This window comes from Colias croceus, chromosome 12, assembly GCF_905220415.1.
Source record: "Colias croceus chromosome 12, ilColCroc2.1".
Lineage (NCBI taxonomy): Eukaryota > Metazoa > Arthropoda > Insecta > Lepidoptera > Pieridae > Colias > Colias croceus.
In genome coordinates, this window is record NC_059548.1 from 8,893,678 (window position 1) to 8,965,766 (window position 72,089).

At 33.4% G+C, this 72,089-nt stretch overlaps 1 protein-coding gene and 1 long non-coding RNA gene across 2 annotated transcripts; one reads left to right on the forward strand and one right to left on the reverse strand.

The window, feature by feature from the left end:
• Positions 1-3,088: 3,088 nt before the first annotated feature.
• LOC123696482 lies at positions 3,089-6,790 on the reverse strand. The gene is made up of 3 exons (XR_006752086.1): positions 6,702-6,790; positions 3,277-3,402; positions 3,089-3,180 (listed from the first exon to the last, which is right to left on the reverse strand). It is a non-coding gene; the product is annotated as an uncharacterized LOC123696482 (long non-coding RNA).
• Positions 6,791-24,836: 18,046 nt separating this feature from the next.
• LOC123696244 lies at positions 24,837-26,368 on the forward strand. Its single transcript, XM_045642316.1, has 2 exons — positions 24,837-25,367; positions 25,447-26,368. Exons 1-2 carry the CDS (start codon positions 25,030-25,032, stop codon positions 26,366-26,368), a joined length of 1,260 nt encoding a protein of 419 aa, XP_045498272.1. The 5' UTR covers positions 24,837-25,029.
• Positions 26,369-72,089: the final 45,721 nt, after the last annotated feature.

Genomic DNA, 72,089 nt, shown 5'->3' on the forward strand with positions numbered 1-72,089 from the left:
AAAACTGGGTTAGGATGCAGCTAGAGATATGACCTTTTGATATGTTGTGTATTTTGACGAGCTGAATCCAATGGTGCAATAAAAACCAAAGGGAATAACTCGTCTTACTCCCTTATTCACTGGAGGCACAGATTTTACGAGTTATTATGACAAGCAATTAAAAATGAAGTTACAGGTTATATGATGTGAGAGTCATTCGCTGCATACAATATTATCAACGAGGCTTCATCAATTTCAACCTTTTGTGTATTCAATGTTAATGAATAAAATCAAACACTAAAAAAACTGATCTATTCCAAATGAATACGATATCCGGAATAAGATAATCCTAGCAAAACATGTTTAATGTTGCTATTTTCATGCATAATGCTGTCAAAACAGGAACATAAGACTTGTACCTACTATCCAAAAGTTTACAGATCTTATGTAGAGCCAACAACAACTCTAGAATCCCTAACAAATTCTACATTTCTGTCGAAAATGTGGCTTGGCCGTTTTGATACTTTCTCATGGGCGTGATTTGGAAATTTATTCACAGTTCATTACTTTTCTACACTAATATTATAAAGAGGAAAACTGTTTGATTGTAATGAATAGGCTCATAAACTACTGGACCGATTTTAAAAATTCTTTCACCATTCGAAAGCTACATTATCCACGAGTAATATATATAATATTATTACGCTAAGACCAACAGGAGCGGAGCCACGCGGGTGAAACCGCGCGGCACAGCTAGTCTGTAATATAGAGACAGATTAAATAAATTCCACCAACTCCTTGTTCTCATACAAAATAACAGACTCTATCGAAATGTCAATTCAGGCGAAACTTCTAAAATAAAATAAGTTAAAAGCTAAAACCTGACTAACCTAAATGTGCCTTTCGTAAGCACTTCGCTTAATTGAATACTTTACGCGATGTTAAACTTAGATGAGTTTCGTCGGAATTTTAGTCACTTTTAAACATATTTAAAAACGCCTTTTTAAAATATATGATGGATTTCCGTAATTTGAATTTTAATATGAGATATTAAGCGTGCTTTGAACATGTGAGTTTTTCATTTATTACGTAGGTGATGTAAATAACTACACCCAAATTACAAATCTAGGTTTGTATGTATGTGAAATATTATTTTTTAGATGCTTCTCGTAGTTTCTTTTAAAACAGTTAGAATTTAGCACGAATAATATAAACTAGCTTTAATTTGTTAACCGACTTCAAAAAAAAGGAGGAGGTTACAATTCGGCCGGTATGTTTTTTTTTATTTTTTTTAATTTTTATGTATGTACACCGATTACTCCGAGGTTTCTGAACCGATTTACGTGATTCTTTTTTTGTTCGATGCGGGATGGTGTCGAATTGGTCCCATAAAAATTTTATTCGGATAGGCTCAGTAGTTTTTATTTTATGAGCATTTTTGTCTGTATTTGTAAAAGTTGCAAGTCGGTTGTTTTTAACGCAGTTATTGACTTGTTTTAAATCTTATCCTCCTTTTTATCTATCATTAACAATAAAACTCATCACCAAAAGCTCACCTTATCATGCAGTGGTTCATCATCAGACGAATGGTAGGACGCAGCCAACTCGTGGTACTTGCTTACCACGTCTATCGACTGCCAATTGCTGAAAAAATTAAATTGTTATTATTGTAAATTCGACTTTAATACATGCCAAAAAGGTTGAATTTATTTAATAACTAGCTTTCGCCCGCGTTTTCAAAGAAAAACCCGCATAGTTCCCGTTCCCGTGGGTTTTCCGGGATGAAACATATCCTACGTGTTAATCCAAGTTACCCTCTATATGTGTGCTAAATTTCATTGTAATCGGTTCAGTAGTATTTGCGTGAAAGAGTACACACACACACACACACATCCTCACAAACTTTCGCATTTATAATATACTAGCTTTCCACCCGCGGCTTCGCCCGCGCAGGCAAAGAAAAACCCGCATAGTTCCCGTTCCCGTGGGATTTCCGGGATAAAACCTATCCTATGTCCCGGGATAAAAAGTAGCCTATGCCCTTTCTCGGGTATCAAAATATCTCTATACCAAATTTCATGCAAATTGGTTCAGTAGTTAAGGCGTGATTGAGTAACAGACAGACAGACAGAGTTACTTTGGCATTTATAATATTAGTATGGAAGTAGGACTTGATGTAATGTGAATAAGTTTGATTTTGCTTTGACCAGCGCATCGGCCAAGTTCGAGCATGCAGCAGAGACATGTCATCGAACTTAATATTTATTTATTTTAAACACTTTATCGTGCTGCCTGCAGCCTGTGGTGCTGCCAATATAACAATAGTAGGTACAATAAAAACTTTTTGTTTCTTTGACATGTCGTATTCCTCACAATTTTTCCTTTACCGATTCCATTTCTTGCACGTTCGTCTGGTCCCGGAAATCGTACCTATCGAATGGAGCTACAGCCCCCCTAGTCAAGTGGCTTTCTGTTAGCGTAGCGTTCAATAGAATAGACTACGAATGTATGAGATTGACGTAAGCTGTAGACAAACGTATCTACAGCTTTCGCTACGCTAACAGAAAACCGCTTGGCTAGGGGGGCAGCTGTGCCTTTATTTAACGCGCTAATCTCGGGAACTACTGGTCCGATTTGAAAAAATTTTTCGGTGTTAGAATGCGGTCTTTCCGTATTTCTACTTCAGCTGTTCCCACATGGTTGGTCTACCTGGTGTCGAGGGTCTACCTGATGATGGAGAGCAGCAGGTCGGTGACGAGCCGCGCCTGCCGCACGATCGGCGTGTGTGGCTCGTTGAACTGCTCCGCGTTGCTGGCTAGCTACCTGGTATCGAGGGTCTACCTGATGATGGAGAGCAGCAGGTCGGTGACGAGCCGCGCCTGCCGCACGATCGGCGTGTGCGGCTCGTTGAACTGCTCCGCGTTGCTGGCTAGCTACCTGGTGTCGAGGGTCTACCTGATGATGGAGAGCAGCAGGTCGGTGACGAGCCGCGCCTGCCGCACGATCGGCGTGTGTGGCTCGTTGAACTGCTCCGCGTTGCTGGCTAGCTACCTGGTGTCGAGGGTACCTGATGATGGAGAGCAGCAGGTTGGTGACGAGCCGCGCCTGCCGCACGATCGGCGTGTGCGGCTCGTTGAACTGCTCCGCGTTGCTTGCTAAGTATCGCGCGTCGAATTGCGCTGCTGCTGGACGACGGTAGAACTGGAAAAGTATTAGAGAGAATAGATAAATGATAGATTTATCTATATTTTTTTAAAAACTCGTTTAATATCCTATCTTTCCACTCGCAAAACTCACCAGATTCTCGAACCGCGCCCGTATGGTCGCCAGGTCGACCGGGTACGGTACGACCATAGCGTACGACGGGTACAGCTGCAAGTCCACCGGCGCTACGAACGGCTCCGCTACTGACAGCGACATCACCTGGAAAATGGGAATTTTAAATAGCTATTCATAATATTGTTAAATAAGAAATATTTTTTTATACTTATCAAAATAAATAGAAAACAAAATTAAGATTTTCAGTCAGTTCACCGTACTGTCAGAGTAGCTGTGTTTAAAAACAATTCTGTCAGTTCAACTGTGTCTATACACCATTTTGTCGGATCAGCGGTGTCCATATTCCAGTCTGTCGGTTCAGTTGTGCCCATACGCCAGTCTGTTGGTTCAGTTGTGTCCATACGCGAGTCTGTCAGCTCATTTGTGTCCATACGCAAGTCTGTCGGTACAGCTGTGTCTATAAGCCAGTCTATCGGTTCAGCTGTGTCCATACTCCCGTATGTCGGTTCAGCTGTATCCATACTGCAGTATGTCTGTTCAGCTGTGTCCATACGCAAGTCTGTCGGTACAGCTGTATCTATAAGCCAGTCTGTCGGTTCAGCTGTGCCTTTACTATGTCGGTTCAGCTGTGTACATACTCCCGTATGTCGGTACAGCCGTGCCCATACTATGTTGGTTCAGCTGTGTCCATACTCCCGTATATTGGTACAGCTGTGTCCATACTGCAGTATGTCGGTTCAACTGTGTCCATACGCCAGTCTGTCAGTATATACGCGAGTCTGTCAGATCAGCTGTGTCCATACGCAAGTCTGTCGGTTCAGCTGTGCCCATACTCCCGTATGTCGGTACAGCTGTGTCCATACTGCAATATGTTGGTTCAGCTGTGTCCATACTCCCGTATGTCGGTACAGCCGTGCCCATACTATGTCGGTTCAGCTGTGTCCATACTCCCGTATGTTGGACGTTGGTACAGCTGTGTCCATACTCCCGTATGTTGGTACAGCTGTGTCCATACTGCAGTATGTCGGTTCAGCTGTGTCCATACGCCAGTCTGTCGGTACAGCTGTATCTATAAGCCAGTCTGTCGGTTCAGTTGTACCCATACTATGTCGGTTCAGCTGTGTCCATACTCCCGTATGTCGGTACAGCGGTGTCCATACTGCAGTATGTCGGTTCAGCTGTGTCCATACGCAAGTCCATCGGTTCAGTTGTGTCCGTACGCAAGTCTGTCGGTTCAGCTGTGCCCATACTTTGTCGGTTCAGCTGTGTCCATACGCAATCAGTCGGTTCAGCTGTGTCTATACGCCAGTCTTTCTGTTTATACGCGAGTCTGTCGGTTTAGCTGTGTCTATACGCGAGCCTGTAGGTTCAGCTGTTGCTATACGTTGGTCTGTCGGACGCAAGTCGGTCGGTTCAGTTGTGTCCATATGCAAGTCTGTCGGTTCAGCTGTGTCTATTCCAGTATGTCGGTTCAGTTGTGTCCATACGCAAGTCTGTCGGTTCAGCTGTGTCCATACGCCAGTCTGTCGGTACAGTTGTGCCATACGCCAGTATGTCGGTACAGCTGTGTCCATACGCCAGTCTGTCGGTACAGCTGTATCTATAAGCCAGTCTGTCGGTTCAGTTGTACCCATACTATGTCAGTTCAGCTGTGTCCATACTCCCGTATGTCGGTACAGCCGTGCCCATACTATGTCGGTTCAGCTGTGTCCATACTCCCGTATGTTGGACGTTGGTACAGCTGTGTCCATACTCCCGTATGTTGGTACAGCTGTGTCCATACTGCAGTATGTCGGTTCAGCTGTGTCAGTCTGTCGGTACAGCTGTATCTATAAGCCAGTCTGTCGGTTCAGTTGTACCCATACTATGTCGGTTCAGCTGTGTCCATACTCCCGTTTGTCGGTACAGCCGTGCCCATACTATATCAGTACAGCTGTGTCCATACGCAAATCTGTCAGTTCTGCTGTGTCCATACGCAAGTCTGTCGGTTCAGCTGTGCCCATACTCCCGTATGTCGGTACAGCGGTGTCCATACTGCAGTATGTCGGTTCAGCTGTTGCTATACGTCGGTCTGTCGGACGCAAGTCTGTCGGTTCAGTTGTGTCCATATGCAAGTCTGTCGGTTCAGCTGTGTCTATTCCAGTATGTCGGTTCAGTTGTGTCCATACGCAAGTCTGTCGGTTCAGCTGTGTCCATACGCCAGTCTGTCGGTACAGTTGTGCCATACGCCAGTATGTCGGTACAGCTGTGTCCATACGCCAGTCTGTCGGTACAGCTGTATCTATACGCCAGTCTGTCGGTTCAGTTGTACCCATACTATGTCAGTTCAGCTGTGTCCATACTCCCGTATGTCGGTACAGCCGTGCCCATAATATGTCAGTTAAGCTGTGTCCATACGCAAATCTGTCAGTTCTGCTGTGTCCATACGCAAGTCTGTCGGTTTAGCTGTGCCCATACTCCCGTATGTCGTTACAGCTGTGTCCATACTGCAGTATGTCGGTTCAGCTGTGTCCATACGCAAGTCCATCGGTTCAGTTGTGTCCGTACGCAAGTCTGTCGGTACAGCTGTATCTTTAAGCCAGTCTGCCGGTTCAGCTGTGCCCATACGTTGTCGGTTCAGCTGAGTCCATACGCAAGTCTGTTGGTTCAGCTGTGTCCATACGCAAGTATGTCGGTTTAGCTGTGTCTATACGCCAGTCTTTCTGTCTATACGCGAGTCTGTCGGTTTAGCTGTGTCTATACGCGAGCCTGTAGGTTCAGCTGTTGCTATACGTCAGTCTGTCGGACGCAAGTCTGTCGGTTCAGTTGTGTCCATATGCAAGTCTGTCAGTTCAGCTGTGTCCATACGCCAGTCTGTCAGTTCAGCTGTGTCTATACGCGAGTCTGTCGGTTCAGCTGTGCCCATACTCCAGTATGTCGGTTCAGTTGTGTCCATATGCAAGTCTGTCGGTTCAGCTGTGTCCATACGCCAGTCTGTCAGTTCAGCTGTGTCTATACGCGAGTCTGTATGTTCAGCTGTGTCTATAAGCCAGTCTTTCTGTCTATACGCGAGTCTGTCGGTTTAGCTGTGTCTATACGCGAGCCTGTAGGTTCAGCTGTTGCTATACGTCAGTCTGTCGGACGCAAGTCTGTCGGTTCAGTTGTGTCCATATGCAAGCCTGTCGGTTCAGCTGTGTCTATACGCGAGTCTGTATGTTCAACTGTGTCTATAAGTCAGTCTGTCGGTTCAGCTGTGTCCATACGCCAGTCTGTCAGTTCAGCTGTGTTCAACTAAAGGCAGTAACTAAGACACAGTCGGTTTGACAGTTGGTCAAACCGACTTAAGTCAATCTCATTTATTTTAGCTTTTTGGCACAATTAACCTTGTTTAAGCTGTGTCTACACATCAGTCAGTAAATTTAGTTGTGTCTATATACACCATCTGTCAGTCAGTCAGTCAGTACCTGCGAGATGTGCGCGGCGATCGCGCGGCACGCGTGCGGCGGCCACTCGTGGGCGCCCGCGCGGCACAGCACTGCTTCTAGCTCGTGCGGCAGCACGGCAACCGACAGCTGGCAACCTCTACACGAAATAATCAAATTTAATACAATAAAAATAACTGCGTTAAAAACAACCGACTTCAAAAACGGAAAAGTAATAAATTAAAAAGATTTGATATTAATAATTACTACATATTATTTAGATGTGCTATTTATTAAATAGGTTTGAAGTCAGTGCCAAAAACTAACCACTTAGTATTAACACAGTTGACAGATATATACTACGTACATACAGTTGGGAAACTAAGCCCCTGCGATGAAATTATGACATATAGCTATAGGGCTGTTACCTTTTTGATATTTAACCGACTTCAAAAATAAAGGAGGAGGTTATCAATTTGGCCTGTATATTTCTGTTTGCTTTTTTTCACAGTTGATTTGGTGGTAATTTTGAGATTAAAACCCGTTAAAATACAAAAATGGTGTAGCCTAAATATGAATTTACAAGAAGAAACAATCCGAATTAACAGCTTGTAAAAGTAAATACGTTTTTATCAGTGCTATATTTCGAAATCTTGTTTTGTTATGGACGCCGAAGGCTATTTAATGTACCTAAATTATTTATAATGCTTGATATTTGTATTATACATATATTCAATAATTATTTTAAACCAGAATTTACAATACTTGTATGTAGATACTAGTTACTTAAATTATTTTTAAAACGATAAATTAAATTATATAAATTAAAAAACACAAAACATGCAAAAATAAATTAAAATTATTATTATACATAGCATAGAACCTCTACCTTTTTGTTTTAGGAAGAAAAAGAAAATAGTTTGACAGGCTTAGTGCTTGACAAAGTGGAGACGCCACGTATCGATAAAAATACAATAATTATAATAATCTATCTTTTATGTATTTATGTTTCAACATTTTGTTGAAATATATTATTTCAGTTTAATTTGAACACGTGCTTGTAGATAAGTTGATTTCGGCGATCATTTTAAAAATGCCACGTACTAATTGCGCAGTATTCGGCTGCTTGAATTCAAGTTCATCAAATCCAGAGTTGTCATTTTTTAAACTTCCAGTTAACAATGAAAGGTAAGAATGGAAAAGTATTATGCATAAAATATAATATAATTATGTAAGTATATCTTATCTTAATATACTTACATATATTATTAAATCTCGTGTCACAATGTTTGTCCTCAATGGACTCCTAAACCACTAAACCGAATATAATAAAATTCGCACACCATGTGCAGTTCAATCCAACTTGCGAGATAGGATAGGTTTTATCCCGGAAATCTCACGGGAACGAGAACTATGCGGGTTTTTCTTTGACTACGCAGACGTACCCGCTAGCGGAAACATAGCAACAATATAGTAGGTATAAATAAAATAAATAAATATATTAACATTTTCAGGAAGTCAGTTTTATTTCCATTTCCTTGAGATTCCGTTTCTTTTAAAATCGGTTCACATGTCTAATTAAAAAAAAGATACAGTCGAACATAGATTAACCACCACCTTTTTGTTTTTAGAAGTCGGTTAAAAATATAAAATCGCTTGTCAGGCAAGTGCTTGACAAAGTAATGACGTCACGAGTCTCAATAAAAAAGTATAATTTAACCTTACTTATATCAAATCATAATAAGTGGATGCCACTAACATCATCATAAAAATAATATTTAATCAAGAAATTCCCTAATATTTACGTAATTATGCACATAAATAATTTAAACAAGATTTTTTAAGGTTTCCATTTTAGATTGCGTAAAAAATAGATGCGATCTTTAAACAGACTGGACTCCTAATAGTGACTATTTGTAGCTATCATTTTGGTAGAAAATATTATGTCAACTTAATTTAAAACTCATGCTGCCATATCTATAGAAATTAAAAAATAGTCTCTTTTTAACTTGTAGTCAGATACGGTATTTACAAATATATTTATTGAAAGGGCTACAAACTGAAACAATCGATATTTATTTAATGTGAATTGACATCACTTTAAACTTTTTTCCATACTTACTATATTCAAAATCTGTGGATGTGTCACCCGCTACTATCGATCCCCCTCAATACCCTCGAAAACACGCTTGATGGGGGGGGGAGCCATTTCGAAAATTTTGTATGAAGTTTCCTTACTGGTGGTATTAAGCCCGTGCACCGACATCTAACCTATTTAATAAATAGCACATCTAAATAATATGTAGTAATTAATAATATCAAATCTTTTTAATTTATTACTTTTCCGTTTTTGAAGTCGGTTGTTTTTAACGCAGTTATTTTGTTCTCGCAATCGAGTACGAATTGAAAGAAGTCATAGGATAAAGTAAATTAGTTTTTAAAACAACTTCGCTGTGATATTACATTATATAAATACATACAGAAGTATTTCAATGTCATTACAGTAAAATGTTGTTTGATTGTCTTATTCAAATTCAAATCAATTAAATCAAATTTGAATTTAGAAAATGTTATTGTTTCTCTTCCTAACCTTGCTTATTTCTATTTCGTTTCCCATATTTACAAAAATGTTACCAAAATGCATTATTCAAGCAATTTACATTTATATAAGCCATTGTTTTGAAACTCGGTGAAGGAAGTAAATTATGAAGCCTTACTGTTGCATAGCAATGTTAAACTGGTTGTCGTCACGCCACGGCAAGGCACCTGAGAAAATTGCCTTCTCGTAAATATTTGTCCATAAATTATTATGTGCGCGGAAGTGTTTTGAAAAAGCGGTTTATGTTAGTGTTGAATTCTAAATTATAGTAAACTAGGTTTCCGCCCGCGGCATCGCCCGCGCAGTCAAAGAAAAAACCGCATAGTTCCCGATCCCGTGGGATTTCCGAGATTGCGTCATTTTCCGGGGATACAAAGTAGCCTATGTCCTTTATCGGGTATCAAAATATCTCTATACCAAATTTCATGCAAATTGGTTCAGTTGTTAAGGCGTGATTGAGTAACAGACAGACAGACAGAGTTACTTTCGCATTTATAATATTAGTATGGATGTATGATGGAAATGGCTTTCTGTATCGAGTTTTTATTTCATATGCAGTTAGTTTCATAGGCATTATGCAGTTTTTAAAAGCTTTGACTTAATTATGTAAAGCATAGACAAAGAAATTAGTAAGAATTGATAATATCCATTATTATGAAACGCATAATGTTATGTGAATACTTTCACGTTCTAAACAATGTGATCCATGATGCCATTTTGTGGTCAATAATTGCAAAATCGGTTGCAAAGTCAGCTGATACGCATACAAAATAATACTGACCTAGCATTAGCAATCAACATCATTGTATTGTTCAATTTAGCTCATGTTTGCATCAGGTATGTCACTGAAAATATCCACCATTGTCATTTGACAAAGCACAATTAGGGTACCACCAATAATGTGCGAGTATTTGCAGCGAGGAATGTGTTTGTAAATCTTAATATATATAAATCTCGTGTCACAATGTTTGTCCTCAATGGACTCCTAAACCACTTAACCGATTATAATAAAATTCGCACACCATGTGCAGTCGAAATTCGCACACCATGTCGATCCAACTTGAGAGATAGGATAGTTTAAATCTCAAATCGTTTTAGAGAAAGCGGGCGAAGCCGCGGGCGGTAAGCTAGTAATAATAGTAGGTATCGCTTCAACCGCTAAACGCATCAAACTTTGAACTAAATGAAGCGATACTATTGGTTCTTTACACATCCTCGAACATCTTTGGTGGAAATGCAGCATTAGTTCATACTCATACTACAAAATATTATTTATTTATTTATAAAACTTTACTATGTTATTAATTAAACAAATTACTTAAAACTAAAACTTATAGCTAAACTAGCATAGAGGGCGGCCTTATCACTAAAGAGTGATCTCTTCCAGTTACGCAATCAATATCATTGTATTGTTCAATTCAGCACATGTTTTGCCAATGTCATTTGACATTTGACAAAGTAACCACAAGCAAATAGGCAAACAGACAAATTCATATGAAAGCTGTTTCAGTTACACACGTGGTATTTCAATTTGCTCAGCTTAGTTCGGATTCATTTGGGCATGAGCGTTTGATTAAATACACGATTGCGTTGGTAGATTGTACAAATGGTGGGATATGTTTAGCATGTATGTAAATTGTAAATAGAGAAGTAATAGATATCATAGAAATAATGCTTTTCGTCAATCCATACTAATATTATAAATGCGAAAGTAACTCTGTCTGTCTGTTATTCAATCACGCCTTAACTATTGAACCAATTTGCATGAAATTTGGTATAGAGATATTTTGATACCTGAGAAAGGACATAGGCTACTTTTTACCTCGGGACATAGGGTAGGTTTTGTACCGGAAATCTCACGGGAACGGGAACTATGCGGATTTTTCTTTGACTGCGCGAGCGAAGCTGCGGGTAGAAAGCTAGTATTACATATATATTAATTACTAAAAATTAACGACGTTCCAACAGTTAAGATTAATTACGTATTTTAGGTTTGACGTGTTTTAGTTTTAGGTTAACTTGTAGTTTTTTTTGTATAATATTATGTGTTTGAAAAAATACGTAGTCGGTAAATAACTAAGTGTTTAATTATGACGTGAAAATACCTATAAATATAATAATGTTATTTTTGTAGAGTAACTAAGCAAAAAGCCTCTTAAAAATGTGTAAATTTCCTTTTTATATAAGTTACAAGAGTAATTATTTTTCCTGAAGATAATTTTCAATCAAAACTCTCATTGAAGATCCCAATTTAAAATAAATTGCTTGTCTAATAAGTAAAGTCTAATAACGGCGTGACTCGAACGAAAATTTTATGATTGAGTCTGCTCAAGATGGCTTTATTAAAAAAAATGTGACATTTTTTCAATACTTATCCTTGAACATGTATAAAAATATTAAATCAGGTTATTTGGAAAAATATATTAATCTTCGTAATTCCTATGTAAAGTTAGTTGGTAAAAATAATAACGTCGTTTAAAAATATTATTTAAGAATTCGACAAATAGAATAAAATATGCTATAAAGTATGTGAAACAGGAACAGGTCGAACTTTTAAAATTTTGTATATTTCTTTAAAAGCGTCTCACTATTTTTTGTTGATTTCGTACTATAAAAAAGTACATTTTTAGTTTTTCTGTCCTAATGTAGAAGATTGTGATGAAATTCTAGTTTTTTACAAACCTTTGAATATATCACATTTTTTAATTTTTATTTGCTAAAGATAAATTCAATAACGTTGAACTATGAGTTGAGTTTGTTTAAAGAAGAGGTCTTTAAATCTTTATTGAATTGAAAATATAATTAAAAAAATATCCTTAATAGCTACTTAAATTAAAAGAATCTTCAGTTTATTTCTCTTATCGGTATTCTGTACACAGCAAGAATACTTCAAGCTCTTTATTTAAGAGCTTCTAGGAAGTATATTTCGATATGATGAACTTACAGTTTTCATATAGATAATTTAATATATTAAATTTATAACAATTTATTGTATAATGTACTTTCAAAATCAATTTCTAAAATGTTTGGTCATTGAAAAAAATATATTTAAAAATTTTGTCTTTTATTTCGTCAATTATACGGAATACTTTTGATGTTTATTTATGTTTTGTTTTAAAAATGTAAACAGTTATGTATATAGGAACGCGAAGACGTATAAAATACGTCTACGCTTATTATTATGTTACCAGCGGTTTCGTTTGTATGGTTAAAGGAAGATTCAATACCATGTAGCCTCCTAGCTATTTATTGAAAAAAATATACCATAAAATTGCTACGTTGTTACGAGGGAGAGAGGAACAAACACACTTTTTCACATATAATATTAGTCAGGCTTAAACGTGCCTGCGGAGGAATTGTAAATATCAATCCCCGGAGGCGTAAGGCCTTAAACGACCTTAATTATCAGCTTCTTTATCGAATAGGTATATTAAAAATATAAAAAAGTCATCTGTATTTTGAATTGGGATAATTCACCTAAAACCTTCCCCCGTACGAAGATATCTTCAAGTAAGCATTAATCTTTTTAGTATTTATTTCAAGGGAAAATCACAGCGCTATACTTTTCTGCGTCTAGCGCCAGTACTTTTCCACACACTACTTCTATACATAATGGTGAGTTCAGACACTTGCGTTCAAAGTGACATTCAACACACACGGCACAAGTACGGGCACAAGCATATGAGCATGTTGTTTGTGCATGCGCCCGTGTTTATTTGTTTGTACCGTAAGGCCGGTTGCAGAGCTTCATCGACCGTCAGGGAGTACCATCGGTCCTGACGGTATGACTATGAAACATACGTATGACAATACGCGTGCGTATGGTCGGTCTAGCTATGAACGGTTTTATGAATTTCCATACATATGACAAGCGCGACTAACATACGCACTGATGGTCGGTGAAGCTCTGCAACCGGCCTAAGTGCACGGGCTGCTCGCCGGGCTACTTGCCGGGTTGCTTCCCAGGCTGCTTGCCAGGCGTCTGAACGTACCATAGGACATTGTGCTAACCCTCCTGATTACGTGTAAAAATGAGAGCGATATAGTTTTCTGCGCCAGTACTTTTCCACTCTCACTACTCGATCAAGCTAAATCCCGTGGTCCATGAGAATGATGGAATGGATAATGTACTCGTGTTTATTTCCTACATTTCCTACGACGTTATAGTTTAAGTCATAGTTGTAATCGATTGATTACTGTGATTGTGATTGATTGTAGCTAAAGTTTCAGTTCAAATTTCCCTTTAGCATATAGCATTAATATAACTTCAATAATATAAAGACAAATTAATTCCACGTTTCAAATGAATAGCGATATATTTCAAGATATAATTATGCTCTTTACCTTCAAGTTTTCATGATTTATTACAGCCATATCTTATAGAAATTTATTATCTTTATAGAAAACGATTATCCTATCCTGACTCTATAATAATGTTATATCTACAAGATTAAAAAATATTTATCATTTTTTGAGAAATACATATATACATAATTACATAATGTAATTATCAACTCTAAAAAGAATTAATGAATTTAACTAAACACTAAGTAGTTAATAGCTTGCACAATTGTAAAAATCAGTACAAATGTAGAGCTCTAGTTACCTATAATTTACATTTGCAAGTGCACAGACCACGGGCACGGTCGGAACACTGAATCCTAATTTGCTTGCCGTGCTACGTTTGTAGGAAGTTGGTTACTTGAACATAATAAGAACGACTATTAAATAATAGTTTCATTAAAATATAGTAAAGCTATACGTATGTTTATCTATTAGATATATATTGCATAGCAAGTATCATGTCTTGTAAAGTTTGATAATATTGATATTTATTTATTGAAAACGAAAAGTTTTGGAAGTAACATACCTTTTAACTTTTAACATTTCTCCGTTTGTAAGAACTATTATAGCACAGATAATCTATACTAATATTATAAAGCTGAAGAGTTTGTTTGTTTGTTTGAACGCGCTAATCTCAGGAACTAATAGTTCGATTTTAAAAATTCTTTCGTTGTTAGATAGCCCATTTATCGAGGAAGGCGGCTATAATATAGCCTATAGCCTGTAAATGTATAATGTATAATGTTATCTATAGGAATATAACTATATAATAAATAGAAGCTTTCACTTTTTTGTACATTCAATTTAAAAAGTTATTTATTTAGTATTTAACTGACTAGTAAATCAAATATTATGAATGTACACAAATTATTCTGGCATAAGATTTGCTATGAACGTAATAAATATAGGTAAATTCGATAACAGTCATTTTCAAAAACAAAATAAGCATTAATTCTTATTTAACTACGATATTATACTTTATTATTATTATAATACAATTCAATTTCAATTGAACTGAATTAAAAGTTTTGCGACGTTTTTTAACAGTCCACGCGTGATTTCGTAACAATGATTGATATCGCAATTACTCAATACGAGAACAAATTATATGGAAACTGTTACTCGGTCTCAGTTACAATATGTTCGTTGATAATTAATTAATTCTTGACGTGTGCTGAGCGGAATATTGATGGATATTATGTATTAATGTTGGATAATGTATGGCAATGCTTAAGCGCGTCACACACGGTGAAGATACCTACTATAATATTTTGTGTATTACCCGAAATTTTGTGGGTCATTTGTAACAGGATGGCGATTCTACAGGGGTCTTAGTACGCAATGACAAAAAGAAAAATGGTGGTCAGAACGCTGATACCGGATACCTTAAGATACTATAACGTTTTATATTAGAGTATCTTAACATAAAATATTATAGTATCTTCACCGTGTGTAACGCGCTTTATTCAGATTTGATTTGCGAGCAAATGTGTGTGAAATATTACATGCTTATAAGTACCTTTAAGAAGGATGCTCTACTTATTTGTAGAGAAAACTAAAACTTTACAATGATATACTAAAATACACCAAACAACCCTTTTTAATATTATAAAAGTCAAAACTACTGTACCTATTATGATACAACTTAGCAGTAATGTAGCTTATCTACACACACGAGTTATAGAAATATTTTGTCCGTGATTTGATTGTGTGTAAAACCGAATTTTACAAATAGTGAGAATATTTTAGTATAAGAAATTAAGATTGAAAACCAAATAACTATTTAGATTTATTTTGTATAGTTCCTTTAGCAAAGATTAATGACGAGTCTTATATTTACAGTAAAACACATTTAACTTTAGTGAAGAAAAATGATGGTTGACGTAAGGGACCAAAAATATTATTATCTCTGTTTTTTATTTATTAAAAGGATTTCTTTAATGAAGATTGAACTGTGAACACAGATTTTTAATAAATTTTGTAATTTATGTTCACTTAGAAGATTGTACGTTATTTATTAGATTAATAAGAAAAAAATCAGGATAGTTTTCCTTACAAAATATTTTTTTTACACCTACCCTACAAATATTTCTAATTTCCATCCAAATACTTCAGACATGGGTTGATCGATTTTATGATATTTTTGAGTGGAGTTAAACTATTTTTTTTACCTCTAAGCCAATAATATTAAATACGTATTGCTCCGGTTGCCTAAAGATGTTAAAGGATAATTTATCATTTCGTCAAATGCATTGTTAAGCGAAAAAACATTTTGTCATCTTTGTATAAACTCTAATGGGTTAACCACTGAACAAAAAAATGGGTATTATTCTTTATCTGATTAAGAACTAGCTCCATCACTAAACTAGCATTTATAAAATATGGATAGTGTTCAAAGACAGTTCTTTTATTTCCTGGGTCTTGAACTTGGGACTTTTCAGTTCGCAGTTAGGCAAGTAGATTCGTTTCTGAACTAAGTTAGGAATAAGTTAGGGCTTAGTCAAGGCACTTGTTAAGTATGCACGTGATAGTATTTATGGCAAGTTCTTATGGAAGGAAGTTATTTAGTTTAGGACGAAGGATAGTAAAGAATTTGTGTAAACTAGTTGTTGCTTGCGGTTTTACTCACAAGTGCTTAAATTGGATTTTTATATTTTTAGCAATGATTATTATATTTTATAGCGTAGCGTGTAGCGTATTGATAATTATATTTTATCATATTTTTTTTTTATAAAATTTCAGTGGTCTATTTAAATGTTTAATTATAAAACAGATAAAGATTTAATGTGGCTTCTCTATATGAATCATTTACGACAAAATATAACCTCTATTTTAGTTTCATATAATAAGGTAATAACATGTAATAATATTAATATGTTATACATAGAATGTGGACTTGAAATATGTACTCATAAAAATATTAGAGCCTGAATTTATCCAAGGAATTTCCATTTATTACAAGTACAATATTGACCGAGCGGCTTATGAGGAAAATTTGATAAAACATACGCTGTAAGTTTATGAGGGTACCTACAGTCGAGCTATTTATGATAATAACCCTAATTTATAGACCTTATAATATGTGTATAAGTAAGTTTTTTTAATTTTTAATTATAATACTCTTACTATGTAGTCGTTTTAAAACTTTGGCAGATGTGGAATCATTGAATAAATTAACTTATGTTATGTTATATTATAATAAAGGTATTTCATATAATATTATGACGTTAAATATAGATTTTTGTTCATTGAATACTTAAATATCGACTGAATAAAAATAATTAAACATAACGATTGAATTCAAACTCGAACTCAAACTCAAACATTTATTTATTCAATTAGACTTCTTTTAGAAGCACTTTCGAATCGTCATTACAAATTTTTAACATTGACCATTCATTTAGAAATATAGGCAGGCGGATATTATGGAACGCACTTTATATTATTATTTATTTCGGCTTACAAGTCTACATAAATTAAATTAAAATTAGGTAAAAATAGCCAAGCCAAGACCTATATTAATTAAAAGAATAATTGGGTTTTAATCGATTAAAGGGAATTACTTTCCCAGTTATACATAATTGCTTTACATACAGTAGTTAAATTACCTATAAGTATATATAGAAAATAACATAAATGTAGTAGGATTTTCTACAACTATGTACGACTATTTCAATAGTAATGTTTATTTTAATCTCGCTCTCTCTAGTCTGCATATCCACAGATTTCATACTTCATTGTTGTAACAACTTTAAACAATGTAAATTCAAGTTTCAAGTGAGTCGAAAGTAGTAATATATGTCAAAGAACTTGAAACAACAGATGTAGCCTAAAAGGTCTCATTGTTCTGAACAAACGCTTAATATAATTTTGTGTGTGTATCTTCGCAATACGTTACGTAAATAATTCATGAGACTACGGAGTATACGCCGTGATTTATACCGCTAATTCCTACCAATTCCTTGAGGATTTCCAGAAGTGGTAAGTATGATAAATTAAATTGCTTTTTTCATACAGTATGATTTTATAAATACATAATTGTGAGGAGCTTTGTGAATTTCATATTACCACTGCTCGAAGCGGTGGAGGAAAACATCGTAGGAATTTGGCTATAGAATCTTAAAAGTTCGACGATATAATATGACATCTGCCAACCCGCACTTGGCCAGCGTGGTGGATTATGGCCTGTACCGTCAAGAGCCCGTGTTCTTCTAGTGGGAGCATGGATGGGCGTGTATTGTTTAAGAACTGATGAATTGTATATATTAAACTGGGACTATAAAAGCTTATTTATATTATATACTTTGGTAACACGAAGAAGACATTCTACATATTTAGTGGGCTTTCTTAACATATTCTGTCGAAATATATACCATTTTCATACGACAATACAAATTTGTCGAATGTATATTTTATTGTGATACGTGAAGAGGAACGTAGATGAGTGTCGCTGGAATGAAAAGGTCAAATTCTTACCGTAAGTTCTTTTATTTTTGAATAGGATAAAGTCTAAATAGGTATTAGTATTTTGTAAAGAGAGGTCAAAATTAAGTTTAAATTAGATGCATAAACTGTAGGTAATAATAATTTTCTTTATTGAATAGAAAACGATCGATCTTTAGTTTGATCCTATCGATCCTGGAGACTCATAAAATTACCTATGTGATTAGACTGAAAACTGACAGCCATACCTTGCGAACGATGTAGCAGACTTTAATGCACCTACTTATATCACATCAGTGAAAAATCCTCCTCAATGACAGCGATTACATTAAATAATGTACTCCTGCTATCTCTTCTGAACATACGGTACCCCGATTCGTTACATAACATGATAACATTCTCAACACCGTCACATAAAATAAACATTACGCGTTGAAAGAGAAGCGTGAACATGAAGTTTAGTCGGGAAACTTAAACTATAAGATTTTTATGTACCTTCCTTCCAATATCCAGAAGGTATACTTTGTCCGAAACAACCAAGGACAGCGAGTCCTCGAATTTTATTATAATACTAAAGTTTTATGATATTACACGAAGTTTTGCTACAAATAAATGACCTTTAGTTATTTTAGTACCTATGAATATACTGAAACGACGATATCTTCATAATGTTATTGTTTTAATAGTATATCAAATGAAAAGCTCTTTTTCTTGTGTTTATAGCGATTATTCTATAATTCTTAGTGAAAAACAGTTTATAACTACCTAATATTTTTCAATCTTTTCATTTTCCTATATCCCAAGGTTGCCTGGAAGAAATCGCTTTAAAGCGATAAGGCCGCCAATTTGTACGGTGAAGATTCATTTTGTATATTGTTTTATTTTTATTCTGTGCATTGTACAATAAAGTGTTTTTATTATTTATTATTTAATATTAGGAGCCTGGGTCAATAAATTTATGTAACATAATATTATAATGGTGCAAAATATATGTTCTATTTATTTAATTATTTATTCTGTCAGTAGACACGTATTAAACCCGATTATACATTAATCAAACTTAATTAGCAGAAAGGGTATGGCCTCAAATAGCGTATATGTACATTATACATATAGGTAGGTACATTCCTTTTTACCCGGTTAACGTGTTAAGCAAGTAATTTAAATAAGTTTTTAGTTCTTTTTGTATAATAGACGTATACCTGAACCAATCTTAACACCTAGAGCATGATTATTTGTGTGTTTTTAAAAGCGTTTTTGTATATTATCTCCTGACACAATTACCATAATATTTCATAAGAATGGAAAGACACTCTTTTATGTAAATAGACATCTCAATGTTTTACATTAAATTGTCTAGTCAAATGTAATTTCCATCAAGAGTATGGGGTAATCAAATTTGCGGCACGTCAGAGGAATGAAAGGACCTTAATCCATTTACCGCGAAAGCCTTTATTATTAAGGCACACAGCGGACGCCACGTCGGTTATCATCAAGAGCGATTTGCTGTACATTGCTATTTTAATTGGAATTCTAGTGTAGGTGGGAATTGTTTTGCATAGTTACGGTGCAATGGATTGTTAGTATTTTTTTATATAAGGCTGTTTTATTGAGTGTCTTTTTAAGGTAAAGGTCAAACTAGACTGTTATAAAGTTAATGTTTCGAATTCATAGATACATACAGATGAATTAATGCAAGTCAAGTATCCATCCTACTAATATTATAAATGCCAAAATTTGTGAGGATGGTTGTATGTTTGTTACTCTTACACGCAAATACTACTGAACTGATTACAATGAAATATAGCACACATATAGAGGGTAACTTGGATTTTATCCTGGAAATCCCACGGGAACGGGAACTATGCGGGTTTTTCTTTGAAAATGCGGGTGAAGCCGCGGGCGGAAAGCTAGTCATTTAATAATTTTACTTTTTAATAAAAGGATATTCTATACATTTGGGTTTTTAGCTTCTTAGAGAGATATAAATCATTTAGGAGCTGATAAAAAGCACAATATTTTGTGCTAATTTATGATTCAGTAGATCTGAAAAGGGTTCATACTGGATGTGTTTTGATTTATATCATGCTATAATATTAAATGTATCTTTTTCTTTATTTTTGTAAGCTTGATTTATGATAAAAAAACATATCATTCACTTTAGTATAAAGAACATAAATGCATGAATTAAATACTTAATTTGAAGTAGAAGCTTCTCAATATTCGTATGACTTTTCTAAAGAATAAATCGCAAGTGAAAATAGTATGAACTTAAGTATGAATAAGTCATTTTACCATTAAATATTTTATATTTCCTAGACTACAAGAACTCATAATTTGATGCTTACTTACATCCTTACATTGAGCTAAGGACCGCAAGCATTTTAATGATCCTAATTTATTCCTTCAGAAAGCATTTTTATTGTAAATGAAAGTGAAACAAGAAATATTTATATGGCTCTTTTAGTGATTCATAGTGTACCATTTGTAACATACATGGAATGTCTACATGCCTAAATTCCTTTTCGTGTAGTTTTTCGACTTCTTGGACAAAAACTTGTATTTTCATCGTGTTTTCATTGTTTTTAGTAACTTTTACAAAACATACAAAAGGATAATGTATTGGTTAATATTAAACATATAATTTAAAGCTTTTTTATATTATGTGTACACAAAGCGGTACAAACAAGCGGTTTTTTCGCTAAGAAGCGATATCTTCCAGGCTACATATGAATATACTTAGAAAAAGTTTGTTGCATTGTAGAGAGAGCATAGGTACTAATAGATTATAATATTTGAAAATAAAAGTGTATTACACACTTAAAATTCATCAGTATATTAAAATCTCTACAAATAAGAATAGTCTGTAATCACTAAAAAAGGCTTTATGCAAATAATTTTTCGATAAGTTAGGGAAAAGTTGTGAACATTCCTGTCAACAATTTCTTTCTCGCAAGGGTTAGAAAATCGTATCAACATATTTTTGGTAAATACTTTTTGATAAAGGGATGTCGTTTTACATTAAAAGCAATTGATTGTGAATGATTTGACTACGAAATTCTTTTTATGTATTTGTGATGGTTTTATGGAGATTCAAGGGTCCAAAAAGATTTGTCAACCAACCAAATTTACAAGCAAACAGATAAAAAAGCGCGTGTGTGCCGAGCGCATGTGTCAAAAGTGAAACTTCTTTGGCAAGATTAAGATACCAAAATCGTCGCCTTACTCCATGACGTGACGGTTTTGCCATGACGCGACCTTGAAATTTTACTCTCAACGCGCCTAAAGATACAATACTACATTTCCTTTTTATAATATCAGTGTAGATTTCCACGTAAATGCGTTTTCTTTACATTACTTACTTAATAAATCTTTTCGCTGATCGACTCATGAAAATATTAATTTCAGCTCCCGTTTATTTGGGACTTTAAATTATTCGCAAGGCCCAGTTTTGATTGACTTCGCTATTTTGGGCAGATTATATTAATAACTTTATATATTGCGTTTAAATTAGTCTTGCAATTAACTGGGGCAAAGCGTCGTCTTCTTTATGTTACTTTTTTACTGTATATTTAGATAAAATTATTTTTGGAACATAATCATGGAAATATATTTTTTGGATTCGTAACAGGATGTGTGGAGTTGTTTGATGGCTTTTCAATAAATCATTCAAAAATGTAAAAGGAATTATCTTTAAATATATATGTATAATATTAGTTTCTAGGTAAGTTTGTTTATTAAGTCTGCAAGTAACAAGAATACAAAGTACTACAAAAACTATTCCTACTTAAGATAGTAAACTACTAGATTTTTACTAATCCAGAAATGGATTTTTGTCAATGTCCATTTCGTAGAAATATGAAAGAAGCGCTTACTTTCTCAGCTATTCCAATAAAATAAAGGAAAAATCTCGAAATGTCCGGAGGAAAATAGCTATTTTCCGTTGTGATAAAGTTGTTTTTATAACGTTGGTAATAAATCTAAATATAATGAAAACGTTTATGATTTCGTGTTTTAATTCAAAAAGCGAAGAAAATATTTGCTAACAAAATCTCTTAAAAAGACTATATTAGAAATATGGTTAATTATGGTAAAGTGATTTTAATGTATTTTCAAACTCAAACTCAAAACTCAAACATTTCAAACTCAAACATTTATTTATTCAATTAGACTTCTTCTAGAAGGACTTTTGAAACGTCATTACATATTTTTAACATTTACCACCAATCCAAAAGCAGTATCTACGGAGAAGAACCGGCAAGAAACTCCATAGTTGCTCTTTTTAATCATGTCAGTTTTACAATTTAATTTTACAAAATACATAATATGTAATGTATGTATTTTTAATATTATAAATACTTTAATATCTTCTGATTATATATAGCGTAGGTTATTTGTATGATAAAATCAGCTATTTCCCGTCCATATTTTCTTTCTTGTGATATTCCTATAAAAAATGACCTTTGATCTTTTCAATCAATCGACATTTTTACTTTTAGGAACGTCTTTGACATTTTTTGTGTGAAAGTTGTATCATCAAACGTAGTTATTATGTGAAGATTTAAGTCTATGGGTGTCACGGATGTCCTATCGTAGGCCTAATGGAGCATATAGTGTTTAACCTTCTGATGCTGTAAAAAATATTTAAAAAATCCGGTCGTGCAGGAAAAATTATCTTACCACTTTTCAATAAACTTTGTGTTCGTAACCCTAACTACGCGGATCATACTCGCGAGCGTTATACATAAGCGGTCATTGACCTCGAACGCAATGCTTAATTTCGAACCTCGAAAATAAATACCTACCTACTGTTTGGATAATATTTTTTAGAGTAAGATATGAGACAAATACACAAGTACACTATCGTTATTCGTTACCAAAAAAAACGAAACGAAAATTTACCTACTTAGTACCATCGCCTTCTGACCGCACCCTTTTTATACTTAATCATATTTTAATCTTTACTTAGTTTTTTTATTTAGATACATGCGTATCAATTATTTAATTTATTTTTGTACAATATCTATTGAAATAAGGTACATACCAACTTGTAGAAATTTCAGCATACAACATGCAGTAGGTACCTATCACACACACTAAACACACCTTCACAACATACCTACTAAAGCACCCGTACTCAAAATCAAACATTTTAATACTCCACGTTCGTATAATACCTAGGACATTACCGACTCAGAAACTCACAGATGAAACACAGAAAACGGCAAAAAGCAAACGATAGCAACTTGACACCGAAAGATAAAACAAGCGACTGACAAAAATTCATTTAAAATTATAAAAACTTCAATAATAATACGAATATAGGTACGTACAATGCGAGTTTAGGGATTCGTAGGGAAATGTTTGTAAAAATACCTTTAATAAGAATGATTTAGAATACATAATAATATCTGTTCCTTTCAACTTTTGCTAGATGAAACTCAATAATTAAAATATGGCGCCTAATCTAGATTAGAGTATAAATAGCAACTTAAGGTACCTAAATACCTATTAAATAATAATATTATTTCCCAGCATAAAACTTAATATCATTTCTTGATAATTTCACATTAAATATGATTGTGTTTTTTCATTTTTAGTTACAAAAGAAAATTGAAAGTAAATAATAAAAAGATAAGTAAAATAAAATATTAAATAAACAACGGAACCGTATTTTTAAAAGGCGGCATTTCACAAACGAAAGGGGGCGTTATACCTTTGCTAGTTGCACAAAGACACCGCCGCCGGCACGTGTAAGCGTCCGCGCATTTTAATAATTGCACAAATTTTGTTAAATTGTTAGTTCTCCACCAAACGTCTTAGCGTAATGGCTGTGATAGATCTGCGCGGGAGATTCGGGGTCGTTACTCGTTAGTCGAAATTCTTATTTTGTGTTTATAATAATCAGTTAAAGTTATTAAAGCAGTGGTTGCATAAATCCATGATAATACATTAATTAAGTATTTACGAGATTTTCTTATGTTACTTAGTTATTATAAGAAGTGATTGATATTTGGAGTACCTAGCAGGTATAATATTTAATACATTATGTAATATTTGTTTACCTTCGTCACTCATCATTCGTCATCATTGTGCAATATGTACCTATTACGAATTACGATCCTGTGATTCCTGTGCATGATAATCGGGTGAGTGTTTGCATTTTGAAACCTTTGATTTCACAGAGGTTGATTTCTTCTGATAAATATGACACCGTGTGCATGTAATTGGTGTTTACGACACATCTACCTAATTACGAAAAATCATAAGTAAAACATACTTTCTATTTCTTAAATCAAAGTATTATTATTCATTTTCACTAATAATTATTAATTTAATAGCTTTAACCCAAATGGAAAATAGGGTAAGGTCGTATAATTATCAATAATTATTAATACTTTAGACTTATTTTATTAAATAAATAAATTTATTATTTAGCTTTCACAACTCAGTAGGTTTTATTACAATAATTATTTTGGGCTCGCCGGTACAAGAATTGCCCACGATTTGAAACTTGGTGATTTTTCTGAGATAAGTTCATATTATTTGGAGTGTACTCCTAAAATTTCAAGTTCCGGACGTACATAGTTTCCGAGTTATGATTTTTTTAAATTTTGTCTTTATTGTACTATATTTTTACATATTTTACTGTTTGACAGGTGTTTGACAGTTGTTTGACATTATACATTCCATTTGAGCCTATCTTATTTGAATTTAATTCGTAACTTTTGTGTTTATTTTAGTTATTTGGATAGGAATATTTAAATAACATTGTATATTTATGTTTAACTTTTATTTAATTATAATTTAACACAATTTAAAATTATAAAAAAAAATATAAAAAATACAGTCCAAACGGAACGTGCGAGGTGACGCGCACGAAGTGACGCCATTTTGACGTCAGTCATTGTTCGTGCGCCTTGCAGTGTAGTTGAGAGCGTTTATCGTGTACTCCTCCTGTTAAGAAGCCCTACGTTGACTACCATGGCGTCTCCGAAGCCCCCGGTTTCGTGCTCTGCCCCTTCATCGCCTGAGGAATCGAGTGTAGTTCAAGTGTTGGACTCAAATGAGCCACTTGCTTCGAGCTCTTCTTCAGTGCCATTGTGTGTGCAAGTGATAGACTCTAGTGAGCCGCTTGTACCCGTGCTACCTGTGGATCCAGTACCTGGCTGTTCCAGAGCCACTGCAACGGAAGCTAGTGCTGGCGTTTCCCCAGGGGAAACGCCGGGCTCTCCGGCGTTGTCTGAGAACAGTTCGAGTGGTGAGGATCAACCTTCTGGGTCATCCGCGCCAAGAAAAAATTATTATGTGGAGGAGATAAGGTTTGTGTGCCACTAAATTGATCATTGTTTAAGATTAAATGGCGTGAAAAGAAATTTATCATCTTTTATTTTGTTTTAGATCTCAGTGGAACCATCACAGGCTCTTTGTAGAATTGAATACTCTTGAGCAGTGTCTGCACTTTGCTGAGGAGCGGGGTATGATTCTACGGGAGAAACTGTGTAGCCGCCATCGACAACCTATGTCTCTTCATACATTTGGGGGACAACTTGGTTCCTTCCGTTGCCGCAAGAGCACTTGCAGACATAAGTCAGTGAGTCGCTCCAAGGGAACGTGGTTTGAGAATGTACATCTCCCCATAAACATAGTATTCCAGATAATGTACTTATTTAGTGTGGGAGCGGACTATAACGCTGTGCAGCGTGAAACTGCAAGACGAGAAAGAGATACAGTGTTATCAACAAAAACAATAGCCGATTGGTTCTCATATTGTCGGGAGACCATTGTGGTGTATGAATTGGAGCACCAAGAAAGTGGAAGAAAAATAGGTGGACCTGGAAAAATTGTCCAGGTAGACGAAAGCAAATTTGGAAAACGCAAGTATAACCGAGGCCGCCGCGTTGAAGGACATTGGGTCCTCGGTATGATTGAAAACGGCAGTCAGGATCTGAGACTGGAAGTGTGTCCTAATAATGAGAGATCTTCTGAAATACTGGTGCCACTTATACAGAAACATGTTGAGGAGGGCACAGAAATCCATACAGACTTCTGGAGAGCTTATGATTGCCTTCCTCAATATGGATACATTCATAAAAAGTGTAATCACAGTGACCCAGAACACAGATTTGTGGCACCAGATGGGACACACACCCAGAGGATTGAGAGCCAGTGGAGAAATTTAAAACGAATGTTCGCCAAGGACCAATACAAAGGAAATTTCACCGACTGGCTCATAGAGTACAATTGGAGGAAAAAAATTATAGTTAAACATAAGGATCCCTTCGAGGAATTACTGACTGCTGTAAACTATGTATACAAATAAATATATTATTATTACATTATTATTTTTATTTCAAAAATCCCAATTCAATACAGAAATCCTTACTGTTGGTTAGGTTAAGTTAATTTTTTTTTTCCCGAGCGAAGCGAGGGCCATCCCACAGAGCGGGGAGGGCAATTTCAAGTCTCAATTCCCGATTTCCTTTCCCATTCTATCCTAAAATCGTGGGATTTGACTAATTAAACCCAACCTAACCTCAAAACTTTAAACTCCAATATCTCAGAAACTAAGTGACTCCTGACCCCCCTCCTTTGGGGGAGGGGTTCCCACCACTCCCCCCTCCCCTCCCCCCCACAAAAACCTTAAATTCGTGGGTTATATTTGTACAGTCCTTCCAAATAAACGATTATTTTTGTATGTGTTTTGTATACTCTAAAAAATATTATCCAAACAGTAGGTATTTAATAGCGTTCGAGTCCGCGTTCGGTCAATGACCGCTTATGTATAACGCTCCGCCTATGATCCGCGTAGTTAGGGTTACGAACACAAAGTTTATTGAAAAGTGGTAAGATAATTTTTCCTGCACGACCGGATTTTTTAAATATTTTTTACAGCATCAGAAGGTTAAACACTATATGCTCCATTAGGCCTACCGATAGGACATCCGTGACACCCTGTATATAGAACGAGCTGACCCAGCAAGCGTTGATCTATCAGGACATCCTTATCAATGTTGGAAAGGAGTGTAAAAAATAGTTTAGAAACTATTCTCAGACTTATCGAATATACACAGAATATTAACAGTACAGTTTCGGAGGAGTTTTGTTACAAACTCTATATTTTAAAAGTGTAATATACAAAAATTTTACATAATATCTATCTGTATAGACAGGCTTTCCTGTCGCGGTTCTGCCCTGGTAGTCAAAGGAAATTCTCATAAAAATTAAACATTTCACCGATTAAAATGGCAGCCTATATAGCTTTCTACCCTCCTCGTCATCTGCAGATACAAATAGGTACATATTCAAAAGCTCTCCTTTGCCACCTGTGCAAAGACATACAAACACACACATTTATTACATTCTATATCGATTTGTTTTCGTTATCGAAACGCGAATCACCTGCCATCAAAAAGGTATTAGCACTTGCAAGACGTGGCAATGGAAGAGGAAATGAGTTCCGGTGTCATGGGAAATAAGTAATAACCAAGTTTATGATAACTTACTAACAGGCGATCAAAGGACTTATCAGAGTTATGTAAGTACCTGTAGCACTGTAGGTGTAGGACTGTAGGTGTAAATGTAGTATATACGTCGCTCAGCGCAGAATCCACTAATTACCTCTGATATTTGAACGGTAGAAATTTATTGTACGGAGAAAATATATTAAAAACAATTATGTAGAGATATAATAACATTTTATATTAAATTTTGATATATAGATGGATTGTGTGTTGTTGCAAGTTAAACAAAAATGGAGATAGAGATCCAACATACGTACACGTCCAGACTTAGGTCTGTGCTTAGGACGTAAAACTCTACGTATGCTATATTTATCCTGCTGTAAAATGCTTCTGACAATTTATAAAATATATATAATTTTTGTTATATGTATTTGCAAAAATAGCTTTTCGTATATAGATTAATTAATTGGTAGAAAAAACAGGTTGAAGTAGATATGGGTCCCTTTAAATTTTGGCACTACTCGAGTTTTTGCCAAACCTTTATGTATATAACTAGCTGTACCGCGTGGCTCAGCTTCTGTTGGTCGTAGCGTGATGATATATAGCCTATAGCCTCCCTCGATAAATGGGCTATCCATCACCGTAAGAATTTTTCAAATCGCACCAGTAGTTCCTGACATAAGCTCGTTCAAACAAACAAACTCTTCATAAGCTTTATAATATTAGTATAAATACGACGATTGAAATTTACTACCTACCTACTTTTAGAAAAGTTTGTCTTGAATGAATAAATTTTGAGTTCAACTTTAACTTTAAGGTATGCGAACATTGCATTTCTAAAAAGAGGAGAGGAGATGAGTATGGCTATCAGTTTTAATTATCTTTTCTTGATATATTGCTGACAATTTGTATGACCTTCAAAATACATGTCGATAAATGAGTATAAAATAAATTATATTGTGTTGACATTGTTTTAGATTCCATGGTATCCATCCTTGAAATTATTTGGCGTTTTTCCAAATAACGGAAATTTGAGGCTGTCCAAATTTTTCTGGTTGTACTAAAATGGTATAGAAATATATTATAACCACTTTGTATTTCACGCGTCGCTAAATTTGTTAGCCTGTCAAGTAAACAATGTTTGTGGTATCAAATAAACAAGACTTGTATTACAAATACAACCATGTCAATGTCAGATAGATAGGGAGGCGAAGAGGGGAATTTTCTGCAATACTCGAGCGTGGCAGTTTAAGATATGAGAGATACCTTAGACCTAATAGAACAACCTTGTTAACTATTTAGCTCTTTAAGTAGTGACGCGCGCCCAGGATAGACGATCAGATTAGTAAAAAAAAATCGATAGTCTGAAATACTCGAGCGCGTCAGATTAACATATTGGGGGTTGATTTTAGTGTTTTAAGACTAAATTTAACTAATCTGACGATAAGTCCTTGACGCCGCCAAGTTATAGGGTCGCGAACTTGTAAAAAAAAAACGTTAATCCGGCATTCTCGAGCGCGATTGTTTTTATTTTTATTTTGAAGAATATAATCTAAAACTTACTAAAAATACAAAATCTGCCGGTTTCCGCGTGGCCGGAAGTCTGGAGGAGCCATTTCGTCTTCCGAAAAACGCGTTGCAGTATATAAGTCGCGAACGATACATTTTACAAAAAAAAAAGTTTGAATAAACAAAAAAGGTAATTTTATTTTACACAAAAAAGGTCTCTTTACATTTTTGTCCAAAGTTAAAACTTTTTGACTTGAAGCATCATAAAAACTCAATCTCCCGGTTTTTTGAGTATATCTCGAAAACTGAGGGTGTTAAGAAAAATTGATATGAAATAACGATGATTAAAAAAAAGAAACTCTCAAACCTTTTTCGGTCAGATTAAGAGAACCCACCAACATTTTTGTCAGATTAAGAAAATGTGCTTTCAGGAGACCGAGATAAACCTCCCCTATGAAAATCTGACGCGCTCGAGTATTTCAAAAGGACTTTTTTTTTCTGCATTTTCAAAAATTCATCGTAACTTATCGTCACGCCGAAATCGTCAGTTTTTTTAAGGGGAGCTTCCTTGGGGCCTACTTAACACCCCTTCCGAAAATCTGACGCGCTCGAGTAAATTTTTTTTTGTGCATTTTTGACGAATTAATATGCCTAGCCCCACCACGCAAACCGGCAGATTAGTATACCGTTGTTATCAGAGGCACTTGGGGCATACGTAGTATGAATATCTGACGCGCTCGAGAATGCCCAAGTAACTATTTTTTTTTACATTTTTGAAAATCCGTACACGCCAAACCCACCGCTAAAATGGTTTTTACCATAGAAGCTTTTCTTTTTGAAATTATTTTATCTATCGATTTTGATAAGTCGCGACGGCGCCGTTTAATTACGCCATTTAGCTACCTCGCCTCCCTATCTAAGAACAGTGTCTCAACGGAATACAATTATAAGACTCTGGTTTCCCTTCAAAACGTATAACGTACAATTATAAGGTACTCACGAAAAATTAGATGCAAGGTATAAAGTTAATGTAATTTGCGTTGTATACTTAGGAAGTATTAAAAGTTATTCCATCTCAAATTGAATGGACCAGATACCTCGTATCTTAAATGCTATCGTAGTTTAGATGGCTTCCTTAGTTGTACGACCTTTGACGGTATGCGCTTATATCCTGTTACCTTTCTGGGAAATATTTTGAAGATAAGTCATTAAGAGTGGTTTACAAAATATTTTTTTAATTTACAATTATCTTCATGCAAAATGTAGAGATGTTGGTTCTCTATGTACTTTATCCTTCTTTTCATGTAAGTAGGTAATGTATTTTATATTGTTTTAATTACATATTTTTGTTATTCATCCCCCATCGATTAACGTGAAATTTAACCATTACCTAGTAGGTGTTTAATAATTATTTGTATTATACTGTGAATCAGTCACATTCCTTCTATTAATTTAATAAAGCGTTCATGACTTCTATGTATTCTGACAAAATGATTAATTTCAATTGAACACAGACAATTTCCAATCATTTTTATTGCTCTAAATATACATGGCATATATTACCAATTCATCTGAATTCTTTACACATTGATAGACGAATGACCTTCTGAGAGTATTTTCAATTAACGATTTTCACAATAAAGGACTCGATTTTTAATTGTTTCGCGTATTGGCAAAGAAATTTACTCCAAGCTTGGGGATTTGTCGAAATTGCGTTGGTATTGTTAGATTATATTAACTGGAATTTATTGCTGAATTACGTCTTGCCTTTGTGGTTCGTGTGAAAACGCTCTTCAGACATATTATATTTGCTTTATTTAATGGAATTTTCAAGATGGTGCGCTTCTTTTATCCTACTAAATGAACGTAAGAATAATTAATCTAGAATGCTGTAGAACAATTTTATCATCTATCGTCTAATAAACTTCATTTGTTGAATATTTAGTTTTATAGAATTCAAAAGCTTTATAAATGTGAATTAAAAAAAAAAAAGATTTGATCAGGAAAGCATGCACACTGGCACGAAAAAAATCGCAAAAATATACCTATGGGTTCGATTCCGCTTCACTATCAATTTTTTTTCGATTATTAAAAAATATACATTCATTTATTTATTCTACTCGGCTCCATTCTAGGAACGAAAGCGTCACTTTATAAATTAGTTCTCTTTGTAACTATTTGCATTTTGCAATGATTACCCGCCTCAGGACTTCAATAAATTAAAGAGAAAGAGAAACATCTTGTTAAACTACGATCTCAAAGATGGAAGTTCTTAATTTGTTCAAAACTTTATCTCTATAGCAGAATTTGGGCGTAAATATCGAGACGACGCCTTCTTACTGGTTTTCCATACATCTATCTTTGTGCCAAATTTCGTCACATCCATTCATATTTTTTTAGTATACGAGTAACAAACATCCGCTTAATAATATCTATTCTCTCAATTCATTTATAATGGAAAATGTTTTTTTTTAAACTTAAAAGCCTTCTAACATTTCTGTTTTATGGTTTTAATAACTATGTCTTGGTGTATACAATTTTTTGTATGTATGTACGACATAATTATTATATTATATTAATATAATACATCAGTCACACATGTTATAATACAGTAGGTATTATGTAAATAGGTAAATATGTTTAGTTGAAAACGGGTTCAATATAGTTTGTTAGTTTGTTACAGTTTCGTCCGTATTAATTACTAGCTTTACCTACGCCTGCGGACTGACTCGAACAGTCAAAGGAAATTCCCATGGGAAATGGGAATGAGATGTTCCATACCGGTAGAAAGTTGCCTATGTCTATGTCCAGCCTCCTAACTATCTCAACAATATACATACAACATAAAAAAAGCGTCTGTGCCGAGCACACGTGTCAGAAGTGAAACTTCTTTGGCAAGATTTAAAGATACCAAAATTGTCTTACTCCATGATGTGACGGATTTGCCAAGACGAGATCTTGAAATTTTATTCTCAACGCGCCTGAAGTTTCGCTTCCAAACAAGAAACAAACACAGTGCGGAGTTACCTAGGTACCTGTTATTTTTAGTTATTTGTTATTTTAACTGATAGACAATGTAACAAAACATATCAGGAAGCTGTGACACCGGCCTTTCACTAAAATTTGAAACTCTTGACACGTTTCACTAAATATTCACGTCAGAATTATTCCTATAAAACAAATAGAGCTGGCACATGAAAGCCTACAACGGAGCCTGATCCGATCATGCAAATTAGATTTACCTACGATTTCAATTGTTCACGGGCATTCGTGTTCCAGATGCATGAATTTTGTTTGCCGAATTATACATGTATGGTTCCTATTGGGCTATGTAGTTAGTTAGGTACTTCATTAGTATTGGAAGGATAGAATTGTCCTTTTAAATATATTATGTTAATATGTTCTTAGATACTTAATTTGTGGTTTGTTTAATACCTACATGAAAAGATGGTAGGTATACCTTTCGTAATTAACGTCAAAAATAGAGCGCCAGATAGAGAGAGATATAGAGAAGTAGGTGCCTACATATTTGTGGTTACCTATAGAAGGGTTTTAGAATTAGATAAATAGAGGATACTAAAAAACACCAAATTTGTCAAATACACCTCAATAATAATATACATAACACTTCGTTTCTTCACAAATGCGCAAATATCTCCTGTTCATATCTTAATACTCTCTAAAACAATTACAAATTAAACATTTCGCTTTTGAGGGATTATAATTTATACGCAAAAGTTTTGCTTGGGAACAAATTTACATTTACAACATAGAAAATCGAAAATATAAGTCTAACATCATTTACGTCAAGAATTGGAGTATTTACTTTACATAATATACCACAATACACAAGCAACATTTATATTATTTTCTCGAAAGTTACAATTTTATTTCTCCGCCGCAACTGAAAATATTGTTCCAAAATTTTACAGCTAGCGCCATCTAGTTCAATATAACGAAACTATTATAGTTGCTCAAACTTCCGGGGTCAGCGTATGTTGCATGGATTTTAGTTACGTCCATTTATGACAGATGGCGCTGTAATCAAAATAATTATAAATTGTATATATTCTAATTTTTTTTCACAAAATGAAAATAGAAATCTTTAAAAAAAAAGTAACTATATCAACATTAACAAGTTTATTTATTTTTTTATTTTCCAGGTACGTGAAAACTTCGGCCATCAAACAATGTAGATCCATAGAAGTCATTTTTAAGAATTTCGCTGCATATTTAAAACATACGGTACGTTTTCTTTTTCATTTTTATATAATTTACTTAAAAACATAAACACATTCTTATTATTAAAATAAAATAAGTCTTTTCACATAGTCCTTTATTTTCTTCGAAGTGACAGTTTAATAATAATTAGTAATTTTCAAAGAAATAATAATCGGTAATTTTTAAATTCAAAGCATAAGATAATGTTGTGATCCAAACGTCGTACCTATAGGTAGAATAATTTTTCAAATCCCTTTATTTGAAAAAATAATACGAAACATGAATTTCGTAGCTGCTACGCCTTGGCTACGACGCTACGACGAATCAGAACTTGTAGGCATCAACTTATAATTCCTTCAAATTAAACTATAAACAACCCAAAACTACAGACGGTAGGTAAATTTTAAAATAATGAGGAATACAGGTAATCAAATAGATAAATACCCCTTGAATAATATGAAGAAAACGGACGAAAATAATTAATCATTAATAAAAATTATAGAGCTTTTTACTATCCTACTATCCAGATCGATTATTCAAACTCAAACTCAAAAATTTATTCATTCAATTAGACTTCTTCGAAAAGCACTTTTGAAATGTCATATTATTACATATTTCTAACATTTACCATCGATTCGGAGAGCAGTATCTACGGAGAAGAACCGGCAAGAAACTCCATAGTTGCTCTTTTTAATCATGTCAGTATTACAATTTAATTTTACAAAATATGTAACTGTATATTGTCATAATATGCCAAAGAACTGTCCTGTGGTATTTACGAGACAACCCTCCATGGGTATTTATCTTCCATATATTCCTTAACGCTGTAATAGGCTCTCTGAACTAATAAGTTTTTTACATAATTTTTAAATTTAGCACTAATTAACTCTTTATTTGTTTAACAAATAAATGATTAAGTTTACATAGAAAAACATTAGGTAAAAGCATATTTACTCACCCTATCTACCCCATTTTACATACACACATAACTATTACCTAAGTACACGGTACCTACATAAAAGCATAAACATACTTATAAGGTCTAAATCTCTAAAATATTAGATAGAAATAGGAATTAGGTAATTCATTCATACTTAAACGATGAAAATACCAATGCAAAAACTTATGGAGATAATAACAACATTATTAGGTTTCCGATTAGAAACCTCATATAAAATTGTTAGATGCATAATTGCATAATAATTTTATATAACTATTAAGAATTGTATGTATTACGAATACCTAATAATTATAATACGTAATAGAAGCACAAGGAAATCAAATAAAGTAAAACTCACATTGAATGGTATAGCTGCCTTATACCTAGTTTTGGACAAGGTAAATTATTCCCCAAATTTAATAAAAAACAAAGACGTGTGTGGCACTCGGGGACTGCTATTGCATAGCATGCCTTCAAGCCTCCTCCGTGCCCGTCCCCGTGGGGAGTCTGAGGTTTTTTTTCGTTACGGAATTTCTGGATTCGGTCCCCGCGCTCCAGGCCCGGGATAGAATCTATGCAATAGCTTAAGAAATGTCTAAACTCATATATTGTTTTGTAAAACTTGTACAAGAAACTATTATTTTGAATGTAGGATGATTTTCGAGAAATTGATTCAAATGTCTTTGTTTTTTTACCAGAAATGTAAGTGTTATTCAATAAAGCCAGTCCGTTTTATATCACACAGAAATAAATATAAGAACTAGGTACGTCATAACGTTTATTAAAATTTTAAATCAAAGTAGGTACTTTCGAAGACACATGTAAATAGATAAACGGATAATACATCCTTATAACATTTGTTATCTTCGCAGAAACTTAAAAAGTACTGCTAATACTGGACAATTTGTAGATTTGCAAAAAAACCTTCATTTATTTCGTTGTCACGCAAAATACTATACTGTATAGAAAAGTCCAGAAGATTGATGATATATTGTGCCCGAGTACCTAGGTCATATTGATAGATGGAATTTATTACATCCAACTTATTTGAATATGCCCGATCCTTATCAGCTGTCACCTAAATTCAAAAGAGAAATATTCATATTATACAGCAGATAAATATTGTACAATTATAATATTGCCACAGATTAACTAAATAGGTATGATATTGCATTTTTGTAAGAGGACATTCAAATATTATTCAATAGGTACTTCTTCTCTATATATAATATTAAAATGTGTGCGTGTACTAGTGTACACACGTAAGAAGTGAAACTTCTTTATGACCTTATTTTTAAAAAAATTATTAACTTTATGCGACTGTACAGAAATGCGTCGAATCACGCGTGGTAGGGATAAGAAGATGATGAGAAGATGGCGCGTAACGGAAAAATGTCACGCGTAACGAAAAATGTTACACTAAATTTTTTTCCAACCCCGATAAAGAAGTTTCACTTCAAAAAAATTATCGTGCCACAATGTTAGTTACTATACTCCTCCGAAACGGCTGGACCGATTATCATAAGATTTTGTGTGCATATAGGATAGATCTGAGAATCGTCCAACATCTATTTTTCATACCCCTATGTAATAAGGCAGAACAACGTTTGCCGGGACAGCTAGTAATATTATAAAAATGTTAAAGAATGGCTTTTCAAGACAAGATATGAAAAGTTTATTAATATACATCGGATGTAGATTTGTTATAAAAACGTATAAGCAATCGATGCGACATCGAAAGAAAACTAAATTTTTAAGTTGCAGGAATTTTTATGTAGAATTCAAATTATAACTATGTATGTATATCTAATATGTTTTTATGTGAATATGTACAGCAGAAGTTTATAATATTATCTATTTAATTTATTGTAATAAAAAATAAAAAATAAAAATATCTTTATTTCACAACCTAAATTACAAAATATACAAAAACGATGATCCCGTACTAGACTATAATCTGTATTACGGGTACCGATGTCTCTCCATGTTACAGTTAGAATAGAAACATTATCGAAAGTAGTAAAGTTTAGGACTTCACATTTAATGTTTCTAGTTTCAGTGTGACCTTACGCACAAATGGGTCACAAGTACTAAGATTCTTATCCACTAAAAGATATTAAATAATATAAAACCGATAGCTTCATTTGAAATTAGTTTGGAATGTTAAGCTTCTAAGAATTTTTAGATCGCTATCTAGTTAATAGTAGGTAATTGTGTGTTTTTTAACGATTGATATAACTATGTATATTTTTATAGAATAAGAAAATAATATGTAATCTCTCAAGAAAAAGTTACATAGCAACATTCTTTTAAAAAGCAGTTTCAGATACCTATGTACGCGTTAGCACGCAACTTTTATGTTTAACTTTTAGTTTCCATTCTATAAGCTTTGATTATTTTTATATCAGATATAGAAGTGGATATCATAATATCCAATATATTGAATAATACAAATCGTAATACATGCTTTCTTCTTTATGCTTTTTTTCTTTATTAAAACTTCATTAAAAACTTTTAGTACACATACAATAAAAATTTTACAAAATAACTTTTCTAATAGGCAGATGTTTGACCAATGCGATCTGCAACTACCAAAAAACAGCATATTCACTCTTCACTTCTATAATATACCTTTAGCTATATCACAGTGGACGTACACCCTAACACACTGTTTACGTTAGACACAGATTGTTCCAATAAATTACTGATAAACGTTAGTTTGCCATCCTGTGGTTATCATTCGTGGCAATATATAATATGATGTAGGTAACACGACTTCAGAAAGAATTTCGCTATTTGACAATAAAGTATTTTTAGACAATAAAGTTATGTCAATAAACTATTTCTAATAACGTACAGATCACTACATAGTTTAAAACAAAGTCACTTTCTCTGTCCCTATGTCCCTTTGTATGCTTAAATCTTTAAAACTACGCAACGGACTTTGATGCGGTTTTTTTTAATAGATAGAGTGATTCAATGGGAAGGTTTTAGTATATAATTTATTAGATTTGAGACAAAGCGGGCGAATCCGCGGGTGGTAAGATAGTTTTTGTAATAAGGTAAATAGAAATTTATAGGGTACTCTGATGCTGAAGCCATTACAGAAATCTAAAGCCTTATTTATAAAAAAGACCCTGAATAATAAAGTAGGTACCTAGTTATTCAAACCCTCTGTAAATTGTCAAAATATAAACCCGATTATTACAAGTAATTTTTCTATTATTCAATTAAAACAATCTCCGAAACCTATACTTTTAAGGGCCGATTTTTCAATCCCTGCTTAAAAATTACCCGTCCAATAAAGTATTACACGATAATGTTAAAATGTCACCTGTAAACTGTCAATGGCATGCAATAAGAATACATTTTGAAATGGTAGTTTAATACGTTATTCGACGAATAAGTTTTAACCGAGGATTGAAAAATCAGTATTAATAAAAACAAAAAAAGAATCACGTAAATCGGTTCAGAAACCTCGGAGTAATCGGTGTACATTCATAAAAAAACATACCGGCAGAATTGATAACCTCCTCCTTTTTTTGAAGACGGTTAAAAAAAATGAACATACGTATATCAAACCCATTTACCAAAAAAACACAGTAATGACTAAAATGATAGCGACTGATTCATCACAGCCGAACTCCAGACCAACCTATTGAAGGCTTGGCAAAGTCAGCCGTGTCGACGGCTTATCGAACATTGGATTTTCTATCCACTTCTCTCATGACGACTTTAATTCTCTATTTAGAAGTTTAGCAGAAAAATACATTTATTTAGGATATAATATTTTGCGTATTTTGCACACTATCTACTTATTATTTATCAACGTATAGGTATCCTTACAACAAAACACATATTTAATCTTCTATATGCTCTGATTAATGTAAAAAAAAATCAGGACATAAAATTGGTTTACAATATTTACAAATAATATTAACATATTCAGATTCAGAAAAAGGTAATAACGAGGAAAAAATCCTACCAATTATTCTAGATTTCATCGTCGATAAAACAACGTAAACACGAGCCGACAACGAGTGGACTGCTTTATGGTCACACGAAGCGCTTTTACAACCAAGTAATTAAACTTAACGCACATAATGCGCTCAAAAGTTACACCTACGTAATAAAATTGACGCAGGTTATAGCCGGAGTGCGCGCGCAATATCCACCATGAGGTCCTACTCTGCCGGCAGTCGCCAGCCGGGCCACACGCTTCCTTCCTTCACGTAAACAACCCAAAACAAATCACGACCCTGGCTGGATGCACGATTTCCTTCGCCTAAAAAAACCGCGCACTGACATTTGACAGCACGCTTTCGCGCCATTTCTTCGTAACGAGAAGCAATAAATTGTGCTATTATTTAGTGTTTAAGGTGGTTCGACGTTATTGTTTATTAAAATAAATTCGTCGTTAAGTGAGTATGTTAGAGTAAGCTTACGTAAGTTGAGACAGTTATAAAGCGTTTTGTGAGACTGTCGCCGGCGTTAGCTTTTTTACGTTTTTTGAGAGCTGAAATATATGGTTCAGTAAGGAAGTAAATTTAGGTAAATTTATGTAAATTTAATGCAATAATATCATGTGTAACGTGCATTTTTTAAAAGAAAATCTTTTCACACGTCTTGAATGCTGGTATTTATGCTGCAAGTACGACGATAAATGTTTGTCTTTATAAAAAAAAAAACAAAAGCTTTGCTCAGATTACTGCTTGCATTTTTTTTTCCTCATTAAGAGCAAAAGCTTAAATAGTATAAGGTTCAGAGTAATGGAATCATAATTAAAATTAATTAATTAAGTAGGTACTCTATACGCTAATTACTACGTGACATCACAATTCGCATTAAAGAATAACACATTATAAAAACACACGTTTCATTATCGCGAAAACTCCTCTTTACATTATTCAAGTTAAATACATTTAAAAGTACATAATGTATACTTATTCATTAGATACAATATATTTTTGTTACCTACCTCAAGTTGAACGATATTTCTCAGAGAAATAAATCTTAATTAGGGTCGCATGTGTCACGAACATTGATACCCTCTGTTGTAAATTGTTAGAGTGTGTGTGTGAGTTGTTGTTGAGACATTAGTTTATTTATTTATACTGCTTTAGTCATTGGAAATTTGGGAAAAAAAAGCTTTTACATTATTTCTGAATCGATAGTAGATTTATGACCAATAAATTTAACATAATACATACTTCTCGGGATTTAGGAATTGATTTACCTATATGTTCACTGAAAATAATATTATCTTTTTATTAGTCTCTTATAATGTGAAATTACCAGGAATTGCATCATAATTAAATAACTATAATATTGACTCCTTCACGAAAATAATCTATGCACATTTGTCAGACAAAGATTCCTGTACAAAAATATGTTTTTCAGTATTTATAAGCTTAATCAACTCTAACTGTTACAAAATATGTTGATCAGTAGTTCACCTTAATTACTACTGGGAAAGCCAACGAATGGTTCTGGGCGTTAACCCCAGTATTATTAGTTGATGCTTTAAACGATGCTTTGTTTTTACTTTCATTTCAATTACCATGTGCGTGATGCAATCTGTTATAGTTAACAAGAACTCATGTTTGAAGGTTTTTGTTCTTTTTCGAAAACAAAATATATTTTTCGTCAGTGTTGAAATATTTTTGATAAAATTTGATCACGAAACAGGATTCCAACCGCGCCACACGATTGAGATTTTTCAATTAAAACAAAATCTTTATTAGATAGTAATTAAATACTATATAAAACGAAAAATGAAAATTTAGTAATATTGTCTCACGTTTCTGCGCTACTTTTCTTTGTCACACTTAAAGTACCTATCACTAAATATTTAGGAATATTCATATATAAAATAAAAAAGGTTAAGGAATTACAGTTTCACGATCACCTCTGGTATTTGGTTTGACCCAAAGATCCTAAACAGAGATCGTATTAAAAGGATCAACTCTCTTTATGTCAACCTCAGGATTTTGCCACGGCTTCCTTTTGGCAAAAAATCTGATTACTCTTTTCACAGTATGTCCGGGCTTTATAGTAAATGAGGCTGGGTATTTTTAGAATTTTAGTCCTTAGAAATTTGGACCCTAATTATAATAAGATTTAGGCTAAACGGAATTGAATTAACGTTGTCTAAAATGCTTATTATATTGAATTCGATATTTTTGGATATATGGTAAGTATTTAAATGCCTTATAAATATAATTTTTTATATTGATTTTATTTCTACAAGATTAATGGCATGTTTGATTGAGAACTAAGATAATAAATTATAATTATTATATATTTTATAAAATTACAGTAACAATGTAAAATAAGTAAATGTCGGAGTTTTTATTCTTTATATCAAATTAAATTCGGACCGTGCATAAAAACTTTTCTTCCGCGTATACACGTGCGCTACTAACTTCTTGAAATTCTGCAGTTCCACATGTTCTTCTAGAATTTTCTAAGGATATGTTATTATCTTAACCTACATTTACAAGTGGAGATTTTAAAACGACAGGCCTTTTGCTTGACGTACGTTAACTAGAGCATAGCAATTAAGGAAGCGGATTAAGAAAGCTGAAGTATATGTCAAGTTTGTGAAAACGCATTTAAGATTGGAAGCCATGACTTCTTGCATATGTAATTTACCTCCATCGTCTTTGTCACCATTCTGAGAATTTAAATGTATGAAATTCTTTGAGATTCTTTTAAATGTTTCGAGGTTGCTTTGTAAGGTTTTGTGTGTAGAGCGCATTATAGATCTTAGGTTAAGTTCTTGAATCAAAAGATTTGTAGCATAGAAAAGGAAATACAAGAAGTGAAGTAAGTAAGAAGAAGTAAAGTTAGTAAAGTTTAATATTTCTGAATTTTTCATTTGTAATAAACAAACTGGTATTTAATATCATTTCAAATTATAAATAGGTAGCGTGTATAATCTATTTTCTTATCTGTTTGAAGTAAACATTCAAAAAGACATTAAGAAAATCCGGATAATTCAACGTACACTGGTAATTATGTCAGTCAAACTCAAACTCAAACTCAAACATTCATTTATTCAATTAGACTACTATTTAGTAGCACTTTCGAATCGTCATTACATAGGTAAGTATTTTTAACATTTACCACCGGTCGATATTGATAGTCAATAAATTCCATCTTTGATAAGAAAGTCTACCAAATACACCTAAAAGTCTGCCTAGTTCTACCCATATCACCGAAAATGTCATGCCCTGAACAAGAAAGATAAATTTAAGTGAATCAGTCTCACAAAATTGGCCTCCTAACCTTATCCTTGATTTGAGTCCGAAATTCGCAAGGATTCTGTAATAAATCGCACCAATTGACTAAAGAATTTATTTTTAGACGAATTCAAAACCTTGATTTAGGCTGAGACGAATTGGTTTGGGAAAAATGAGGAGGTATAAAAGTAATTATGCTTTGTGGCTCTAATAAATGGTTGGCTTTTAAAATAAGCTAAATTTATGACGTGTATTCATCACAAAAGCGAGAAACATAAGTAAGTCCTTATTAAAGAAGCTTCAATGTGAATTTATCAAAAACATTAAGGAGTAATTTTTTCTAGACAAAGGCTATCAATTTAATACCATTCATTTTTGTGATTAGATTAGATGTAAAAGTCTACTATTGTCTTAATAAAACGTCCATTCAGTCCCTTCAGCGTATTAATCAAAGTTTATCGCGTTAAATGATATTGGATTAATTTGTTATTAAGAGTTTCAAAGATCTAAAAGCTTTTCCGACTCATACTGAATAAAAAAGACCCGCTGGTTTTAATCAAGCGTTCTTTAACGGACAATTAAGACTGGACTGAGGAAACAAAGGCTATCAGCGTGCATTGGGTGGGGTCGATCGAACCCCCCCTAGAAATCATTAACAGACCCCACGCTACATCGTGCCAAGATGGTTTTAAAGAATGTGCGGTGTAATTAAAGTTTTTAGTTTGTTACAAGCACATTTTATTGGTAGTATCTATACTAATAATATTATAAAGCTGAAGAGTTTGTTTGAACGTGCTAAGCTCAAGAACTACTGGTCCGATTTGAAAAATATAGCCAATTTATCGAGGAAGGCTATATAAAGGCTCTATATCATCACGCTAAGAGCTATATGAGCGGATACACGGGGGTGAAACCGCGAGGCACGAGCTAGTAAATTTATACATGGATTTGGGTTATTATAAATTGTGTACAGGAATTATTTAGAGGGAGAGTCGATGATTTTTCACTTTTTTATCTGACAATTTGAATTACGGAAGGATGAAAAATGAAACGTCCGCTCCAAACGTTCCACGGAGATTGACGTCCGGAAAAATGGAAATTTTAAAAACCCAAAAATTTTATGTAGGTACTTAATTCCTATAGTATTGTTTCATAGATATTGTGTCGATTTTTCGAAATTAACTCGCGAGTGAGTATTCGGTTCAACTTAAATACGTTTTCAATCCGCATTGCCAAGTTTCAGAACAATTTGAATAATTCATTTCAAATAACCAGTTTTAAGCTCAGTTTCGAGGCTCCAATTATATTTTGTCATTTTACGAAACGGTGCACTCATTTTGGAGTCTTTGGATGAGTTGAAAACAAATTTCGTGAAGTATTCTACTAAACGGTTGATAATAATAGAAATAATATTACGTGGAACCTATTTTAAGTAAGAAATTACTTATTTTATTTATTAACTCTTTATTATATATACTAAAATAAAAGTATTTATTTATTTATTTACTCTTTATTGTACATAGTAAAATAAAAGTACATAAAACAAAACCATTTAAAATGTACAAATGGCGGCCTTATGGCTCAAAGCCTTCTCTGCCAGGCAACCTTTGAAAAATTAGAGGGAAATAACCTTAGAATTCCAGGATTTTGAGGTAAAATGTTATTGGTTTATTCTCAGAACAACATCCTTGAGTATATATTAGCTTTGTGGCTTCTTAAGCGAGTGTCGTGGTATTTTATGATAGTATAAACGGAACGAGGGTTGATAAACCTACATATTTGTAGACGACAAGTGACAAAGGCTCTCCTTGACTTGAATAGCGATAAAACGATAATCTCTATGAGTGGGTAGGAATCAATTCATTTCCTCGTGTGTAACATTATAAGGGCGTGGGTGTTGGCTATTTTTCTTTTTTATTTCATAGGCAAATATATTTATAGAATTGGTACATTAAAATATTATCTATAAATGAAAAGATAAATCATAAAAAAGTAATAACACAATGTGAGTGTATTCAAATGATGTCCACTAATATTATTCAAAGTTACATTCACAGTAAGCTTTATAGAAAAACTAGCGGTCTGCCCCGTGGTACATATTTCGCAATAAAAAGTAGCCTATGTTCTTTCTCAGGGTCTAAACGCTGTTTGTGCCAAATTTCATCAAAATCGGTTGAGAGGTTTAAGCGGGAGAGCGTAACAGACAGACAGAGATACTTTCGCATTTATAATATCAGTAGGGATATAATGAAAGTATCGGTTAGCATTACCATAACATGAATAAATTATGATAATAATAAATATTTTCTGTTTGTGTGTACTTTTAATCTCATTGATCTTCAAAACCGTTTTCTGATCTTTAGCTGTCACTTACATAAAGTTGATTTTATAAAGAATATCTAATAACTGGTATCCAGAGCTCTATTTTCAAAATAAATGTGTTTTGGGAAGGAGTTTACCTAATTTCTGGGAAAAATCTTCCAATAATGTGGAAGAAGTTATGGAATTGCCTAGACGAAAAAATAAAACTTTAAATTTTCAAAATAATACGGCAAATTATGTTGAAACCACACATAATAGCCAATATTCATTGATTGAAGTCTATCCAAAGCACTATGTTTATTGTAGTTTCTTGTGGAAGGCAATTACTTTGCACTCGAAGTGATGTTGTTTATACTCGCTACTTCTTTGTCATGCAATGTTTTCTTGTGATTGTAGCTTGATGTTAGTGTACCGACAGCAAATAAGGCTTTGAGATTTGATGAAGTTGCTTTTTGATTTTCTTGTGGATATTGGTTGGAAGTTATTTTTTGTATATTACTTTAAGTATTATTACTTCTTACAGTGTGTCCTTGTGTAATAAATTGCTTCGTAAAGTTAAATTCTTGTATTTAATATTTCAAATAGAATAGACATTTTTCTTGGTCTGTAGTGAAAAGCCGAATATCTAAATTCCCGAAAGCTACACTAAGAATGAAGGCATCGTATATTTTCTGTGTAGCCTAAGTATCCTATTCTGGAATCTGGAATATTCCTCGTCTATTCTGGGCGTATATTCTTAAATCCTTAGGTATTCAAATTTAATACCTGCATGCTTTGCAACATAATATTGATGTTTATCACTACATAGTATAAAACAAAGTCGCTTTCTCTGTCCCTATGTCCCTTTGTATGCAAGCATTTGTTTGTAGTAAGTTTGTATGCAAACTACGCAACGGATTTTGATGCGGCTTTTTTAATAGATAGAGTGATTCAAGAGGAAGGTTTTAGTATATAATTTATTAGGTTTTAGACAAAGCGAGCGAAGCCGCGGGCGGTAAGCTAGTAGTTTTATATAACGTGCTCTTAGAATACATAGTTTATTTAAGTATATGTATTCTAAGATCGTGGTGATGTTTTTGCTGACGCTACAGCTATCAGGAATGAAATAGGATGTTCTTGTACAATGCACGTCAAGTATTCACGTTATATGCACAGACAGATCACTGAAATATTATGTTGATTTACTGCTCATTTTCAGTTGGTATTTTATTGCTTCGTTAAAGTTCATTGCGTTGTGATTTTATAATGCAAAATGTGTGTGAGAGATGTTAAATTAACTAATATTCACGTTTATCTGGCTGTTTATCTGACTGCATTATTTTTATATATTGGTGATAATTACGTATAAAAAAATAATTGAAACTTTAATTTAAGATACTATTTGTAATCATAAATTATTTCAAATCGTTAATGATGTCTATAAAAATGTGCTTTGACCAGATTAAATACAAATATGTAATTTACAATAATAATAACCTAATCACTATAATTGTCAAATAACATAAAAATATAAACTACTAGCTTTCCGCCCGCGGCTTCGCCCGCGCAGTCAAAGAAAAACCCGCGTAGTTCCCGTTCCCGTGGGATTTCCGGGATAAAACCTACCCTATGTCTCGGGGTAAAAAGTAGCCTTTCTCCTTTCTCGGGTATCAAAATATCTCTACACCAAATTTCATGCAAATTGGTTCAGTAGTTAAGGCGCGATTGAGTAACAGACAGACAGACAGAGTTACTTTCGCATTTATAATATTAGTATTGATAGTATGGATACGTTTACGATCAAACATTTTCCACAACCTACCTTTACTCTAAATCTTTGGCGTCCCTAAAGCATTACGAAAATATGATTTTTGAACGAAACATCGCACTTAATTTTCAAGGAGTATCTTAAGTAGGTGCTGAGTCATCTCATTAGAGGCTCCCTCAACTAACGATCCCGGCTACATGACTAAACGAGTATTTTATAACACCTATAAAGATTTGAGGAAATTATGCCTCGCCATTTTTGTATTAAACTTTAGTCGGATTAGCTTGTAAATTTAACGTGATTGACCATCTGGGTATTAAATTCAAAGGTAAATAAGTGTGTCGTTCTTATATAAAATATAATTGCATGTATATTCTAGTATCTCGATCGTAGAATCGTAGTAGTACTGTAGAAGACCGGTTTAAAATCTAAAATATTGCATCCATTTTAATTCAGCCATTCTGATCTTAACTAATTTATGCATTGTAATTAAAAATAAATATAAAATGCCATACAATTTGTGCTGTGGCAAAAGAATAAAAAGTAAAAATATTACGGAAAATTATGAGGGAACAAAATTTAAGGAAGTTAATTTGTTCGTTCAATGATGGAATGAAGTGTGGTATTAAATTTTGAGGTGATAACATTTCTAAATGGTTCTCAGTAGGCATAAGCGCTAATTTTAATGTAAAGTTTGTTATTTAACTTGCTGTGGTCCGCGGTTTTAGTAATATTTGTGCAAGATTTGAAGAGTTTTGCCGGACATAAATACAGACAAACCGACAAACACAAAAATTCTAAAAACTATATTTTTGCCTTCGATATCGATTGCAGATCACGCCCCAATCAATCTTTTAAAAACATATGTATAGATAATTAAAAATGAATACTTACACGGTATACCTTTCTGAATTGTACCGACAAACAACGTAAAAAAACCGTAACTATAATGCGCTCGTTAAAAGTAATGGTGAAGGAAATCAAAATAGAAAGGATTCGCAATATCATTCCTTGTGGCCATAACACAACATCTTCATAAACAACCATATACTAAACCATACATTATATATTATTACGGTCTACCATACATATGAATTACACACGTAATAAAGCAATCACAAATGAAAAGTAGCAGTACGTTGCGACAAACATTCAGAGCAATAAAGAAACAAGAAAGGGTTGGTCTTATCGTTTATCGAAAGTTCAGATTAGGGTTGTCAGATGGATGTTTTTTTGAAAACGGTTGAGAATGATAACGCGTTCATTATAAATGAACAATATCTTTGTTATGCGGTATATTTGTTGAGGCTTTATTTTAACATCTATATTAAAATACTAATGCAATAAGCGTATTATATGCTTTGTCGCATGGCTTCAGATAATAACTTGCATTATGCAAAAATCAATCAGTTGCATTGTTGCGAAGCGCGAGAAAGGCAAAGAAAAACGAGCATTATATATATATATATTTTTTTTTTAAATAGAAACAAACACAAAATAGGCAGTATGGCAAATTAAAAGACTTTTAAATATTAATTGAATCTCTATATCTGAATCGGCTCTGAAAACCACGTAAACCCAATTATTTCATATGTACACAAAGAGTAATTTCTTCTGAAACTGGATACTAAATTGATAACAATTTGTAATATTTTATTTCCATATTCCTAGTATAAATAAGACCTTGTTTTAATTTTCCATAACTTCTTGCTGGCAACCCTACATTAAGGTTCTTTATCACACCTTACACGTCTCACAGCTAGAATACTAAAAACCTAGCGCAGTGCGTAATTTTACTTGGCTGAGATTTATCCTGTAAACATTGTTAAAATAAAATCATACATTATATGTTGTAGTAAAGAATAAAAAAAATATATAATTATTTGTTTTCGTAAAAAAATTATTATTGATAGTGGTCAGAACAGACACACACAATAAAAAACAGAGGGAAAGATTTAGTGTGATGTAGGAGCTTCTTAATTATTCAATATAATGACTGTGCTTAAAGTTAAAGATACGGGAATAAGCTATAAATAACTGCATAACTATCTGAAATCTTAATAGCAAACTTTGAAACTCTCTTTGATGCAGCAGACGTGCTGCAGACCCTAGTACAGACACAGACGGCAAATTATATATAATATTTAAGCGATAGTTGACATAACATATTTGTTAACAATCTGAATTAATTGCATTTATTTAAATAGGTGTTATGTTTGAAGCCTTTAATGCTCTGAAAATAACGTGCTGTAGTAGGTAATAACATTAACTAAATCCAATTAAATCACATGTATTACATCTATTAACAACACGTCATAAATTCTATTATACCTAAAGAAAATATTATGATTCAATATCTATATATCGGCGACGGCTGAATTTTAAAACTATGTGGGCTGGTTATATCCTCTACATTGGGCGTCTTGGGTAACTTCGAGCATCAAAAGACATAAACGGAATCTAACACTCACAATCACTAATGAACTGAAATGAATACTTTGTATAGCGAATCTAAACTCAAACTAATATAGAGACTGATATAGACACGAACAGACAAGTCCGCTCGGCACGAGCTCCAAGTTCCAACACTTGAATGCCCGTCCGCTACCACGGCCATGTCCAAGTGCACTTCGTGAGTCATGCGCTTGCGAACGCTGATTCGGTAATATCAGGGGGGACCTCCGACATATATAAATATAAAAATGGTACCCGTTTCGCGTTGCCACGGCATCACGTGTGAACGGCTGAACCGATTTCGATAATTTTTTTTTATTATATTCCTTGAAGTGCGAGAATGGTTCTTATGTAGAGAAAATGTAAATATGTACCACGGGCGATGCCGGGGCGGACCGCTAGTAACTATATAACGATAGTAACATGTATGGAAGCAAGAAATTTAATAAAGATATGTTTGAAATGATGAAGGTAATATTTTGAGTACGGTTGAGACATTTTAATCCCAATATTATGTGACGTTATGTTTTCCTAGATAATATTGGAATTCGTGGAATTTAGAATAAAAATAGTGGAAGACTCAGGGTCGATTGAAGTGTACATTTTGAAAATTGAGCCTCTCAAAGGAACTATTTCAATCAAGATTTTTCCGCAAAAAACGCGGGAAACAGCTAGTAAATCTATACTAATATTATAAAGCTGAAGAGTTTGTTTGTTTGTTTGTTTGTTTGTTTGAACGCACTAATCTCGGGAACTACTGGTCCGATTTGAAAAATTATTTCGGTGTTAGATAGCCCATTTATCGAGGAAGGTTATAGGCTATATTTCATCACGCTACGGGCAACAGGACTGGAGCCACGGGGGTGAAACCGCGCGTAGCAGCTAGTCTTATATATATATTGATATACCAGTACCTATACGTAGGTAATATTATTGATGTAAATTTTATTAAATGATTTCTAGTACCAAACATTAAAGTTTTTATTTCTCACTTTGGAGATACTCACAATGTTCGTTGAACATGAACATAATAATATAATTTTTGTATTTTTGGTCTCTTCATTGGCAAAAACTAAAGCAACTTTCAATTTAAACGATTTAATATGGAAAATGTTCTCATAAAATAAATTTTATCTTACGCAACATCAAAGAAATCCATCATATACAGGGAAATATGAACACAATAATACAAATATCAAAAGCAAGTAAACCCACGGGCAACAGCCTGTCATACTTCAAGAATTGTAAGCAGGAGCTGGCGATCCGCCAAGCTGCTTTATTAAGCAAGTTGCAAGTTGACGAATTAATTTCGCCTCTCTGTTTGGAAGGCGCACTTGAACAAACAATACGTAATTATGTGAATACAGAATATTTGTGAGTATCTTTCACTGTAAATGTACTGAAATATGATCTCTCTAATATCTATTAAATAATGGTAAATAGCTGTTCAATCTATGTTTCAATATTGGCAATTGGTCGTCTTGTTGAATGCATGTGATGCATTGTGGTGTGATGTTACTATGTTAGGTGGTTCCAACTTCCAATTTTTCCGCCCGCGCAGATAAAAGAAATTTCCATAGATTTTCAAGAATAATACTGAACTGTGACATTCAATAATATCTCATGTATGTGCGGTGTGCATGCATAAATAAATTCAGATATAGATATAAATAGTAGTTACTCAAAGTTGCAAGCGATAAATAATTCCCATTTTCATGACTGAATGATTTTAAAATGACTTGAGAAAAGAAACAGAAGCATATTAATTTCGTGAGAAGTAACTACTTATCCGTTTTAAATTAACACAGCTAACGATACGACATGAGCTTTGACAAAAAGTAGAAAAAAAGAAGCGCCAAATATCCTGTAATTTTAAGACCACAGACAATAAACACAAAGTTTTCATATAGAACTTTATGTTTATGTATTTATCTCCATATCCTTGGAATGACTCCAAGTGCATCGGAATGCTTCACTGAACAACTTTGATGGAGAGTCCTGATAAACTTGGAAAAATATTATTTTCCAAATTTATTCGATAACTTTGCTCTTCGGTATTTTGCTCGAATTTAAAGGCGGATTAAAATATAGGCAGGATTATTATATAGATATTTACGTTCGTTACTGTATTGATCATTTAAATTACTTTATATAATAAAGTTTTGATACAAGTGATAACTGCGTTAAAAACAACCGACTTCAAACTTGCACTTGCAAAATTTACAAATACCTACAGACAAAAATGCTCATAAAATAAAAACTACTGGGCCTATCCGAATAAAATTTTTATGGGACCAATTCGACACCATCCCGCATCGAACAAAAAAAGAATCACGTAAATCGGTTCAGAAACCTCGGAGTAATCGGTGTACATACATAAAAAAAAAAAATATACCGGCCGAATTGATAACCTCCTCCTTTTTTTTGAAGTCAGTTAAAAATCTATTTGCATTCAAACCTTAAACGAACACGCCTGCATATATTTCCTAGTTTAATTTTAATAAAAAGTAGTGTTTGGTACAATATTCACGATGTTTTTACCTTCACAATTTTGTTCGCTTCACACGCCCATTTCTCCGCTACAAAGCCTGTATAAAAACGGTTAAATCAGCCAAAATGAAACATGCTTATCTACCAAAAAATGAGCACAACGAGGGACACATTGTACCAAAAGTCCTGCATTTTCCATTGAAAAATTACGCAGAGGTATCGTAGTGAATGCAATTTACTAAAAGCTCCCGCCAACTAGATTTATTGCCTTCATTACGTAACGCTTTAAACATTATGCATTTTTATGGAGCGATCGAAGCTAATGTTTTAAAGGATGACAAATATCGATCTTTGACCTAAAACTTAAAACATTTATTGCATACTAGCTGTGCTCCGCGGTTTCACCCGCATTGCTCCGCTCCTGTTGGTCTTAGCGGCTATCTAACACCGAAACAATTTTTCAAATCGGACCAGTAGTTCCTGAGATTAGCGCGTTCAAACAAACAAACAAACTCTTCAGCTTTATAATATGATGAATAATATAGTATAGATAAGTACATTTTGACACTCATTTAAGTAACCTTGTGCAGGTATTGAATTTTATAGGGAACTTACTAGACTACTAAACTACTAAAGTATATATTTATGTAGGTAGATACTTATTTACTTATCAAATTTTGGCTGTTTTTACATACACATCAACTGACATACGTAAAACATAACGGTAGCAAAGATACAGATGTCTTGTAAGAGGAATAGAGATAGAAATAGTAAACACGGAATCTGCCTTCTCGTAACAAATAGGAACGATTTATGAGGAATATACTTATTAATATTCTTATTTACATAATGTCTGATACCTGTCTACGATGGGTTGTTCCTACTTGAGTAATTGCCATTTTAGAAAGAGAAGAAGAAGAGTTATTGTCAATCTATACTTAATAGTATAAAGCTGAAGAGCTTGTTTGCACTCGCTAATCTTAGAAAATACTGGTCCGATTTGAAAAATTCTTTCAGTGTTAGATAGCCCATTTATCGAGGAAGGTTAAAGGCTATCATTACGCTAAGACCAACAGGAGCAGAGCCACGCGGGTGGTAACAGCTGGTAATATTATACAGATACCTAACTAAACCAACTTCTCAATATAGAGTTCAGATGTAAGCATAGAAAAAGGAAAATTAGGCAAGTTAAGGAGTTAAGTAGGTTGAAAAGTTGACATTGAACAAATCCTGCATAAACTGGCTATCTTCAACAAAGCTACTGTACAAATATTAGTCTCAGCCAAGTGCGGGGAAGATAATGCAAATTACTGTTTGCGTTTAATTGCACTGCTCCTACGTAAACATCAACAATTAGATGAACTTTAGCATTTAAAGCACTTCAATTACGTATACTGCTATCGGAATTAATAAGTTTTTAACTAAATAGGATACATAATATAATCTTAACAAGTGACGATAAGCTTGAGTGTAAAATAGAGCTTTTTGCAAAGTTTATTTTAATATGTACAAGAAAAAAGTTTAAAAGTACTTACTCAAGATAGATGCATGATGCGTTTACCTCAAATTGTGACGTTTTTACCTATACATCGAAAGGCCTTGATAATAACTCTTTAAGTACAAGTTTATTTCAGTTTTTTTACTGAATATTTTTATCTTTACGATTTGTAACATACAAAAAGGTGTTACTATCGTATTTTATGAGCTATTAAAAATTCTCAAGAGGACATTCGATACATCGATATAGGCTTTCACGAATAAGGTCATTCTCTGAATTTTTGGAAATATATTTTATTGACAAATATACACAATTATATATGATGAAATCGCGAGTTTTACGTTTTATGTTAGGAGCTTTATTATATTCAGTTTACAAACTATCATCATACGTAACAAGATGTGATTAATAACTTTTATAAATATGTATAATTTCATGAAAATACTAGCTGCGCCCCGCGGTTTTACCGGAAGTGCTTCGCTGCTGTTGGCTTAGCATGATAATATATAAGCCTATTAGCCTTCCTCGATAAATGGGCTATCTAGTACCGAAATAATTTTTCAAATCGGACCCGTAGTTCCTGAGATAAGCGCGTTCAAACAAACAAATAAACTCTTCAGCTTTATATAAATAGGTTATGTCACAGTTCATTAATTTAGCATGTGATGATTCCATTCCAAGTAATTGTTATAGCTTGCTCAAGGTCCCAGATATATTTAAAAACTATTATTAGGAGTAACATATATTTTTGCAATGCATTTTTTAACCTATTGACTTCCGATATCACCGTTTGGAATACAAGTGCCAAAATTGAAGCAAATATGGCATTGTGGTAGCGAAATTACCCTAGTTTCAAGTAGGTACCCTAGTTGTAGAATATAAAAACATATTTGTGCAGTTACTTTCAAGGACTATTATATAAAAATGTAAATATTTCATTAAACGGACGATGAATTTGATATACTGCAGCTTAAATTTTTAGCGCTCTAATTATGCTTACTAAAAATTATTTTAATATAAAAAGTAGAATATATCGGTACGTGTGTTTAAATTTTTATTGTTAGACTGTTATTTTAAAGCGGGTATTGCTAGAGTTAATAATTGAGATAATTTGTACGTTTAAGCAAAGCATATGATTTGTTAGGTGTACAATAGTACAGCTGTACAGCCGACTAAATTTATTAAGAATGTATAAAAGCAGTAGTTTACGAAGTTTTCCTTACCGTTTTTAATTAATGAATTTTATTTATATTACTTATGTACGTAGTATATATCTGTCAACTGTGCTAAAACGCACCGTTTTTAATTATGTATTTATTTTATTTATAAACAATAAACGCTTGTTGATAGAATGGTCATCCGCTATATTGTCGACAAATTAAAATCGACAAAGCAGTCTCAATATTGGCGACTCGCCAGATTAAAACTATTCCAGTAGAACAACGGAATTGTATTATCTTTCTATAAAATATTTTGTTTTAAAATAATATTAGATATTACATTTTACTTTTTAGTAGTTGAAGGACTTGTTTTCCTGAAACTATTGTAAATAGTTACATTGCATTTGTTATCATATGAACACATTCATAAAGAGATTAATCTTTCCGGCAAAATACTTTTTGATATTTTAAATATCTTCTTTTCTGTCTGTGATATATAAAGAGTATTGTTTTGAATTGTATAATATTTTTTAAATATAAATGTGTCATAATCTTCTTATAAATAAAAATGAATCCCAAAATGTGTTGGTAAGCGCATAACTTGAGAACGGCTTAACCGATTTCATTAATTCTTTTTTTATAATATTCCTTGAAGTTCGAGGATGGTTCTTATGTAGAGAAAACGTGAATATGTACCACGGGCGAAGCCGGGGCGGACCGCTAGTCTATAATATAAAAATGAATCCCAAAATGTGTTTGGTAAGCGCATAACTTGAGAACGGCTGAACCGATTTCGTTAATTCTTTTTTATTATATTCCTTGAAGTACGAGGATGGTTCTTATGTTGAGAAACCGTAAATATGTACCACGGGCGAAGCCGGGGCGGACTGCTAGTAAGGGATAAATATAAATTAGGGAACGAATGTAAACTAAAGAAATTAAACGTAGTATTTCAGTATGTTGGTAGGTAAGCCATTTAATAAGTTCGGTCATAGTAATAATAATTCAAGAAGCGAGAATAAAATAAAAGACCTAAAGTTACAGAGTGGAAAAAGTAAGCAAAGTTAAAATAAGCTTTCTCACTTAAACTTTAAGAAAATGTAATAATAAAGCACAATGCAAAGCATACTGTAAGTTCAAATAAAAACTTCTACATACATAATAAGAAGTTAGTATTGTAAAACTTATTGTGTAACAAACTAGGTTGGTTAGAGGAAAAAAATTCATAAAATAAACAAAGGCAAGGATAAGATTAATTAATTATTATTTACTAACTTCCCGCCCGCGGCTTCATAGTATAAAACAAAGTCGCTTTCTCTGTCCCTATGTCCCTTTGTATGCTTATTTGCTTAAATCTTTAAAACCACGCAACGGATTTTGATGCGGTTTTTTTTGATAGATTCAAGAGGAAGGGTTTAGTATATAATTTATTAGGTACATAGGGACATAGGGACAGAGAAAGCGACTTTGTTTTATACTATGTAGTGATGATGATGTAGAGTACTAGAATGTATTTTTAATCCGACTGCGTCAAAAGAAAGGTAATGATTTGTTTGTATGTACAAAATTATTTGACATCTTTTCTATCGTAAATCGAAGTAATTGACTGTTATAAGTTTTTGATCGTCCTAATTTTTGTAAGAGACAAATATGTGGTTTAAAAATAAGCATTTGTAAAATCACCCTTAGAATTATTGAATCCAACATGTTTTTAAACAACCATTTGCAAAATTATTTTATGACTCACCTGTATTATTGTATATACCCAGTTAAACACTTCTATACCTAAGCCAGATTATTGTCCACATGAAATATTGAAGCCCGCGGAAGACGTCATTAAAAGTGTTCCTGTCTCAGTCAATTATCCCGTCTTAAGAGGGCTTAGACTTGAGAGTTCTTGCAGCCCTCGGATGAATCTATTCCTTGTTTGGTCACTTGATTATGTGGGAGTGAGTTGTGTTTTCTTGTAGAAATACACATACTTCATAGGACTATTTTTACAGGTATTTGCGGACTATTTTGCCAAATAACGTATGAAAATGAAACCGATTGTGTTTCCATATATGAAGCAGTTAAAGATAGTTTTTAATATTTAAATAAAGTAAGTGAATAGATATGGATACAATATGGAAGCAAATCGATGCAATCCATACTAATATTATAAATGCGAAAGTAACTCTGTCTGTCTGTTACTCAATCACGCCTAAACTACTGAACCAATTTGCATGAAATTTGGTATGGAGATATTTTGATACCCGAGAAAGGACATAGGCTACTTTTTACCCCGGGAAATAGTATAGGTTTTATCCCGAAAATCCCACGGGAACCGGAACTATGCGGGTTTTTCTTGACTGCGCGGGCGAAGCTGCGGGTGGAAAGCTAGTCTATTATAAATAGTAAATACTAAGAACACTATACACAACATAATAAGCGAAAGAATATCATGAAACCTAGTATGGTTGCGGAGTAGGGTAAAAATTATCAAATCATCGTAGGTAAATAATAATACCTACTAACAAAATATGTATACTGACCCGTTAATAAACTATTTATCAAAATGTTCAAATGTCCAAACAGACCTTGATCGCAAACCTTGTAAAGTGGATAATTACATATCTCACGGAATTTCCTTGTTCCTTGCGTGATAATATGTACTTATATTATTTGGTAAAATAAATCTTTTCATTATAATTGTTATCTACACCGCACGAAATTTAATAGCATTAGCTTTACATGAATAAACACAACAAACATATTTTTGCTTCTATTTTACTAAATTTTGCATCAAATTTGTATAGAATGATTATTACAAGCTTCATTCTTAAAACTTGTGAAAAATAGAATTTATACATACACTAGCTTACCGCCCGCAGCTTCGCCCGCTTTGTCTAAAACCTAATAAATTATATACTATAACCTTCCTCTTGAATCACTCTATCTATTAAAAAAAACCGCATCAAAATCCGTTGCGTAGTTTTAAAGATACAAAAGCATACAAAGGGACATAGGGAAAGAGAAAGCGACTTTGTTTTATACTATGTAGTGATAATATAAACATCAATGTAATAATTGAAACAAGTGATCAATTATTGAAGATTTCAGCAATAAGGAGCGTGTGTGCCGAATAGACGTGTCTTGCTCCAGAAGTGAAACTTCTTTGGCAAGATACAAAGATACCAAAATCATCGCCTTACTCCATGACGTGTAGGCAAGATGTGTAGGTATTGTCTTGACGTGACCTTGACATTTTACTCTTAGCATGTCTAAAGATGTTTCTTAAAAAAAAAATTATTTATATTTAATTACGATGTTACCAGGATTTGAAGCGCATTCAAATTTCGAATAAAACTTTTAAGATAAAGACCGTTCATTCTGTCTTGTCCAATATTGATTGCAACATTTTTTACACAAAAAGACTATTAAATCTCAGCTACAGCAAGACATCTATTTAAACTTCGTATAATTAAGGGCTGATTTTTCAATCCTTGGTTAAATCTTATCCGTCCAATAAAGTATTACACAGATAAACAGATGTCACCTAAAAACTGTCAAAAAGTGGGCAAGTAACACATAGGTATTTAAAATTGTTGTTTAACACGATATTCGATGAATATGTTATAACTAAAGATTGAAAAATCGGCCCTAAAAGACAAAAACAAAGGTCCACGCTGGAGTGAATTTATAGCACTCTTTAGGAGGTTGTTAGGGATTTATTTGAAGCGATTAGGCGGTCGTTTTTTTAACAGCGCTGGTTTAAATAAAGCTTCCTATTATCAGAATGGCTTGACTCCTGTCTTCTCGGCTTAACTTTAGTTTTTATTAGTGTTTCTTATCTGCTTTTAAAGCAGTAACCTGTAAAGTTCAGTCGAACAACGCCGTGTTGCAAGAAAGGGGAAAAGAAAGGGTATAATTAAAGCATTAAATATTCATTCTCACGCAAGTAAAATATATATTTTATTAAGAAATAAAAGAATATTACCTAATAAGTTCATTGACATTATGAGATACAAAGATTGGTACTACAATCTGAGAGAAATGTAAGTTATATCTAACTAGCATACCGCCCGCGGCTTCGGCCAATTTTTCTAAAACCTAATAAATTATATACTAAAACCTTCCTCTTGAATCAATCTATCTACTAAAAAAACCGCATCATAATCCGTTGCGTAGTTTTAAAGATTTAAGCATACAAAAGGACATAGGGACAGAGAAAGCGACTTTGTTTTATACTACATAAGTAGTGATAGTGATTAGCGTAAGGAACGAAGCAAACTTCTTGTTACCGTTAGGACAATTTCAGCACAGATTATACAATTAAATTATGTCATTTTTGGTTATCCGATCATACTTTAATTTTATAAAATGTATAAAAATAATCACAAATAACACGAGCAAAACCACCTTTAGCTAATAAGAAAAAGATGGAAGCGAAATTTTGAGTTTACGAAGCAACAAATTTCTCATTAACAACACAACAAACTAAAAACGCAACGTCATTGTTTATTATTTATTAAGTGAGTATTAAAATTGCTTTTACAAACGCTAAGGAACTAGGTCGCTTTAGGGATAAAGGAGCAAAAAATGTCAAATGGAAATTTTATACGAAAATATTATCCGTTATGAGCTTGGCCCGAAATAAACTGCTGTTTTTAAGGTGATAAACAATGGTGTGATAAATTGAGATATTAATTATTATGCTAGGCTGTTTTAATTGGAATACTAAATTAATAACTACTAACATTAAATTTCAAGTGATAAGAAAAGAGAAATAAAAAATGTGTGCGTGTACTAGTGCACACACGTAAGAAGTGAAACTTCTTTATGACCTTATTTTTCAAAAAATAATTTACTATAATGCAACTTTTCAGAAGTACGTCGAATCACTCGTGGTAGGGATAAGAAAAAGATGGCGCGTAACGGAAAAATGTCACGCGTAACGAAAAAAATATTACACTTATTTTTTTTCCAACCCCGATTAAGAAGTTTCACTTCAAAAATATAAGATTATTTATTATTAGAACGTAGACGTTTCGACCATTGGCCTGCAATATTTCAAGCAACTTATTTCTCAAGGGAAGTAAGACGGGCAAATATTATATTTAATACCTATTGATAAAAAAAAATCTTCGGATACAAACATTAAACAAAGTAAATTATAAAACCAGTAACAACAAAAAATAAATCAACATTTCATCAAACGATATACAAATAAATAAAATTTCACCCAAATTTCTCATACCTAGAGTTCTAAATTCATTGACCTACATTTTTGTCAGGATATACCATTCAACGGTCATCAATTTTGTGCTTTATTCCAACCGCATAGAGCACACTTTTGTTTGAAGCACAATGAATGCGTGGTCGTTCAGATGAGGGCAGTATTTGAAACGATATTACTCCACGGGCACTACATTTGCATTAAGATGTAGTATTTTGCGAACAATCGAAAAGGATTTAGGAACAAGGCTTTGAAATGTATCGGAATTTAACGCTGTGTTCGATTTCTAGAATATATTTGAAAATGGAACGAGTGCTTCGAATGCTCTGGAACATTCTATATTATTTGAAATTTTATTGGATTTTTTTTTCTGAAGCGACATAGGTATTCTATACCAAAAATCTGCCTTGAAAGATATCACTGTTTGAAAATCAACTATTATGTGGACGTATGAGCTAAATTGGCCGCTTTTATGCTTTAAAGTTTAAACTATAAATATCAAATCGAGCATAATAATATCATTTTACCCATTTTCTGAAATATTAGATAACTACTTACATAATTATTTATTTCAATTTTTACTTATTGCCAAATTATTTTTTACAATATTCATCAAATAGGAAATCAAAGATAAAATATTTATATAGTCAAATTGGAGATCAAACTAAACTCTCCTTTACTGTTAATTCCTCTAAACATTTAACCTGATACAGCACGTAATAATTACTTCCGAAACTTAGGTACCAGTAAATCAGAGATGTTAGAATAAGTTTGCAGGATAAGTGAACGATTTATGATATGGCTTTTTGATGTCGGTTTAATGTTTTGTTTTAAAAATAAGTAATAAATGGGTAGGTATTTTTTACCATTTATTTTGAAAAATAAATCTTTTTATCAAATAGATTATTCCAACAATTTTGAATGTCAAAATACTTTTTTCAGTGTCTTAATTTTTACGTTCTATCTCACTTTTATAACTTCTCTAATAAAAAAGTCACTCGGGAGTTGCGTCGCTACGTGCGCCCACTTTTTTACTAGCCCATAGAGTTGATGGGAGAGACAAAATACTTAGTTGCGGAGACAAAAGTTGCTCATACGCGCTAGCTCTAAATTGTTGTACACCTTTTAATGTACTTACTCGTAAATCACAAGGTATAAACAGTCACGGTATACCTAGTTGTTCATAAAATAATACCTCACATTACATTTTCGCTAATGTCCGTGATTCAGCAGATCTCGATGATGTATGGAACCGATATTAAGTGCGAAAAACCCGTTAAGTAGTTATTGATTCATCTTCCGCTATTGTTTATCTTGATTTGTAATGTGATTAGATCTAGGCTTTTTCGTGGGCTAAATATGATTAGTCAGGAAAGTAAGGTTAATTAGTATTAACGACAATTAATTATCATTTAAAAACTAAAGTTCTTAGTAAATAATTATCACGAGTGGCATTGGTTGTGGGTTAGAAAAATGTAAAAAAGATTGTAAGTATTTGAAATAAAAATAATAAGAAAAAAATATTTATAGGTGTACCGACAATGTGTGAAATACAAAAACATTTATTAGTTAGGCCTGCTCATCTATCTGATAGCTGATCATTTCAAACACACCGGTATTTTAATATCAATGTTGTCTTATCTACATTGAGTCTTATTTACTTACGACACATATTAAAACCTAATTATTCCCGATTAAGCTAGACGTTCAACCTTCAAGACTCATAGATACATTCACTTCACGCGTGCATGTAAATTGGAAAAGCGTTCGTTTAAATGTTAGTTTCAGGAAAGTCAGATGCAGAAAACCTTTGGCACTGAATCTCGTAGTTTAATTGGCAATTACTGAACGAAACCTCAACGCAGCGAATTCCCAGTATGTATTGGTGGAGGATTAATCGCGCGAAAGTTGCGTAGTTTTAATTTCTATGTCATGCCTGTAGTGTTTTAATGAAATGAATGTGTTGATTTCAACAAGGTTCGTGAATATGGAATTGAGTCATGCTTTTTGAACACGTAGGGACTATTGGGAATATTGTATTGTAGAGAATAACGATATTTAATGATATTTTGTAATCTATCTATACGTAGGTATATAAATCTGTAGAAAGGTCAATTCTGTACATTGAAAATATTGAAAAAATTAATAGCATGTTACTGGATCGATACCAAGCCCAGATATGTGATTAAAAAAATTTTTGTCTGTCTGTCTGTCTGTCTGTCTGTATGTATGTTCAGGCATCACGTGAAAACTTACGGTTCGATTTCGATGAAACTTGGTATAATTATACCTTATTATCCTGGGCATAAAATAGGATACTTTTTATCCCGGAAAAATACGTAGAAAAAAAAATCTTAATTTTTCTTAATTTTTCCGCGCGGAAGTAGTCGCGGGCGGAAGCTAGTAACATAATATAAGTGCAATCTAGAGAAAAAATGCATAATGTTATAAAATAAATATCGGTTCAGTAGTTTTGTCGTATTAAATTCCAACCATTTTATTTTTTTATTTTTATTTTATTCATACATAAAAAAATATTAACATCACCTACAGTTTCATACCTTATTATAAAATAAAATAAAACGATATCGTTAATTTTAATCTCAATGGTTATTCTAATTGATTAAAAGTACCATTTTAACTACAGGCTATTTCCTAATACCAGGCTAAAAGGTAAAATTATCGCCTGAAATCCGTGCCTAAGTCCATGCAACGGTTCCAATGAGCGGTGAAATTAGTTCCCGCACCGCTCATTTAGCCAAAATCCTTCCAAAACAAACCGGTAGGCATAAATTGAATCATTTATTAGGATTTCCGTCCCGACATTTATCAAACGTTCACATGGCTGAGGCAATCTGAACGGCCATTTTTCATGCGACTTTGACAATGTGCAGTAAAATCGAGATATCAGATGGTTTAAAGGTAAAAAAGGTTTAAGTTTTGTGTAGATTGGTTAGCGTTTTAAATTTTGTTGATTAAACGTAGGAAATAAATTGCTTAGAAATCATACAATAATCATTGTTTTTTCTATAAATAAATATTTATTATTTAGAAGTAAAAATTAAAAGTGACACAGTTTCTTTAGTTTTTTTACTTATACTTACTCATAAAGTGATTTTTATCTGTTGATTTGTTTTTATTTTATGTTAACATTCTTCACAAGTTGCTGAAATATTTTGTCAAAATTACGTTGCTTGGATTGAAACTCAATTCGTCCAAATGTGAGAATTTTGTAACTAAATATCTATTTTTCTTCTCGTTTAAGGAAAATATCAAGAAATATAAGGATTAAATAGGAATAACTGCCATTGGACAATGCATCCGCGACAATGTATAAGACGCAGGTGTGTCTTGGAGAATAATATCCCGGGAGATAGTAGAAGTCTAAAACTCAGCAGCCATCCACATAGGAAATTACTATAAAGTAAAATAGTATATTTTGTTCTATATATTTTTGTATGATAAACTCTTTGTATTGTTGCAATTTTTTATGTTGAAACTAGTGGTCCGCCCCGGCTTCGCCCGTGGTACATATTTCGCAATAAAAGGTAGCCTATGTCCTTTCTCGGGTATCAAAATATCTCCATACCAAGTTTCATGCAAATTGGTTCAGTAGTTTAGGCGTGATTGAGTAACAAACAGACAGACAGAGTTACTTTCGCATTTATAATATTAGTATGGATTATCTGTTTTCGTCCTGTCACTGGTTGCCTGGAAGAGATCACTGATAAGTGATAAGGCCGCCAAATACGGTGTACTCTTTCTTTTTGTAAGTAGTGGTAAGATTTCCTGTGTGTACAATTCTAATAAAGTGTTGAATAAAAAAATACAGCTACATAAATAAATACATATAAAGCTAAAGTTAGCAAGTTATTCTTATATATTGTATAGGTTATACATAAGTTGATCGAAGGGTAAATATTTAGCGTTACATCGCGTTCGAACTCAATTAAAAGTTGGAAATTGATGACTCGATTTACTTTTACTGTTTATTCTTGTTACGTGGCTTTATTTTGATGACTATTTGTTTTATATTTTATAGTATAATATATACGTATATCTAATATTCATAATTATCACCTATACAAAAAAATATATGTTGAAGCTTAAAAATTGGGATTTCCGGGATAATTCAAGTTATTGTGGGTTAATTCAAGTTACCCTCTTTAAGTGTGCTAAATTTCATTGTAATCGGTTCAGTAGTATTTGCGTGAAAGAGTAACAAACATACACACACACACATCCATCCTCACAAACTTTCGCATTTATAATATTAGTAGGAATTATTTATTTTAAACAATTCAATTAAGCTTCCAATGGTTTATAAGAAAATAATTATTATTATTATTTAGAAAATAAAAATTTCTAGATTATGAAATGGAAAATATCTTTTTACATTTAACTAATTATAATTGATAATTTTGAACAAATAGATATAACGATCCAATATTGAAATCATTGAACTGGAATATTTCCAATATTTACGAGTTACCAATTTGAATAGATTAATTTTGATAAATCTAAATGAATAGGTACGTCTTGTTGAATTATATTCAGGACTAGCTGCGCTTCGCGGATACACCCGCGTCGCTTCGCTTCTGTTGGTCGCGTAATAATTATACTTATATATAGCCTTCCTCGATAAATAGTCTATCTAACACCGAAAGAATTTTTCAAATCGGACCAGCAGTTCCTGAGATTAGCGCGTTCAAACAAACAAACGAACTCTTCAGATTTATAATATTAAGTATAGCTATTAGCTAAGTAAGGAATAACGAAAAGATCTGTTAGTTACCTACACCACTTTTCACGTTACACTACCACTTTACCTCAATGATTTTGAGTTAATTAGATTTATGTTTATTCGGAGGATAATAACTGTTACTAACACCTACCCATGTGGCCGGTGTAAACATCTAGTATAATATTATAAACTATCCATAAAATAGTTGATCATAAAGTGGTGTTCCCGTGCAATATCTATCTGGGCTCAGCTGTCAGCGTGCGACGTCTTTGTCCAGCTAAATTGATTCCCGCTTCAAACGATATACCGATATTCTTGAATAGAATGCATACAATGTTGGAATAACTGTTGTTGTGTTTATCTTGTTTATTATCTGTTGTTATGTTTGTCTTTTATGTTTATTTGATTGGACTTTAAAGTGTATTTGAATATAATATTCGTTAATGGTAATAAAACCTACATTTGTCCTAAATTACTGCTAATTACTACATTTACAATCATCATCATCATCATTATCAGCCCATGTTTGTCCACTGCTGGACACATGCCTCAGTCATGGCACGCCATTGATCCCGGTCATTCGCTCGTTGACGCCAGTTATGCCCAGCAACCCTGCAGATGACGTCACATTTAAAATATAAACTTTTAAATCTAACTACCTATATTGCTCTTTTCTGCCATTATTTCGCATTAAAATTATGAAATTTGGATTATTTTAGGATTAATTTAAATATACCTACGTATGTGCGTACGTTTTATAAAGATAAACATTTACAAAAGGGAAGTTGGTAAGAATAGGGCTATAAGGAGAAATAATGTTGGACCATGTGCACGACAGTACCGTAAAGTTACAGAGAGCGTTTCCATTTTCACGTTTGAATGGATATTTCCCGTGTTTTCCAACGTTTTAAGATGGACGATTATGGATTGATGAATAAAAACGTGTGGAATGTTTTGTTTAGTTAAGGTATTTATAATATGCATTATTAAAAAAAAGACAACACACACACATAGAGAAGACACAGACATAACACACACACACTATAAAAACAATTGATTTACCAAATTTCATACACCTCTGCTCTTGTTATTTGTATAAAAACGCCCTTTTTTCTTAGACAGAAGCTAATTTTATAATTAAATATCAAGAAGTTTTAACAGTAACTTGAGTCTTAAATGCATTAAGTTTCAAGTAAAATACAATTGTAAGTGCAAAGTAATGGTAACCTTTACACGTAACTTTGGTTAATTGCACTTAACAAACTACTGTGAAGACAATGCCTTTGGGATTGAGCAATTCTGAACAAGTGGTGAGTTTCTGAGATTGTGTTTTTAATTTCAGTTTAAATGTTCTGTAGGTTTAGTTCTTCTTTATTGCAATATGGGCTTCGTATTTATCTATACTAATTTATATATATCTAACTATTATAAAGCTGAAAAGTTTGCTTGTTTGTTTGAAGGCGCTAATATCAGGAACTACTGATCCGATTTGAAAAATTCTTTCGGTGTTTGATAGCCCATTTATCGAGAAAGGCTATAGGCTATATTATATCATCACACTAAGACCAATAATAGCTAAGCAATGCGGGTAAAACCGCCAGGCACAGCTAGTAAGTAATAATTTTAAATATACAAATGTGATTATAAAATTTTGATTCATATTTCTATATGAACTTATTTTAATAAGCCTAGTGTTAAATTGATAACTTTTTCAAACATTGGCAATTATTTATTGTTTTTGTTCTTTGGGGTGAGCTATTCCTTCCTATCTTACCGTATATGTAACGCGTGTTGAACTTCTTTTGTATTATAATCTTAATATATATAAATCTCGTGTCACAATGTTTGTCCTCAATGGACTCCTAAACCACTTAACCGATTATAATAAAATTCGCACACCATGTGCAGTTTGATCCAACTTGAGAGATAGGATAGTTTAAATCTCAAATCGTTTAAAGCGGGCGAAGCCGCGGGCGGTAAGCTAGTATACTTCTATATTAAACCTATCTATCTACGTCAAACCAACTTTGACTAAACTATCTTAAACCTACTTATCATACCTACAATAGTAGTAGTACTACTACGATAACCTTAGTTTTTCTTTGTCAAAAACAAGCGATTTAATAACGCTTGCCTATATTTTACCCATATTATCAAAATGAAGCTAATAAAATAAAGATTTTGTACTAAAAAAGGCACAAATATGTACCAAATGAAGTACACACTCGAAATCAGCAGAAGCAGAGAGCTTAGCAAATGTAACGTGCATCGATTAGCAAACACTCGATTCGACTATTCGAATAGGAGTAAAATTCCTATTTTATAAATCGAGAATTTTTTAAATTGTCTATTGTGAAAGCGAATTGTGAATGATTTTTGATAGATGGCAGGATAAAGAGAGGAGGAATAGGTTTTAAATCTAAGTCTTTATGTTATATATTCAATAATCTTTTGTCTGTTGCGCTATGATGTGATATATATGTTACAGTCAAAACCCTGAACCAGTCAATAACGTTATTGACCGGTAAAATCAGTTAATAAGGATATTGACTAAGGGCGTCGGTTAATATCCTTATTAACTGATTTTATCTGATTAAACCAGTTAATAACGTTATTGACTAAGGGCATCGGTCAATATCCTTATTAACTGATTTTAAGTCGAGACATCTAGTCAATATAGGTTTTAACCGACGTGCCCAGTCAAAACTCATAAAAAATTAAGGACGTTAGGGAAATGATACTAGAAAATCATTTAAAAAGGTTCATAAAACTTTTTAAAGTGCAATATTTAAGAGTTTTATGTTTTATTAATTAATTCGGGGTATTGTTTGTAAACTGCAACCGCGCGAGAATACGTGCCCCAAAATATTTTTGAAGATGGCAATTGTGTTTTAATAACAACTAGGTTTCCGCCCGCAGCTTCGCCTGCGCAGTCAAAGAAAAACCGCATAGTTCCCGTTCCCGTGGGATTTCCGGGATTGCGTAAGTTTCTGATATGATGGAGTGACCTACAGGTGTACTTCGAAGACTGCTACTGGATCTAATAGACGAGTAGAGCTAGGAATGCCGAGTTTGGGCTCGTTTTGTTAGTTATGTCGAGACCTTACCTCCGTACTTGATGGAGTGACCTGCAGGCTGCAGGTGTACTTCGAAGACTGCTACTGGAACTAATAGACGAGTAGAGCAAGGTGTGCCGAGTTTGGGCTCGTTTTGTTAGTTACGTTGAGACCTTACCTCCGGACTTGATGGAGTGACCTGCAGGTGTACTTCGAAGACTGCTACTGGAACTAATAGACGAGTGGAGCAAGGTGTGCCGAGTTTGGGCTCGTTTTGTTAGTTACGTTGAGACCTTACCTCCGGACTTGATGGAACACAAAGCACACACACCCAAACTCGGCACACCTAGCTTTACTCGTATAACAGTTCCAGTAGCAGTCTTCGAAGTACACCTGCAGGTCACTCCATCAAGTCCGGAGGTAAGGTCTCAACGTAACTAACAAAACGAGCCCAAACTCGGCACACCTTGCTCTACTCGTCTATTAGTTCCAGTAGCAGTCTTCGAAGTACACCTGCAGCCTGCAGGTCACTCCATCAAGTCCGGAGGTAAGGTCTGGACATAACTAACAAAACGAGCCCAAACTCGGCATTCCTAGCTCTACTCGTCTATTAGACCCAGTAGCAGTCTTCGAAGTACACCTCCAGGTCACTCCATCAAATCAGAAACTAACGCAATCCCGGAAATCCCACGGGAACGGGAACTATGCGGTTTTTCTTTGACTGCGCAGGCGAAGCTGCGGGCGGAAACCTAGTTGTTATTAAAACACAATTGCCATCTTCAAAAATATTTTGGGGCACGTATTCTCGCGCGGTTGCAGTTTACAAACAATACCCCGAATTAATTAATAAAACATAAAACTCTTAAATATTGCACTTTAAAATGTTTTATGAAACTTTTTAAATGATTTTCTAGTATCATTTCACTAACGTCCTTAACTTTTTATGAGTTTTGACTGGGCACGTCGGTTAAAACCTATATTGACTAGATGTCTCGACTTAAAATCAGTTAATAAGGATATTGACCGATGCCCTTAGTCAATAACGTTATTAATTGGTTTAATCAGATAAAATCAGTTAATAAGGATATTAACCGACGCCCTTAGTCAATATCCTTATTAACTGATTTTACCGGTCAATAACGTTATTGACTGGTTCAGGGTTTTGACTGTAACATATATACCTAATCACAAATGTGTTATTATATATCTGGAGATGGATGGTCAGTCATTGTTTACTTATTTCAAACTAGGTTTCCGCCCGCGGCTTCGCCCGCGCAGTCAAAGAAAAACCCGCATAGTTCCCGTGGGATTTACGGAATTGCGTCATTTTCCCGGGATAAAAAGTAGCCTATGTCCTTTCTCGGGTATCAAAATATCTCCATACCAAATTTCATGAAAATTGGTTCAGTAGTTTAGGCGTGATTGAGTAACAGACAGACAGACAGACTTTCGCATTTATAATATTAGTATGGATATATGCTCTTATAGGGGATAATAGTATTTCCTGTTGGTACTTGTAGCTTTGAATTAAAAGTTAAAACAGTTTCAGTTTCAGTCCTACGCCCAAATTGAATACAATAATTATTGCAAACCATCAGATACTTACTTAATAAATTACAAAAGTGGGAATAAATTTTAAATACTCAGTAAAAAATAACCTAAAGCTATACGATAACTCAACTCGATTTAAAGTCAGTTAAAATTCCTCCCTTATCGGTTGTAACCAGAAATTCGTTTCATCTTTCTACTGGGAATCGATAGCGTTGATAATTGAATTGCAATGAACACAGTGGATATGGTTTCTACCGTTTTGTTTTACACGATATTGCAATATTATGTGGTTATTGTAGAAGACGATAAGGATGTTATTCGCGTGTATAATTTTTGTGAGTGCGTTTCTTGATAATATAGTAAGACAACAATTTGCTTAGTATTACTTTTAATTTTATTTTACCGTAAGTAACAACAACATAGAGTACATGCAAAACCGCTCTACACATTTTGCCATAAAATAAATTGAGAATACAATTGTTTTATATAAAAAAAAAACTTAAATAAAAGTCTGAATAAAAGGAGTATTGAGTAACAATCTATGTCACTGTGGGTCATTTTTCGTACTTTTTTCTCTATTTTTGTGTTCGTATTACAATGCAGATTTGACGAATAGGTATATGTTTTGTTGCGATGTACTGTATATGTAATGTAAAATAAAATAATTGTAACATGTACATATACATGTTCAAATTTTAAAGTGATATACAATGTTGTTTTAGTAACTGTGACGGTTTGTGGCTTTTTTGCATTGATGTTTTACAACTTCTTTTTAAGCAATGGAATGACTATTCCTTTTGATAGCGTTAAAAAATTAAAATTCAACCCTAATGCTTCCTTCTTAAGAGTCCGATGCGGTTGGCAAAAATAATAAGGCTTTAATGCGAAGAATTAGACGAGATAAACTTTAGTAAAATCTTTATTTTATAAAACAGATTAGACAGATTACTTGATACAGCCACGCATACGAGGTTTGATATAAAATTGTATGAAAGGCATTTTACGGGTAAAAAAAATCTGTGGTTTTTATTAACAGTAAAGTAAAAGTGGATTTTCATTACACATAAAACATGTTACCCAACTTTATCCTTATCAGGACCTCGAAATTAAGCTTAATACAAAGTGCTTATAAAAATATTTTTGTTCATTATATTTTGATCTATATGTTACAAATTTTTGCACATCCACTGAACGATAAAAAACGCAGTAACAAATCACAATATTTTGCTAAAACAAATGCAAACTTCGCTCGCAATCGAAAACACTTCACTTGCAAAAATGGCGTCGGAATATATAGAAAATTCACAGTGACACACAAAGATATTTGGGGAGAGTCAACAATAGTTTCAAACGATTTTTCACACCACATTGCGTGAACTACAATCGCTTTATATTGGATTTTGAAAGGTTTTTTCGATTGTTTTACATAAGGGTAACACTAGCTTTCACTGTGGCTTCACTCGAGTTCATTCATATTATTTATGAGTTTTATCACGCGTCCATCGTTTTCTAAATTTATATTTCACGCTCTTTCAGTTTTGTTTTCGCGATAAAAATGTCGTACCTATTTCCTTCTTCACTGTTTCAGCTGCGTATTTATCAAAATTCCGCGTACGGCTGGCGTACAAAATTCTCGCTTTCACATGTAAAATATTAAGTAGGCATAGTTTATACATCCCTCATATAATATACCTACGCTCTTTTTATAATATCAAGACGCTACAACTTTATTTCGATATTATGCCAGAAATATAGATACATCAGTTAATCATAAAAGATCTACAGTAAAGACACATGTAAAACGAAATATTCTGTCCGTCTATATGAATATATGTTTGCTTAGATCTTTAAAATACACAACGGAATTTTAGATAAAGCGGGCGAAGCCGCGTAATCATATAAACATTAAAATTTACACATAAAAATCGTAATTTTCCATAGAATTAGATCCACCTAGACTCGTTCACGGCTGCATCTTACAATTGGCTGGTCTCCAGATTTCCGAGCGGAGACACGCCGGCGTCTCTGTATTGTAGTTTCTGCGGTTTTCACGATTTACCCGCTTACACCCACATAACATTTCGACGATATATTGCAGGCATCACGCTTATTTTAATTCGAACAAAAATTTTATTTGAAAAAGGAGTGTAGTCATGTGCAGTTAGAGTAATAATTATATAACTTATGGTAATATAAATATGATATGGAATATTTCAAACTTAAGTAACTGCAAAAATGAATGCTCTCTGCTTGATCTGTGTTATGTGTACAGCCCTTTCATCCCTTGAATACAGTTGTATAAATACTAACGTTTTGGTTAAAATTTACAGTTGAAAACTTTGGAGATAAAGCCTCAATTTACTTTACAAAAATAAAACCTGATAATATTTTACAAATCTAACAACAGATTGTTTAAAACTTAACCGACCAAACATTTAACATAGGTACTTCAAAAAAGTTCAAATAAAAATGTTCTCATAAAACTTAAACGCAAATAATATTCAAGTCTCACATGAGTGAAGGGTTACACAAAGAGGGCTTACTTCAGTCGCGTGGAAAGAGATTTTTTGTAGTCTGATATTTATTTTTTGTATCTGTGCCGGAATGCTTAAGGATCATAGATATTATCCATGGTTGATGTAACTTTAGCGTTGTGTTAACAAAACCTTTCAACATTGTTGTTGAACCATACAATCTTGTAATGTTTCATATCAGATGAAGCGATCAGTAAACATAACAAATCACTACATAGTATAAAACAAAGTCGCTTTCTCTGCCCCTATGTCCCTTTGTATGCTTAAATCTTTAAAACTACGCAACGGATTTTGATGCAGTTTTTTTTAATAGATAGAGTGATTCAAGAGGAAGGTTTTAGTATATAATTTATTAGGTTTTAGACAAAGCGGGCGAAGCCGCGGGCGGTAAGCTAGTGACAAATAAATCTAACCACAACTCCTCTTGCTCCAATGCTACTTAACTAATTTTAAAAATGATTTTACCAGAAGAAAGCTGTTTTATTCATGAGTGATATAATCTATTCTATTCTATCCTAAAATTAACTTATTGTCTGTAGTAATACGACTTTATACGTATTTCATCCAAATAATCCAGCAGTATCACATGTTCATTTTGTTCAGTTAATGAATCGAAAACTAAGAAACGGAGGAATTTCTTCCTTTGCTATTTCGGTGTAAATTGTAATTACTAGGTATGTATAGTAATTTATCACAGCCGTCAGAAGCTGATACGCATTTGTACCTTGATTAACAATCTCGCAATTGGAACACATGTGATTAGACGATACATTATAACAACCTATATAGGTTGTATAATAAACTATAGGCCGCCCGCGACTTCGTCTGCGTGAAAACCCTATATTGATATGGGGAACTCCGAAATAAAAAGTAGCCTATGCGATATTCTGGATCTACAGTTACCTAAAAATCAAATTTAATTGTAATCGGTTCAATAGCATTTGCGTGACTCACAAACTTTTGCATTTATAATATTAAGTATGATATTATAATGTGATAACTATTGGTAAATTATTAATGAAATATCTGTTACTGATTTTTTTATACTAGCTGCTCCGCGCGGTTTCACCCCCGTGGCTCCACTCCTGTTGGTCGTAGCGTGATGATATATAAGCCTATAACCTTCCTCGATAAATGGGCTATATAACACCGAAATAATTTTTCAAATCGGACCAGTAGTTCCCGAGATTAGCGCGTTCAAACAAACAAACAAACAAACTCTTCAGCTTTATAATATTAGTATAGATTTTCAAGTATTTTTCGTTATCAGTAGGTTTAACATAATTGAAAAACAAATACGATAATATCTATTGAAACATCCAAACTTGCGGAAAAGGGAAATATAGATGTAGAGTTAATAATTAGAAAATAACTCAAATAATTATAGTAAAAATGTTTTATACGTCGAATAAACATTATTTTATTACATTGTTACTTAAATTCCTTCCAGATTATGTAGAAGGAAAGTATGAACTATATATATGTATACTGTAGCACATCGTTCGTACAATATTAGACAAAGCACAGAGAATCATTCTTACAAGTTTTCTACGTCCAAAATGAAATATTTCCTTCATTATATTAGTTTCATATTTGCCAATTAGGACAGCGTGTACTACATACCGCCTCATAACAACACATGTGCTCTTTAACTTTTGATTAAATGCCTCAACTTTATCCTTTATAACTTTTGGATAAACAGTTTCGGACTTTCCAACAGTTTTTATTACACGCTTGTCCAATGTCTTCTTTTGGAAAATATTATGACATTATTATATAAGACAGCGTTGCCCGCAACTTCGTCTGCGCGGTGCAATCTTCCTTCTCTTATTTTATCATCTTGGAGGAAGAATTTATCAAAATCCTTTCTTAGCAGCATGGCTAGATAGCCA

What these genes read in the sequence shown, in the direction of transcription:
- LOC123696244 (XM_045642316.1), top strand. Translation starts at nt 25,030, where the DNA reads ATGGCGTCTCCGAAGCCCCCGGTTTCGTGCTCTGCCCCTTCATCGCCT. An exon ending in TATTATGTGGAGGAGATAAG is followed by an intron (nt 25,368 to 25,446) that starts GTTTGTGTGCCA and finishes ATTTTGTTTTAG; the next exon opens with ATCTCAGTGGAACCATCACA.